Genomic DNA, 71,574 nt, shown 5'->3' on the forward strand with positions numbered 1-71,574 from the left:
CACAAGAGTCAAAGTTCTAACCCTAGCCCATTTGGCTCAGTGGTTAGAGGGTCAGCACGTGGACTGAAGGGTTCCAGGTTTGATTCTGGCCAAGGCCACATACTTCAGTTGTAGGCTTGATCCCTGCCCTGGTTGGTGTGCGTGCAGGAGGCAACCAATTGATGTGTCTCTTTCACATTGATGTTTCTCTCTATCTCTTATCTATCATCTATCTATCATGATCTATCTATCTATCTATCTATCTATCTATCTATCTATCTATCTATCTATCATCTATCTATCTATATCTATCATCATCTATCTATCTATCTATCTATCATCTATCTATCTATCATCTATCTATCTATCTATCATCTATCTATCTATCATCTATCAATTATCTATCTCTTTCTCTCACTCTCTCTCTTTCCCCCTTCCACTCTCTCTGAAAAGCAATGGGAAAATATATCCTCGCGTGAGAATTAAAAAAAAAAAGAAGAGTCAAGGCTCTGGAGATTAAACAAGGCGGCGGACTGAGTGGAAGCTACACTGACATTCTCCCTGGACCAAACTGGAATTACAATTAAAATATAGAAAACCATCCTGAATAATCAACTGCAACTGAAGACGAGCTGGAGAGCACCCTCATAACCAAGGAGGAAAAGGGGAGACCGCATAGAGGCTGGTAGGAAGTGCGGAGGCACGAGAGGACTGGGTGGGCTCCCACAGGCAGCAGCTGAAGGTCCGGAGGGAGATCTCAGCTGTGGGGGTTCCCACTGAGGACTCTGTGGCCTAAACCCCTGGCAGGGCTCCCTAGCCCAGAGCACCAGAACTGAGAAAGGTGCCCACAGAACATCTGGCTGTGAAAAGCAGACAGGTTTCTGATTGCCAGGGAGAGATGGCTAGAAATGAAGGCACCCTTTTAAAGAGCCAACACACAAAGTTTCATGTGTAGCCACTCACCTTGGGCTCCAGCAGAGGGAGGGCAGAGTGGACTGGAGTTGTGTGAGGAGAATCTAGTAGGTTGTGGGCTCTGGAAATAGAGCTCAAAGGGCACCTCTCTGTATTCCTGTGCCGACTAATTCCCCCATACTGCAGAGGGCATCTTTCACAGGCAGACATTTACCTTCCAAGCAGCTTTTGCTTGAGGAGGAAGCAATTGCCCCACCCTGCTGGAAAACCTCTCCTTGTGGAGTTTCTACAGCCTGAGGCTCATTAAGAGGCTGATAACAATCAGTGGCCCCACCCTGTGGAGCTTCTACAGCCTGAGGCTCATTAAGAGAATCAGATTAATCAGCCTGCAGGCAGAGGCAGACCTCAGAGTGCTTTGAGTTTCTGCCTCATTTGCTTCTGGACCTGGGCCTTGGAAAAGCAGACTTTGGTGTGCATCTTGGTCCTGTCCAAATGCACCCAGTCCCAACAGAGGGGACCTGAAGCTGTGGGTTGTTGATAGCTCCACACAGGGTACTCAAGGCCAGTCACTAACAGCATCTGACATTGGCCTCCTCCAGAGACCTTCCAAAAAGACTGAGGGTCCTAGCAGGCCTACCTAATACATAGAAGTAAACCCAAATAGGCAGCCAAAATGGGGAGACAAAAAACAAACCCCAAATGAAAGAACAAGTGAAGTCTCCATAAAAAGAGCTAAATGAAATGGAGATAAGCAATCTCTCAGATATAGAGTTCAGAATACTGACTGTAAGGATGCTCAACAGCATGAAAAAAGATATGGAAAGTATGAAAAATGACCACTCAGAAATGAAGAAAGACATAGCAGAAATAAAGAACACACTGGAAGGAAAAAACAGCAGATTAGAGGAAGCTGAGGATTGGATCAGCAAATTAGAAGACAGAGTAGGAAAAAAAAATCACTCAATCAGAGAAAGAACAATTAAAAAACAGGACAGTCTATAGAAGCTGTGGGACAACATGAAATGTAACAATATTTGCATCATAGGAGTTCCAGAAGAGGTCAAAAATAAGCAAGGGCTAGAGATACTGGATTTGGAGGCTCATCTCTCATGGGGAAGTTTAATATTTGGGGTGCTCGATGTTGGGTCCAAATCCCACTCCTCGGGGGGAAGCTGGGAGTTGTGAGTCTCTCCCGATTGTGTGTCACTATGCTGGGTTTGGAGTTTATGTGGAGATTGTGTCAGGTAATAGCCTGAGATTGTGTCTCATCTTTTTTATTTGATTAGATGTGTTGTTGTTTTCTTGTGTGTCCAATGTCTGGGAGTCATTCAGCTAGTTTCTGGATTTCTTTCTCAGGGAATTGTTCTGTTAGCAGCTGTAGTTTCAGCAAGTCTTTGGGCAAAGGTGAGTTCAGGTACCTCCTAAGTCACTGTCTTGAACCAAACTGGTCTAAAGGAATTTGAAGAAAAACACCTTCTTTTTCTCAAGTCATTATGTAGCCAACAAAGTCACTAAGTTTGATACCCAAGGCTCACAGAGAAGCCAAAGTCTGATGCAACAGGGTTTCACAGAGAAAAGATTTACTCGTCCAGCTGCCCAACCAGGAGACCAGAGACAGGGCTCAGATCTGTCTCTCCCACACCCTGGAATAAAGACTTAGAGCAAATTTAATGGAAAGGAGAAACTATATATATTTATTAATTCTAATTGGGAGTCTTGATTGGACAATCTTGAAACTAAGTCATCGAAGGTAAGGAATGGGAAAGGTGAGAGAAGGTATAAAGGCATTCTAAGTGGGTAGGGTCTGGTTGGGTGGGATCTAGGTGCCTGGCCAAACGCAAATTCCTGGGCCCCATCGCTTCTGAATACTGCCTGAGAGGACTGGATCTGCACACGGTTTCTGGCTAAGGGCAGATTTTGGTTGCAGCCATCTGTTGGGGTTAGTGGGAGTTCATTAATTGGCTGTAAGCCTCTGGGACCAGTCTGACTGGGTGGTCCATAGGCACTGTGAGGAGGCTTGCTGTTATCGCCTGAAAGGAAAAGAAACAAAATATTAGCTCTAGTTTCAGTGATAGAGCTGGCTTTCAGTTGCATTAGGATTTGTTCCAGTTTCCCCTCATGCTAGGAAGTGTGTGCCCAACTTTGAAGCGAATGTTGATCTTGCCGTCCTCAAAGAGATTCTTGCATCCAGGTGCCAGCCTACAAGTGGGGAAATTTTCCCCAGAAAAGTGTGACCACATCTTCAGGCAGCCAGGCCTGAATTCCAAATTACCAGTGTTTAGGATTATTTACAGAGATTTTAAGTAGTTTTTCATAATAGATACTCAATTAATATATCTTGATATATTTGGAAAAGCTTTCAACGTCATTACTTCATAGTGCTGGCAAAACACAGATGGTATAAGTTCCTCAATAAGCCAAGAAAGAAAAGGGACCATATCATACACAACCTTGCTCCAGACCCTGTGTGCTTCATACATTGCTTTCTCCTTGAAGCCCCCACAAGTTTTTGAGGTAGCTGGATTCCCATTTTAGAGATGAGGAAGTTGGCTCAGAGAGTGTTAGTGGGTTGCCCAAGGTCACAGAGCTGGTATGTGTTTTCCAGTATCTGAACCCAGCTGTCTCTGCCTACAGGACTCGAGAGGGCAACATCTCCACTGAGATTCATCTAAAGGACTTTGTACACATCTGGTTCAGTCTCTGATGGATCACAGCACTGTGTGATCTTTAATGGATCATCTGGTCCAGAGATTCTACACTTAGTAGGTAAACAAAATTTTTGAAAAACAATTATATACCATATTTTTTCAAGAAAAATAATTTTCAAATCACCTACCAGCTAATGTAAATACCACTGCACAGAAGTAAGAGTATTTTAATACCAGGAAAACCAGAGAGAAAATAATTCATTTTTTAAATCAATCAAGATATATTGAGTATCTATTATGAAAAATTACTTAAAATCTCTCTAAATAATCCTAAACATTGGTAATTTGGAATTCTGTGTGTGTGTGTGTTCCTGGAAGGAAACTTACTAAGAAAATCTACTAAAGTAGACATGAGAAGTGACAGTGTGTGGTATTTGAGTGAAGATCCTCTTGCCTCTTCCCCCTTGAGCTCGACCAGAAAAACCTCAGAGTGGTACAGCCAGAACACAGGGCTGCCTCATGCCCCAGCTCCCAGCTGAACTATTTTAGGAATTCTCAACTTATGTGGAAGTACTGTACCTGAGCTACATAGCATCCTTAAAGAGCAGCCAAAAAGATTTTTAAAAAAGGCACATCCGTGATTAAACCAATGGCAAGGTTAACGTGGCTAAGATACTGTATCAAACTGTGGAACGTGGTCCTAGTATTGCTTTCTCTCCTCCAACTACTAGGTCAATGGGGACTGGTAAAGGCCCGATTGCACTTAACGTCACGGTCTCTCCAATGCCCTCCGTTCCCAGCACCCATTTCCCCCTCCTATCACCTTTACATCATGTGTCCGGGATGATGGCACAGCTGATAATTTGGGATTCTGTGTGTGTTTCTGAGAGGAGCTTGTATGAAGACCCAGCCCTGGGCGTCAAGGACTGTGAGGGGGAGCAGAAGCCTGTGGGCAGCAGGTCTGGGTCGGGGGAGGCATTTGTAGCAGAGTCTGTAGAAGCTTCTAGTCAACTTTTTTCTTTGTCTGGGTCACTCATGGAAAGAAGGAGGGAGCAGAAACTGAGAGGGACATGTAACAGGGGAGAAAAGAAGGAGCTGTGGGAAACGTGTCCACGTTTAATTATCTGCTCATCCTTCAAGAAAAGTTCCCTGCATGTCTCCTATGTCCTGGGCTGTCTCCCCCCAGGAATGCCCGTCATGAGAGGGCATGCAGCCCCTGGCCTAGGCCTCTGCCCCTTTAGTCCTACCCCCAGGTCCCGATCCTCCCCCATCCTTTCCACTCTGTTACGCAGAGGGTTAGGCTGGGAGTAGCCATCAGAGCAGCTGACCTGGGACTTCTCAACATTACTGTAAATGTGGATTCCTTTTTCCCAAGGAGCCCCCATAATCACATAATCTAGAGATGGTCTCCAAGGAAACCACCCACTCAGCTGCCTCATTCAGCTCCCTCTGCAGACTTCTTCCACAGAAGCCCTAGGACTCTGTTGATACCCTTCAAAAACCACTGGGTCAGCCGCCCCAAACAGGACCCCAAAAATTTCCTGGGAGTATTCATAGAGGTGCGTCACCTTGTCTAAATTCCACCGGGGCCCTGACCCTGTGGACTGACCGCTCCTCTTGACCTTGTCCCTTCTGGGATAGACTTTGCCTTGCCCTCCCTGCCCCACAACTTACAGTCAGGCCGTCCGCTTCCTGTGGACGTAGATGGCAGAGGCACCAACCGCCAGCAGCACCTTGAAGCTTAGGAGGACAGCTGCGAGGAGTTGAATGGATAGTACCGGGCCTGCAAATCAAGGGGCAGGAGGAGCCATTAGAGGAGACCCTTCCCAGGGTCCTTCGCTCACTCCATCCGAGGCTACCTGCACCCACGAACCCTCTGAAGCTCCGAAGCTTCCTGTGGGCTCGCGCTTGGGGCAGAAACCAGGGTAAAGAGGTTCTTCATCCGCATTCACCCCGCCAGCAGGCTGCCAGAGTTGTCGTCTTTGAGGGAGGGGGTGGACAGAGTGTGCAGTCAGGGACCCGTAAGTGTGGCACCTGGCTTACTGACTCGGTCCTCACACCCCTGTGGGGCAGGTAGTATTGTCTTCATTCTGATGAGGAAACTGAGGCTCAGAGAGTTAGGAGGGGTACAGATTAACAGAATTCAAACCTAAAGAAATACATTTTCTTCCATAGAATGACACTGAGACTTTTCTTTATTGATAAGGACAAGTCCAACCCCACAGAGTCATAGCAATGAAAGTGAACAGGGCATTGGAGAGGAGCAGAGACAAGCTTCACAGTGAGAGAGTCGCAGGGCAGACCTGGTTGGAGCCACAGACAAGGCTGGGTGACCTCATGTTCTCAGGAGCTGAGGGAGAACTCACAGTGGCCTGACCTCAGCAGACCTGCTGGCTCAAAAACTCCCTGGTAAGTCAAGGAAATGGGGTCACAAGCTTGGGAGACTCAAACACCACCATCCAGCCCATCCTGAACCCAGTCCTGATGTCAGCTGAAATCTTTCTCTTAGACACAGAAATACAGATTTGCAGATTTACAACAAGCAGTTTTTGTTTTTAAAATAAAAAAATAATGATATTACAACAGTTTCTCAAAAATAAATAATCCTTAAAGTAGAACTGGACGCCACACCATATTTCCTGTAGGGTGTTGAAGGATGGCAGTTGTCAGCTGAGAGGCTCTTTGGGACACTCTGTCAATTGAAGAGAGTTTCATTGCCAAGTTTGCATTTCCTCCTAACGGGCAGCCCCCATCAAATTACTGGCTAGACTTGGAGTATAAAGGCTCAGCACCCTCCCCTCCATTTATACAGCTCTCAAAGACGGTTCTGTCCATTTCTCTGTTGGCCAAGTCTGGTGCCTGCATTGTGGGTCAGCAGCTCCCTCTGCCAGTCCTGCTCTCTCACGCCCTCAGACATGTGGACCCTGACAGCTCCCCCCAGTAAGCTCCCTACATTCTTATAGACATTTAGAGTCTGCTTCCCAGGAAACTGACCTATGGGAGTTCAACTGGGTGTGATCTGGAAAGCAAACTGGACCACTCTCTTACACCATCTACAAAAATAAACTCAAAATGGGTAAAGTACTTAAATATAAGCCCTGAAACCATGAATCTCTTAGAAGAAAACATAGGAAGTGAACTAGCTGACATCAGTCTGAGTGATATCTTTTTGGACACCTTCCTCGAACAAGGGAAACAAAAGAAAAAATTGACAAATGGGACTACATCAAACTAAAAAGCTTCTGCACAGGAAAGAAAATCTTCAACAAAACAAAAAGGCAACCTACTGACTGAGACAACATATGCACAAATGACATATCTGACAAGGGATTGATATCCAAAATATATAAGAAACCCATACAACTCAATAACAAAAGAATTAAAAATCTGATCCAAAAATGGGCAGAAGACACAAAAACACATTTATCCAAACAGGACATACAGATGGCCAACAGCCATATGAAAAGAGGTTCAATATCACTAATCATCAGGGAAATACAAATAAAAACCACAATGAGATTCCAACTCACCCAAGTCAGAATGGCTATTACCAAAAAGTAAGCAAATAACATACGTTGGAGAGGATGTGGGTGAAAGGGGATCCTTGTACTTGTTGGGACTACAAACTGGTGCAGCCCCCATGGAAAACAACATGGAGAGTCCTCAAAAAACTAAAAATAGATATACCATATGAACCAGCAATTCCACTTCTAGGTATTTATCCCCCCCAAACCTCCCAAGAGCACTAATTTGAAAGCATATATGCATCACTATGTTCACTGCAGCATTTTATTTACAATAGCCAAGATATGGAAGCTACGTAGGTGTTGGTGGATAAATTAATGGATTAAGAAGATGTGCCATATATATAGAATAGAATATTACACAGCAATAAAAAGGAATGAAATCTTGCCATTTTCTACAGCTTGGATGGATCTAGAGGATATTATGCTAAGTGAAATAAGTCACACAGAGGAAGATAAATGCCATATGATTTCACTTATATATGTATTCAAAAAACAAAACAAAAACAGACTCATAGAAACAGAGACCAAAGGGAAGGTTACCAGAAAGGAGTGGGTGGAGGGAATGGGTGAAAAAGGTGAAGGGAAATATAGTACATAATATTGTGATAAGTTTGCATGGTGACAGATAATTACTAGAGTTAGTAGGGTAATCACATTGTAAAGTAGAAAAATGTTGGATCACTATATCAATGCACCTGAAATTAATGTAACCTATATAATACTGTATATCAGCTATACTTAATTTAAAAAATATATAAATCTATTAGGTAAAAGGGAAAAAATAGTTTTAGAGAAGGCTTTGGTAAAATTGGTGAATCCATAAATATTTTTACAAAGATGGTGCTCTTTATAACATGCAAAATTAAAATATGAAAAGAAAAATATCATATTACACCATCAAACAATTTTGTCAGGAAAAAAATGATTCCATAAAACATCCTGACTATTCCTTATTGATTCTTAGAATTCATATCCTTGTATATCCATTGTTAACTATAACATTTTCACAATTAAAAAAAACCCCTCTGAAATGCAATTTAGAGACAGGATCACTCATGAGCACTGGTGGGAGGTAGAGCAGGGCTCAGCCCCACTTAGCCTAGTGGTGCAATTGTTAAAATTTTCACTGGGATGGTATAAACAGAGGAAGGGAATGCTTGGGCATTAAGAATTTAAAAAAGAGTTGGCAATGGTAATTATAAGAACTATAAGATTGGATGGCTGTTGCTGGGACATCATAAATTTGGAGAAAAACAAAAAAAAGCTAAGAGTGATTAATTACAAGGTAAAGGTTAAGTGTGAGCCACAGACTTCTTGATAGCATTACAGATTGTATTCTTCTAGAGCCAGAGAACATACAAAGTTGAGATTTAGGCCAAGGACATAATTCTAGAGTAACAGAGCCTCAGAGGAGGTTGAATTCTCCACTTCAATGGGCCTGCTCAGCCAGAATAGGGCCCTGATGGGGAAATAGGGGACCCTGAGGTAGGGGCCTATGGGCCAAAGCACTCAACAGTCTTCAGCCCCCTTCTGGGCTGCTGAGACAATGGCAGCCACACAGATGCTTATCTCCAAATATGGCTTCTCAAAACCAAAGAAAAAACACAAAAGAGAAAATAAACCCTGCACACAACTGGCTCTCAGTGTTACTTGAAGAGAAAATGAGAAAAAGTCAAAATAGCTGAGAATCAAAGCAGAAAAATCACCAAATCCTAGTGCACAATCTGCCAGGAGGCTGTCATCCTTCAGCCACAAGGAGAGGGGCAGCTGGCAAGGGGCCCGAGAGCTGTTTGGGAATTCCACCACCACCAATAGTAAACCCACCGCCACCTGGCGAAATGAAAAGTGTCCACAGATCAGAGCACAGATCACAGGGAGAGGTTTAAATTACGCCTGTTCGAAAGGTTGGCACAGAATCCCCATAGTCTGTGACTGTGTTACCTTACCTGGCAAAAGGAACTAGTCGTGACTAAGTTAAGAATTCAAACGAGAACTTTATCTTGGATCTTCCTAGTGGAGCCAAGCTACTCACAAAGATCCCACTCAGTGAAAGAGGGAGGCGGGAGAGGCAGAGAAGGAGATGTGATGACAGAAGCAGAGCTGAGAGCGATGTGGGGCCCTTAGCCAAGGGGTGTGGGCAGCCTCTAGGGGCTGGAAAAGCAAGGGCAGGGATTCTCCCCTAAAGCCTCCAGGGGAAACCCAGTCCTGCCAACCCACTGTAGACCTCTGACCTCTAGAGCTGCAAGATAATAAACTGTGTTGTTTTAAGGCACTAACTGTGTGGTCATTTGTTTCAGGGCCTTAGGAAAGTAACACAAGGAGGCAGGAACATTTTAAAAGGACAGGTGAGATCAAAGGGACAGGCACAATTTCAAATACACAGCTTCTGTGGGGAAAGGGGAAAAGGAGGAAAAGTGCTGTTTGGCAACTGAGTGCTAATGGGAAAAGGAAATGGCAGAGAGGTCTCTGAAAGACAAAAGAGAATGAAAAATTTGAGGACTCAGAACATTTCTCCCACTATTGAAACCAGCCATTCAGCATAAATCTGCAGTAACACATGTGGATTTTGCTACACTGACAGAGGAGAGGTTCATTCATCTCTAATTATTGTAAAACAGCCCAGTACCATAAACATGACCAAAATGTTTTACATCCTCAAACCAAGCCCATTGGAACAGGCCTGGTCTGCAGAGGCCTGAACCCTCAGATGCTAGGATTGGCTGTGGCGTCCAAGTGCTGAGGGTCACACAGGCATCTTGCCCTTTGCTCCAGCTTGTCAGCCTAGACAACCTGAAAACCATTCCCAGCCTTCGGACTCAGCAGGTGTGCCGGGTCAGACACACCAAAAGCAACAGGTAATAACACCCCTGGTCGGAGCCTCAAAAGGAGACAGAAGCTAAAATGCAGACCCAAGGTGGTCCAGACAAGATGACCAAGACTCACCTGTCCTGCTCTGCCTGTTCACAACTCTGACTCCTAGGATAACACCAGGAACAAGCATAGGAGGACTCTGAGGTGGAAGAGAAAGGCACCCTGGCTCGGGCCAGAGGACTGGAGGGTGAACATGGGGATCAGGCATTGCAGGTTGCACTCTCCTAACTCCCAGACACAGAAGGCAACTCAAGTGTGGCTTAGAAAATCAAAAAGTCTGAAATCAGTAATCTGATTTTCTACCTCAGAAAACCAGAGAGGGAGGAACAAAATCAGCACAAAGCAAGTAGAATTAAAAAAAATCACACAGAACAGAGAAGTAAAATCTATGAAATTGAAGATAGAGAACCAATGGAGAAAAATCAATATAAGAAAAAGTGAGTTCTTGGAAAAGATTGATGAAATGAGAAACTTGTAGCAAGCCTGACAAAGGATAAGAGGGCATGACACATCTCCAGTATCAGGAATGAAACGGCACCGCTGCACATCGCACAGACATCAAACGGCTAATGGGGGAATGTCAGGGCCAGCTTTTCACGCAGACATTTGACAACTTATGAAAAATGGATCACATTCCTCAAAAAGCACAACCTACCACAATTCACCCAATAGGAAACGAATAGCCCTAAACTACTAAGGAGGTTGAATTACAATAAATTCCCAAAAAGAATTTTCGAGGCTCAGATGGTTACACAGGAAACTTTTACCAAGCATTTATATTTGAATTGAAACCAATTTAGGAGCACAAAAGAGCAGCTATAAAAGAAATTTGGAAAGTTTCAATACATGCTGTACTTTAGATAATATTAGGGAATTAACGATTAATTTAATTGTGTGCAAGGCATTGGTTTTGTAGAAAAACCAATGTCTTTGACCATATGACCACAAGATTACGGACTTTACTTGCAGCCGAATGTGCAAACACAACTAAGTTATTAATGGACACATTTATGCAACTTCTATATATCTCTTTCATTAGGGAAATTGTCCTTTCCTTTCTGTGTTTACTCTTGTAGCAGGCAGGGACGTGGGCACTTGGTGACCCAGCAGATGAGGACACCATAGGACTTGCTGGGAGGAACATGGCCCTTTGAAAGCTCTTCTGGAGTAAAGACTTCTAGAAACCTGACCTAATCCCCTCCTGATGTTACATGAGAGAGAAATAAGACATATTCTGTTCATAGACAAGGGGACTCTGTAGATCTTTGGGACAATGCCCAACTGATGGGGAATATGTTTCTAATTAGCACATATTAGTACACAAGGTCCCTGTACACAAGGATTCAGATTACTTGATTAGTTTAGCCCAGTCACCTGGTATTATGACAAGAAGTCTTCCCAACACCCTTCCTTTGCTCCCTGAGTCCCTTCTGTAAAACTCCAAACTCAACAATGTGGTTGACAAGAAAAAAGACCTTAAAGGAACTGAAATTTGCATGTAGGAAATGTTCAATGAACAACTGTGACTACTGCTGGTTCACTGTCGTAAACAGAGAGCAAAGAGGGTCCATGCTGTGACCACTCACAGTCACCTGGGTGCCAGGTCCAGATAAAGAAAGTCTACGATGGAATAGAGACCAGACCAGAAGGAGACTAGAAAGAGCCAGGAGGAGGGAGGGGCTGGCAGGGATGGTGAACACAGTGACTGTTCGGAGAAGCAAGCAAGAGGCAGGACACTGTGAGCAGGATGATCTCTCTCCCTCGCTCTTTCTTTGTTTAATGTATATTGGTGTCAAATATCTATAAAGATATGTACCAACCTCTTACCAGTGGTGACTATGGAGTGTGTGTGGGGTTTGGGGGAGGGGATCTCACTTTAAAATTCTACTTTCTACCTATAAACTTCTAGATTATTCTATAATAAGCATGAGTCACTACTTATAACAGCAAAAGTAAAGATACAATTTAAATGGAGCCGGGTCAGTTGGAGTGGAGGCCTCACCAGAGGATCCCTCTGTGCTCTGGTTCTTCTCAGGAGCAGAGGCCTTCAGGGTGACGTTTTTGGTGACTGCCGGCTGCCCATCGTGCTCCACCAGACAGGTGAGCGTCACGTCCTCCCTGCGGGCAGATAAGTTCACCGGGATCCAGCTCCTCCAGTTGAAGGTCCCATCCTTGTTCGCTATGCGGGTCAAGGCCATTTCTGTTCGGGACGTGTTTCCATTCTCCAACCAGGTCAGCTGTAGGCGCTGGGGGTAGAAGTTCTTCACCTGGCAGGTGACGTTCACCTGGTTCTTTGACACTGTGTGTTGTTGGGTAACCTCCACGGTGGGCGGCACTGAAACAGCACAGGGCAGAAGCTCTGACCTCATGGAACAGACAGATCACAGGGGAGCGCTCCCTAACTTAGCTCCCCCACCTGCAAGGGTATCAGAGGACAGGTGCTCAGACACCGACGGTACTCTTTCACATGAACGAAATCACTAAACACAGTGCCCTGCACACAGTAGGTGTTCAAGGACTGGTAGCTGCTATTAGGATAACATAAGTGAAGTGAATAAGCACAGCCCTGGTATGCAGTTGGAGCATAGTAACTGTAGAAAAATAAATGAAATCACCAAGCACATAAGAGCTTGGCTGATAGCAGGTGCTCAGTTATTGGAATTGCTACTGGTAAAGTAGGTGAAACTACCAAGTACAGTGGTAGGTGTTCACTTGGCAGCTACCATTAAACAGTGTGAGTGACAGGTACTTCCAGGTGCCTGGTGAGGGGAAGGACTGTCAGGAATTAGAATCCAGGAAAATCAAACTCTGGAGCAAAGAGCAGGGGGAGGAGCAGGCCAGGAGGGCAGGGGCCAGGTGTGGGCTGGCGCTGGGTGTGAGGGGCATCTACCTCGGATGATCTCAGACAAGTTGGCAGTCCCACGAAGAGGAGTGTCTCCCTTTAGGGTGTCGTGGGCCACCTGGCAGATGACCTGGGAGCGAACATCCCCCGGGGCCAGCACCACCGTGGCTGTGCTGGAGATGCTGTAGGAAGGGCTGTCTCCCTCTGGGTCCACGGTGGTCTGGGAGGCTCGGAGCTCATTCCCATCTTTGAACCATTTCAGGATGATGTTTCTGGGGGAGAAGCCGTGGGACTTGCAGGTGAAGTTCACTGTCTGCCCAGGTGTGGACCTCCCCGTGGGGCCTGATACCTCGGGGGGAGAGGGTTTGGCTTTAAAGGAACATAATAAACAAAGAACATGACTGTGGTTATTGCCACTAATGACAAGCATGTGACACTGTCAAAACCTTCCCATCTATTGTTTTTTATCCTTCCAATAATGCGGGGAGGGCGTGTCATCGTCCTCATCTTACAGAGGGGGACACTCATGTCCCCAGAGGTGAACTCTGAGCGGGGGGCAGGGCTGACAAGCAATTGCAGGCCTGAGTTCAAAGTCCACCTTCTTTCCTTGCCCGGTGATTTCCCACCAGCCTGGGCACAGGAACAAAATTACTGATGAGTTTCACTCTTCTTATTAACTCTCCTAGCTGGTCTTTCCTGGAAGCCTTCCCAACCTCAGAGAAAGTGTTTACAGAAGGAAAGGCAGGGAAGCAGTGGGGTAAAGGGACCCCTATGACAGCTGGACCCAGGTTGGCCAGATGAGGAGAGGTGTGGCGGGGCACATCCCAGTTCCATCTGTGAAATGGGACAACGGGCATTTCTCCTTCCCGGACTGCAGTGAGGGTTAAATCAGGCTGTTATCATAAGACCTGGTCTCACTAGTTCTGAAACTATCTGTTTTTTAGGCAGTAAGAAGGCAAACTCAAAACAGAGTGGAAACACCAAGAAACGCCTCAAATCTTGCTCCCCACAGCTGCCGTGCAAAACCCAGATGAAGAAGGCTGACAAAGGACCCAAGAATATACAGTGTGGATAGGACAATCTCTTCAATAAATGTTACTGGGAAAACCAAAAGACACATGCCAATGAATGAAACCTGACCACTATTTTGGCATACAAGAATCAACACAAAATTGATTAAAGACTTGACTGTAAAACCTGAACCATAAAACTCTTAGAAGAAAACACTGGCAGTACGCTCATTGACCTTGGTCTGGTGATGATTATTTGAACTGACACCAAAAGCACAGGTAGAAAAAGCAAAAATAAATAAGTGGGACTATACCGAACTAAAAAGCTTCTAAACAGCAAAGAAAATTGTCAACAGGATGAAAGGGCACACATGAAATGGGAGAAAATATTTGCAAATCACATATCTGATAACAGGTTAATATCCAAAATATATAAAGAAGTTATACAACTAAATAGCAAAAAAAAGAAAAACCCAAATGATCTAATAAAAAGCGGGCAGAAGATACGAATAGACATTTTTCCTAAGATGACATACCGCTGGCCAACAGGTACATGAAAAGATGCTCAATATCACTGATCATCAGGAAAATGTAAGTGAAAGCGCAATGAGCTGGGACCTCCAGGAGCGCTGAAACCTCGCACTGTTAGGTTGGCTGTTACCCAAGGACAAGAAACAGCAGGAGTTCAAAGAGGGTGCCCAGAAAAGGCGCTACTGTTGGGGGGAATGTAAGTTGGTACAGCCCTAGGGAAACCGCATGAAGGTTTCTCAAAAAATTAAACATAGAACTATCATATGATGGAGCAATTCCACTTCTGGGTATTTTCTAACAAAAACAGGAACGGAACTCAAAAAGATGCACACGTCCCTATGCTCACTGCAGCATTATTTACAACAGCCACGATATGAAAACAACCTAAATGCCTACCGATGGATGAATGCATAAAGAAAATGCGTTGTACACATATGCAATGGGATATTATTCAGCATGAAAATATGAAATCTTGCTGTTTTCAACAGCACGGGTGGACCTTGAGGTCACTGTGCTACGTGAAATAAGTCAGAGAAAGAGGCAAATACCTTATAATTTCACTTATATGTATAATACAAAAAATACACATTCAAACTGATAGATACAGGGAATGGATCATTAGTGGTTGCCAGAAGGAGGTGTGGGGTGGGGTGAAATTAGTAAAGAGGTTCAAAAGTACAAACTTCCAGTTATAATACAAAGAACTCATGGGGATGTAATGTAAAGTGTGGCAACTACAGTTACTAATACTATAGAACCTATTTGAAAGGTGCTAAGAGAGTAGATCTTAAAAGTGCTCATCACAGAAGAAAGATGTTTATAACTATTTATGGTAACGACTATTAACTATACTTATGTGGTGATCATTTCACATAATATATAATATCAAATCATTATGTTGTACGTGTGAAACTAATATTATGTTATATGTCAGTTATACCTTAATTTTAACTTGATGTTTATTGTTGACACTTATTACAGATGTCCCCATACCCCCCCCCCATTTGCTCACCTCCACCCAGCCTCTGACCCCCCCCCTTCCCTCTGGCCATCACCATGCTGTTGTGTGTGTCTATGGGTTATGCATATATGTATGTTCTTTGGCTAATCCCTTCATCTTCTCCCCTCCCCCGTCCCCTCTGACAGCTGTCAGTCTCCTCCATGTATCCGTATCTCTGTTTCTATCTTGTTCCTCAGTTTATTTTGTACATTAGGGTCCACATATAAGTAAGATCATATAGTATTTGTCTTTCTCTGCCTGGCTTATTTCACTTAGCATAATACTCTCCAGGTCCATCCAGCTGTCCCAAAGGGTAAGAGAGCCTTGTTTTCTACAGCTGCACAGTATTCCATGGTGTGAATGTGCCACATTTTCTTATCCACTCATCTACTGATGGGCACTTGGGTTGTTTCCAGATCGTGGCTGTTATAAGGAACGCTGCTAGGAACATAGGGGCGCATATATTCTTTCTGGCTGGTGTTTCGGAATTCTCAGGATGTAGTCCCAGAAGTGAGATCACTAGGTCGAATGGCAGTTCCATTTTTAATTTTTTGAGGAAACTCCATACTGTTTTCCACAGTAGCTATACCAGCCTGCATTTCCACCAACATTGCATTAGGGTTCCCCTTTCTCCACACCCTCGCCAGCACTAGTTTGTTGATTTGTTGATGGTGCCATTCTGACAGGTGTGAAGTCATATCTCACTGCGGTTTTAATTTGCATTTCTCTGATGATTAGTGACGTTGAGCATTTTTTCATATGCCTATTGGCCATCAATTTTTTAAAAAGTGCTTGAAACTACCAATTGATAGTCATCTCCCTCTTTTTTTAAATGATCCCCTCAGGAAATAAATTAGGCCAACAGGTTTTCCAAACACACACACAAGATCTCAGGCGTTTTGTAGCATATTAGCTCATTACAGAAGATGGAAGCATTTTGAATAAAAGGAGTGCAGATTTTATTAGTGATATTTTGGTGTTTTGGGGCAGGAAAGGCTCTGGGGCTGAGCAGTGAGTATTGTGGAAATTCTAGCACCTGTTTAGACACACACATGTTTAGAGATGGGAAGGAGTCCCCAGCAATGGAGCTCGGATCTGAACAGGGTGTCTGGGCTGCCCCTCCTCGGGGCGGAGAGGGCAGGGGGCCACTCTCAGCCCAGGCCTGCTCGTGGGAGGGTGTCCCTGCCACTCCCCCAGGGCTCACTCTCTTGGGCCTCTGATGAGCTGTCACTGGCACATGCTATTCTGAAGCACTTGTGCCCCTAAAGGTGCTGTTCTCTCAGCCCCAGCAGCAGGGGGAGCCACCGTTGTCAGGGGGGAAATTACAAGGTTTCCTCTGTGACCTTGGAGAACATCTAGCTCAGGGCTCTCTGCCTGGCTCTGCATTAGCATCTTCTGGGTAGTTAAAAAAATTCAGCTGCCAGGTCCACATTGAGCTGTTAAATCAGAATTCCCAGGGTGGAGACAGGGCCTGGGGGCCTTTTCAACAGAAGAGCCAGGAGGTGGCCGAGCTGGGCCATGCAGGGCGCTGGCCTATGTCTAACCACTGGGCACTGACGCTCAGTAACACCCTGAACCACCACATCTCGGGCTTCCTAGACATCCTCTCCTATCCTCACAACCCCATCCCCACTTCACAGATGGGGAAACTGAGGAATCCAAGGAAACAGGTGGCCAAGATCTGGGAAGACAGCACCATGGTCACTGAGGGTCTGCTCTCCCAGCAGGGTCACTGTATCCTCATACCCTCCTGCGAAGGTTGATGGGATAACGCACTTCCTGCAGGTGGTGAAGCTGAGGCCCAGCAAAGTGAACCGGGTTACAATCTTAATATAATACATTGATTTGGGGGTTCTCCTCTACGCTGGGTGATTCAGACAGAGAACCTCAAATACTTTCAACTGTCTTAAAAGTTCATGATTTTCACAATTTTATAGATGACAAGGCTGAGGCTGAGAGAAATGAAAGGGCTGTCTTCTTCCTTCCCACTGTGTCCCAGGGTATTTCCTGTGGTCCCCAAACTTTCATGTCCATCAGTAGAGCATGGGCCCACCTTCAAAGACCTTACACTGACCACTGCCTTCCCCCTTTCTGTCTACATCCTTGACTTCAATGTAGGGAGGAGTCACCCCTGAGTGCCCAGGCCTGGGGAACCTCTAGCAATAAATGAAAGAATGGCTCCTGACAAGTGAGTCTAGAATATAAACTCTTGCTCACTTGGGGCCCGAGTGCCCTCTAGGAAATGCACCCCCATCCTCAGTCTGCAGAGACAGGAATAATGCCCATGTTATTGCTTGGGGTGCTTCTGTGTCCATTACACGTTCTCAGGTTCTTGACTTTCTGGTTCTTCATTTTGGTTGGCAATTTGGATTCTTCTGTGGTCTCTTCATTTGTTTAACAAGTAGTCATGTGCATCCCATGGGCCACACCATCCTAAGATTCTGAGAATGAAACGGAGATGAGGCTTCCTTGTCTCATGGACCTTCCATTTTAGTGGGTTTGCTGTAAAAATCTCAGATTTGCCAAAACTTTAAAATTTATTTTCTATTGTAAGGGAGATGCATCTTTAACCTAGAAGGTTTCCAGTGTTTAAACACTCTTGCCCGCAACACTCCCTCCCCCCAACACGCAGGGCCAGACACACCTTGGGCATTCGGCTGGCCATAGAGCCGGTCTGGAATCGGTGTGCAGCTGCTTTTGCATCAGTGTTTTCCTAATCCAGTCCCTTCTGAGAAAAGATAGCTTATTCCAAGAATGTATCATTCAGTCATAGCCAGGAGCCGCCCCTGCTGTCTCAACAGGGGTCTCACCCAAGCTCTCAGCAGGGGGCTCCTGCAGACCTTGGCGCATTTGTGTGGCTGCTGTCTACCCCTGGCCACGTGCACGTAGGCCTCAGCGGGATGTGCTTCAGCATCTGTGGCGCCTGTCTGGTTTTGTTCTTACCTTTGGCAAAAAATAGGGTTCAAGAAAACAGGCAGAATAGAAAGTCAGCTCTTCTTCCATCAGCGCTCCTGAGACGGGCTCCCTCGTCTCCGCCTCTCTTCCAGCCCTGTCCCCTGGCTGCCTCTTCATGTTGTGGTGCGGATGCTTCACAGGTATGGGTGGCCATAACCAAGCAGAATTCTGTGCCAGACACATGCAGGACACAGTGCCCAGCATGGGAGTCCAGGGGTGACATGGGTTCCTGTCCCAACACTCCCTTGGTGGGTGTAAGCAGGTGGCTCCACAATAGGGCTCACTTTGCCCTGGAAAGTGAGTCTGGGGACATATTGCTTGCAGGCAACCAGGAACTTGGGGCAGTTCCAGGGATGTCGGGCGGATGCAGATGGTCCCAAGAAGGCTGGAGTGCATGGTGCCGCCAGCCTCCCTTGAGGTTTCGTTGTATCACAAGGCTCCCAAACCCGCCCTGCAGCCCCCCAGCCCTGAGCCTGCCTACCTCTGGTTGTTTGCCCTTAGCATGGTCTCTCCATCCACCCTGCCTTCTGTTCTGCTCCCTGCAGACACGGTTCCAGAGGTCCTTGCTTCCCCCAGAAACAGATGGCACTGAGGTGCCTGGGCTCCCCTGCTAGCAAGGTGACCTTGAGCAAGTCACTTCCTTCTGAGCTTTCACTTCCTGTGTGTGACGTGCAGGTGATGGGGCGGTCAGTGAACGATGCTCTCTCCACACGCTGGGGGTGAGGCAGCTGTGGCACGGGGGGCAGCCCTAGGCGCTGACATGGATGCTTGATTTGGGGCGATGTGGCTGAAGGTGGAAGAAGTTCCCACCCACCTTGGGTCTCAGGATCTGAATGCGAGAAGCATCTGAATTTTAGGGAAGCCAATGAAAAGGAGAAATGCTCACTCCCTGTTCAATGGATCAGTGTAATGAGCTTTTATTCTGAGCCTACAATGCACCAGGATTTTCCATGGAAAGCGGTTCCTATTACAGGGCAGGACGGAGCTGACCTGGAGTCAGATCAGGTTCTGGAACGATCCCCTCAGTCACTGGCCATGTGACCATGGGCAAGAACCCTGTCAGTTCTCAGCCTCAGGCTTCCACCTGTCCAATGGGGGGGTTGGGCGAAATGAACTAGGTCCCTGTGTGATGATATTCCAGGGTTCGGGATCCTGAGCATCTTGCAGAAAACTCTAAATGAGCACTTTTGCTATCTCAAGATGCTCAGGATCCTGAATCCTGGAATGTCGCCCACTTGGCAACCTCTGCCCAGGGTGAGGGACATTCTGAGGCCACCCAGCCATGCTCAGACGCTTCAGCGACTGTGTGAGTTGGGCCCTGGATCATAGGAGGAATTTCTGGACAGACCCACAGGGACTTTTCAACCTCTGGGCATCTTCTCCCACCAGGGCTGCCAGAGTAAAGAGTGAGTCTGTGCCTCTTAAGAATTCTTCCCATGTGATGTTTCTGAGGACAAAATAACCACGTCCTCCCTCTCTGTGCCCTGGATGGATTTCTTCCCGTTGGAGGGGTGAGAATGGAGTTTCCCTGATCTGCAGAAGAGGTGACGTCTGCCCATGAATCAGATCAAGGCTACAAGCACCCACCACCGCACTGATTCCTAGCTGCTGCTCACAGAACTGAGGGCATCTTTACTGACTGTTGTCACATGCCAGGGACACGGAATCCCACACTGTACTCACCACTCACGGTGAGCTGGGTGCCGCCTCCAGACTTGAGTTCCGTGTCATTATTGGCTCCTCTCCGGAACTTCACACAGTAGTAGGTCCCCGCATCTGCTGGGGTGATGTTACTGATGCGGATGGAAAAGTCCAGGTTGTCTCTCTTCGTGGCATCTGCAACACTTGTTACTCGGGGGAAGCGGCTGCTCTCTCTGAAATTGTAGATTAACTCCCGGCCTGGCCCTGTCCCCCTGAACCACTGGAAAGGCCCCACGGGGTATATGGAGGTCATGGTACAGCTCAGAGTGGCCGTCTCTCCGGCTGCGACGGACACTGGCTCCTGAGGCTGAATCACCTGCACCTCCTCCTCACCTGCCCCTCCTGGAGGGAAGCACAGAGCAGTTAATGATGCATCGCATGTGATCCCGTGGGCTCTGCCAACTGTTTATCAACAACCGCTTTCATCGGCGAGTGCGCACCCTGAGCGGGCCTGAGCTCAGCACATTGCATGTGTCATACATGTAACCCTCACAACGAGCCTGTAATGTGACTATTACAAATGAGGAAACTGAGGCACAGAGAGGTAACATAATGTGGCAGAGAGGGGGTTTAAGTTCTTCCCCACCAAGCAGTTCTGCTGGTGCCAGCAATGGAAGGCGCACTCTGGGCCAGTTCGTCTTCTTTGCCCGGGACACTAAGGCAGCCATGGCTGATTGTCTGAGAACAAGGAAGTCAGCTGCAGAGAAACTGATTATCCCTTTAATATTTGTTTGTAAGGAACTGCAAAAGGAAAACCACTTCTTGCAAAAGACTCATTGAATCCTTACCCAATTTCAACATTAACTTCTCTCATTAAAGGGACTGTGCAGTACTTGCTGCTGAACCTGAGCTACAGGTTGGAATTGAAATAGAGTGGAACCTCAGTTCTCAAACTTAATTTGCTCTGAAGGCTGTTAGAGAAGTGATTTCTTTCGAAACCGAATGATTTTTTTCACACTAGAAATAGTGTAAATTGAATGAATCAGTTCCAGACTCCAAATGATTCCCTGTTTTAACCTTTCTTCTCTGTAATACATGTCTAATGTACTGTTTAATCTATAAATACTTTAACAACAAAAAGGACATGAAATGTAAATGAAAATTTAACAAAAAGGAAATGTACAGCAAAAAATGAAAATTTGTATACACACTAGAACTTACCTTTAATGTTGAGAGCTAAGGATGACTGACTATGGAGAGGAGGGATGGAGGATGGAGGATGGAGGATGGAGGATGGAGGATGGAGCGATGGAGGGATGGAGGATGGAGGATGGAGGATGGAGGATGGAGGATGGAGGGATGGAGGATGGAGGGATGGAGGGATGGAGGATGGAGGATGGAGGATGGAGGATGGAGGGATGGAGGGATGGAGGGATGGAGGATGGAGGATGGAGGATGGAGGGATGGAGGATGGAGGATGGAGGATGGAGGGATGGAGGATGGAGGATGGAGGATGGAGGATGGAGGATGGAGGGATGGAGGGATGGAGGATGGAGGATGGAGGATGGAGGGATGGAGGATGGAGGATGGAGGATGGAGGATGGAGGATGGAGGATGGAGGGATGGAGGGATGGAGGGATGGAGGATGGAGGATGGAGGGATGGAGGATGGAGGATGGAGGATGGAGGGATGGAGGATGGAGGATGGAGGATGGAGGATGGAGGATGGAGGGATGGAGGGATGGAGGGATGGAGGATGGAGGGATGGAGGGATGGAGGATGGAGGATGGAGGATGGAGGATGGAGGGATGGAGGGATGGAGGATGGAGGATGGAGGATGGAGGGATGGAGGATGGAGGATGGAGGGATGGAGGGATGGAGGATGGAGGATGGAGGATGGAGGGATGGAGGATGGAGGATGGAGGATGGAGGGATGGAGGATGGAGGATGGAGGGATAGAGGGATGGAGGGATGGAGGATGGAGGGATAGAGGGATGGAGGGATGGGGGATGGGGATGGGGGGTGGAGGATGGGGGATGGAGGATGGAGGGATGGAGGATGGAGGGATGGAGGGATGGAGGATGGGGGATGGGGATGGGGGATGGAAGGATGGAGGATGGAGGATGGAAGATGGGGGATGGGGGATGGAGAGATGGAGGGATCGAGGATGGGGGATAGGGGATGGAGAGATGGAGGGATGGAGGGATGGGAGATGGAGGATGGAAGATGGAGGGATGGAGGATGGGGGATGGAGGATGGGGGATGGAGGATGGAGGATGAGGGATGGGGGATGGAGGGATGGAGGGATGGAGGGATGGGGGATGGAGGATGGAGGATGGAAGATGGAGGGATGGAGGGTGGAAGATGGAGGGATGGAAGATGGGGGATGGAGGGATGGAGGATGGAGGGATGGAGGGATGGAGGATGGAGGGATGGAGGGATGGGGGGTGGAGGGATGGAGGATGGAGGGACGGAGGGATGGAAGGACGTTATTGTTCGGTAGGGGATTCCCTTCCATAAAAACCTGAGGCAGCTGTCCTCCTGAGCTCTTTGTCCCTTTTGTCTCTGCTCCACTTGAACTTGCTTCAGGCTCACCAGGCCTGTCTCACTAAAACCTATCCAATGATGTTTGTTTTTTGCCTGTGTTTTAACACTTGCCTGAAGTGAAACACTGCATTGTCACTGAACAAGTTTATCCCTTTTTGGTCAAGGTGCTATCTTCTCAATAAAACTTTGCATTTCTCCCCTTTTCCCAAGCATTTCCTGGAATAGAGAAGTAGGAACATGCTCCCTTCCCTCCTCCGCTGAAGCCCCTTAGCTGCCGTCTGCTGCTGCTCCCTCTGAAGGTCTTGGAGTTCCTCGGTGGTCAGCTCGGTGTTGTGGTCCCCCACCAACTCCTCCACACCGTCACCATCCGCCTGCACGCCCAGGGACTTGCCCGGGGACACAGTATCCTCCACAAAACACACAGGCGATTAGCCCTCCATGTCACAGTCAACTTGTTTTCATGACATTGTTTTTCTTGAAAACTTGCGGATTTTCAGAATGTTAGATGAGTAGAGGCTTCAACTTAAAGTCCCCACTTGCATTCCCAAGGAACAATTAAGTCAACTGCCCTCCATTGGCTTGTGTCCTGGCAATGACTTCTCCTGTGTGATGTAGGTCCTCTTCGGCATTTTCTTCCAGAAGAGGCCTATCTGATCACAACTGAACGCTAGTTGGGGAACAAATCCTTTGGCCTTTATGTATTGTTCAAATTCTGTCAACAAAATGATCAGCAGCTGCTTTGTTAGAACTGGCAGCTTCCCCGGGCCTCACTACACTATGAATGCCACTTCTTTTCTTAAATTTATCGAACCCCAGCCCCTACGAACCTTTAACGAATCACTTTCAGCACTCATTCCAGGGGTGTCTTTCAGGAGGTCAGCATGCAGCATCTTTACTTTTTCACATATCGTTGCCTCTGAAATGCTATCACCGGCTAACTTCTTTTCATTTATCCAAGTCAACAACAATTTTCTACTTCTTCAATAGCCTGTGATCATTTTTTCATGAGCACTGTCACAACCTTAGCAACATCGGCACTCCTGATGGCCTCTTTATATTTTAAAATTGGGCTAATCATCGATTTCTCCATGCGATGCTCGGTAACCAGATCAGACACTCAAACACCTCTATCATACTTTGCAGTTATTTCTTTTTTAAGCTCTATTGTTGTTCTCACAACTTTGCTTTTCCTTTTGCTGCTATCACTAACTTTCTTAGGACCCATGGTGACATACTATACATATTTAATAATAATAAGCATCAACAAAAGCCAAAAAAACACGAAAATATTCACAGCACAATTTCCTGAGATGTTAACAACGCAAGGTTTAGCATGACTCGTACTTGTGCATTCTCTCCTTTGTTTGTTTCCTGAGAGACATGTGACTAATCATGCAGGTATCAGCATAAAAGGGTTGTCAGGTCCAAAACCGAAGTTTTGTTGGACAACCGAGACGTTTTTACTTTGAACAGCTCAGTAGAGAACTGCGTTGTTCAAGAAGGGAGACATACGAGAACTGAGATTTGACTGTAATAAAATCAGTTTTCCAGGTTGTGGTTCAATTTCAGAATGCTTTCCTATTATGAAAAGAAAGGTTACCAACAAAGAATGGGAAACAATCAGAAGCTTTAAGGATGAATGGACTCGGCTGCATATGTGTTATAGGAATTGGGCCCTGAAAGAAAGCTTCATAGAAGCCATAGGTGTTGGCCTAGGGTTTGAATTGCAAAGGCTTGAATTTGCCATATCCTCGTTAAACCTGGAGACAGGCCATTTTTATAAAGAAACACATTTGTCTCTGGATGGAAAAGACGAAAAAGAATGGGTGCTTGAGGAAAGCAAAATAGATGAGCCCGATCTCGTTGCAGTAGCTCTTAGGAAACAGATGGGTCCAGACATCAGGATGCTTCATCTCAAGATGATTCTAAACCACCCAGGAGCAATTCACTATTAACTGTGGTGACTTAGTATCATCTGCTGTTCCCATGAGCCCTGAAGACCCTTCATTTTGGGACTGTTTTTACTTCACAGAGGAAATTCTGATAGGAAATAGTACAAAATCATGATATGATAACTAAGGAAGGGAAATGAAAACTGTAATATTCTGTATTCACTAAAAAAATAAATCCCTGGTCTTATCCAATTTCATCTCACAAAACACTTTGGAAAAGAAAAATACAACTTTTCTTCTTAAAAGAGCATACTCCCAGTTCAAGATAGCTTAGGAAAACACATGCTTACACTTCATTCCTCCCCAGGATCACACTGAACTGACAGAGAAACGGAAAAGGGTGGCAGAATCTTGAGTGATACGCGCAGACCTCATTTTATTGTGCTTCACTTTATTGTGTGTCACAGTGGCTGCGTATTTGACATGTGGAAAGTAAGGAGACTCTCCACCAGCAAAAAGATTATGACTCATTTTATTACAGAGATCTGGGACCGATCCCTCAATATCTCTGAGGCATACTGAACATGCTTGTAGAAAAAAACAGAAAATGCAAATATGCAATAAGGAAACATTTAAATTTCTGTCTTTCAGACACAACTATATCAGAGATAACTATTTCTAAAAACTTTTTCTTGGCAAATAAATTCATATTAGTATACTTGTTTTTAATAAAATTTGGAACATACTATTTTGTAATTTTTTTCCTCTTGCACATCCAGTGTTAATAAATGATTTTGTAGCATGAATTTCAATGGCTCTAAAGTATTCTGTTGCATGGCTAATATCAATTAGGATGCTTTGGACCACAGATAAATGTCCAAACATAACTGACTTAAGCAACCAAGGGCATTAATTATCTCACATAACACACAGCTCAGAGGTGTCATTAAAGAAACTTTTTTGCCTCAGCCTCAGTTTATTTTGCCTTAGGCTTGTCTCATGGTCACGAGAACTGCTGCTGTAGCTTCCAGCTTTACTTCTTCATAAAATGGCACCTAAAAGTCACGAAAGGCTATTTCTCCTCTCACATCTCAGTTTTGTCAGTGAGGAACAGAGAATAGCAAAAACTCTGCCATCTGTGCATCTGTAATTCTCATGTTTACATCTGTGACCACGGCCTTTCCTCTGAACTCTGGGCTTGTATGTCCAACTGCCCACTCACATTTTTCTTTAGATGGAAAGAAACATGTCACAGTTAACATGTCCAAAGTGAACTCCTGAGTCCCCCACAGCTCTCTCTGTCTCACCTGAGGCACCTTTATTCTTCAGTGCTCAGGTCCCAAACGTGTGGGGTCTTTCTCTCCTACCCAGAATCTAATGCCTCAGAAATCCTGCAGCTCCCCTTCAGCATGCACCCAGTTTCTCCATCTTTCCCCTGTCTCCACTGGCTGCTGTCCTGGTACAAGTCACTTCTTCCTGACTGCACGAATGCTCTTCTCTCTGCGTCCAGTTGTAGTCTGTCCTCAAGAAAATATTATAACGGAAAACTTGTATCAGATTATGTCACTTCTTTCTTCAAAACCTTACAATGGTAACCTTTGTCTCAGAGCAGAAGCTCAAGTAGCTGAACACAGCAGGAAGACTCCACTCTCAGGGCCTTTGCACATGCTGTTCCCATAGGAAAGCTCATCCCCCAGATGACCACATGGCTCGCCCACAGCCTGCTGTTAACCTTGGCTCAGGCTCCTCCTTCTCCGTGATGCCCACCCAGACTACACTGTTTAAAACACATCCCACCTTACAGATTCCCTCAACTCTCTTGTCCAGCAACATTTAATTTTTGCTTTAGCACTTATCACTTTCTAATATTCTATATTATTTACTTATTTATTATGCCCCTTGTTTACTGTCATTTCCCCACTGGGATATAAGCCCCATGAAAACAGCTACTTTATCTTTTTTATTCACCACCACAGCCCAAGTTCCCATAATGGTTCCTGCACATAGTAGGTATCCAAAAAACATGTGTATTAAATGTGTGAATTGCCCAGTCAGACTGCTCCCCGGAAAACTGAAGCCTATTTCCAGTGGGCAAATTTGTGGAAATTATGTCAGAAACTGAGTTTTCCAACCGGATGACTTGGAAAAAACAAAACAAAAACAACAAAAAACCCCAGGAGCATCTTGTGCATAAGCAAGAAGCAGACAACCACAAACCCTCCCCACCGCACCCACCCTTCCCCACACCCCTGGTCACTAGTGGCAGAAATCTCATGGGCAGGACACGGGAAGAAGGTGAAACCAGTGAGCTCCAGCGTCAGGCTGTTTGAGTTCCAGTAATGGCTCTACCATTTACCCCTGAGCGCCTTGGAACTCTGTGCTCTGCTCTCTCTCCTGCAGGCAGGGTGACAAGAGGACCTTCCTTGGAAATGATGGCGACATGAGATAACGACGCAAGAATTTCCAACGGTGTCCCCAGTGGGGAGCGGTCAAGGAACTGAAAAGTCACCGCTCATTATACTTCCTGGGGCCTCGATGCCTCAACAGACATCAGGGGATGTAGAGAAGGAAATGGATATAGACACAGATGCAGGTGCAGGTGCAGGTGCAGGTGCAGGTGTCCGTGTCGGTGTAGTTATAGAAACAGACATGGATATAGATGTTGACATGGATATAATTACAGAGATAGGTCACAGGGGCAGGAGTCTCTGTATCTTTTATCCCATTTTTCCTCCTCACTGCATCCATCACGGAAGAGGGATGCCATGATTATAAGGCACAAAATTCTACTCACTTTACCAAGAGAGAAGCTTGCTTGTCTTGACGGTTTGGGGAGGGTAAGTGGTAAGTTTAGAAAAGGAGAGAGGAGGGAGAGTGCCTGAGAGGCAGAGGGAACTAACGCTCTGTTCCCGTGCATTTCATGTGGACTGGAAAGGATTTGAAGAGAACAGAAGGAAAAGCTTTTCACAAGTCCCGTGCGCATGTGTGTGAGTGTGTGTGTGCACTCCCTCACACCCACTCACACACACACACAAACACGCACAGATACATGCATCACAAATATATAGAGAGAGTGGCCTTGCCTGCTGGAACACAGGGTGCTTTCAGGGTTAAGTAAAATTATAATACACATTAAAAGCTCAGTAACACACTTGGCACACAGGAACCTGTAGCACATTAACAAACGTTCCTGAGCAAACAGCAGAATCTGAACTGCGGGTCTCTGAGCGGCCCGATGGGTGATGACAATTCTATGGTTTACTTCTCTGTGTTTTCGGGTTTTTCCACAATCAGCCTCCACTGCGAAGCTGCGTAACATGGTTAAAAGAATGAGCTCTGGGGCTGCTCGGCCTGGGCTTGAATCCCTGCTGAACCACTGCCTCACAAAGGTGACACTGGACAAGTCAATCTCTCTGCCTCAGGTTCCCCATCTGCAAATAGGGGGTAGTAGTCATAGTCCTCACACAGGGACGTTGTGAAGATTAGAGAGTTTAATACACACAAAGTTGTCACTGTTGTGGTCTGAAGCATCATCTGTTTTGACCAGGTGCAGGCTCTGGACCCACAGAGAAAATGCTCAGATCCCTGATTTCATGCTCTCAGGTATGGCTCTGTCTTTGGCCTTCTGTGCAGCCCTGGATCATACACCCTGTTTTCCTGGAGACTCTAAAATTTCAGGAGCAGAAAGAGGTCGAGGGGGAGTGAGAGGGGCGTGTACCCCAAGGGGTGCTCACCTGTGAGGCCCAGCAGTAGAGTCAGCAGCAAGCAAGGAGGAGGGTGGGGCCAGGAGGCAGGGACAGGCATCCTGGAGGCCTGGGGAGCCTGCTGTGTCCAAATGTGTGCTGGGAGAACCCGGACTCCCTGCTCTGTGAGAGGAATGAAGCCCCACCTCCTGTGATATAAGAGGAAGCGCCTAGGATGGGGTGATAAGGCTTTGGCACAGCAGCTGCTTCTAGATTCTAAACAGTTCCTGCTTCTAGGTTGTGAAATAAAGTCAGGCAGAGTAGGCAAATACAGGGTGAGAATTACTCATCTTAGTTTTCAGAGAGACTTGGGCAGGCCTACAGGAAATCGTGCTTCCCCCTGCCTGGGGCCTCTGCTCTCCACTGGGCCCCTCAGCGCATCTGAGGTCTTCATGGTGCTGCCCCATTGGGAGCCCAGGACGAGAAGGGTCTTTGGTTGTGGGCTGTGTCCCAAACCCCAACCCCAGGATCCTAGCATGGAGCTGGCTCGTGGCCTCATGCACACCAGCCTCAGCAAGAGCTAGTCAGCAGGAGGAAGGAAGAGGGCTCACCTGAGCCTGGTCCACACTGGGATGGAACCAGGCCTGCTCCTGAATGACTCTGTATCTCAGCCCTTTATTGGTGTAAATTAGCCCGAATGTAAGTGTAAGGTGGACCTCATAACTGGTATGTGCCTCCATCCAACAAAAGGAATAGTATCCGGACTTCTTCAGGGAAGGAAGTAGGTCATATGACCCAGCAATTACACAGCATTTATCTCAGAGACATGAAATCTTATGTCCACACAAAAATATGTGCATGATGTTTATAGTAGCTTTCTCTATAATAACAAAAAACTGGAAAATGTCCAATAATAGGTGAATAGTTAAACAAACTGGTGCACCTATACAAGGAAGTACTACTCAGCAATGAAAAGGAATGAATTATTTACATGTGCAACAATCTGTAAGTTTCTCAAACACATTATGTTGGGTGAACAAAATCAATCTCAAAGTGTCACAGACTGTATGATTCCACTTATATCACATTCTGGAAATTATAAAATGAAGAGCAGATTGGCATTTGAGAGTGGTACAGCGAGGATGGGGTCACTATAAAGGCCTAGCCCAGGGAGACCTCTGTGGTCTGCATCCTGCCATGGTGGTGTGTACACAAATGTACACGTGAGGGATCAACATAGCAAAGAAGGGAATGTTACTAGATTCAGCTGTAAATGCCAATTTCATGGTCATTATAATGTAGACACTGATTATTCAGTTATTCAGAATTATAACAATGATAGTAGGGTGGTGGGATAGACTGTGTGCATGTGGGGCACGAGGTCAGGAGTGACAGAACCTTATGTCCCATCTTCCTTAGTGGGTGGGCCATAAATCATGCCGAAGGGTGAGAAATCAAAATGAGAAATAGAAGCATGCTGTATGAGATGTGGCAGCAAAAGCTAAAATAATTAGTTAAAAGAGCTGAAAATGGTTGCCTCTGAGAGGCAAAAAATTGTGGGAGGTTAGGGAGACCCGGTTTTCACAAGCAGAACTTGTAGAACCAGTTGACTCTTCAACCCTGTGCATATGTAACTTTGATAAAGGTAGAAACCAACTCTAGGTAACTAGATTAACGTTGTAAGAGTTACACAAAAAAAGAATGCCCAGACTATTATTAACACTAGTAAGAGTTTTATAAGCTGCTGGTTGTAAGACTGCTGGTCAAAATCAATTAACATCCTAAAGAGTAGCCAAAACCCACTGAGAACAGTAATTGTGATTTTAAAAGATCCTATAAACTAGAAAGTGTCAAAGATAACTCTAATTAGAGATGCACAAGAACATTAATTTATGTGAATTGTGAATTGAAAGTCTTTTAAAAACCTAAGTAAATAGAGGTATATTATATCCATGGATGGGAAAACTCAGTATTAATATATAAATTCGACACAATTATATAATAATTCTAAGAGGATTTTTCGTGAAACCCGACAAAGTCATTCTAAACTGCATTTGAGTCAAGACTAGCTCAAGAAGATTTTCCCAAAAGAAGTTCAAAATTATTATAAAGCTATCCTCGTTAAGACAGGGTTGTTCTGACAGAGAGATGGACAAGTAGCTCAATGCAACAGAAAGCTCATAAAGAAAATCGTATATGTACGGAAACTTGATATATGGCAAAGGTGGCAGTGTGGGTCACCGAGTGCTGGATAATTAGAATTAATCTTTGTGGAAGAAAAAGAACAACTGGTGGTTGCCAAATGGGAGGGGCCCGGGGGGCTGGGTGAAAAGGGTGAAGGGATTAAGAAGCACAAATTGGTAGTTACAAAATGGTTGTGGGGATGTAAAGTGCAGCTTAGGGAATATAATACAGTCAATAATATTGTAATTACTCTGAATGGTGCCAGGTGGGTATTAGAATTACTGGGGGGATCACTGTGTAAATTATGTAAGTGTCTAACCACTATGATGAACACCTGAAACTAATATAAAATAATATTGAATGTCAACTGTAATCGAAAAAGAAAAGATCCCTACCACCTATAATACACACAGACACAGGTACCAGAAAAACATGTCTAGGTCAGAGGCATAAATCAAACAGCAAAACTTGATAAAAAATTTAAAGCTTATCTTTGTATAACAAAAGCTCCCAAATGATACCAACACTGTTGCTTATGGCCCAAACAAGAGGAACAAGAGGGACTCTCCCCAAAATGCGTGACAGCTCAGAGCTCTTAGAGTTCATGGCTTGGCCAAGGAAACAAAAATAGAATGTGTGTTGCCAAGGTGCACTAGCAGGACATTAAATAAAGTTTCAGTTCCATCTAGAGAAGCATCGATAGATTGTAGCATATCTTACAATAAAAAACTGTAGAGCAGTAGGAAATTAATAAAATATAGCTATATATATCAACATTATTAAAACACACAAAACAGTGTTAAGCATAAAAATTAAGTTCCAGAATGTTGTATACAGTATAATAGCATTTATATAAAATTTAAAACATGTAAAGTTTCTTCTCTCCAATTGAGCCTTTTGGGGAAGGCAGGATGCAATGGATCACAGGGCAGGCAGGAGCTGTAGGAAAAATCATTCATTATTCATTTCACAAATATTTATTGAGCATCTGCTAAGTGACAGGCATTCTGCTTGGCCTGGGTTCATGGTGCAGATCAGAAATGAAGCCCCTAAAAACTACACTTCAGTGCTTCTTTCTGAGTTCTGAACTCTCTTCCACAGCCACATTCATCTTCACGGCTAGTCAGCTCCTGAAAGTCGCTTACATAAGATTTATTAGTTGATTTTGCCAATACTTCCTAATTCATCCCAAACATATATCATATAAAAACTAAAATAAATAGTAATTTATGGAGGGACTCTTTGGAGTTTGGGTCTCAAAGGTTTGACCTTCATCCCACTTGTACACCTTGGATCTCCCCTCCTCTGAGGTCCCAAGGAATGTAATTTGAAAACCTTCGAACTCCAGGGCACTGAAAAATGCATGCGAGCTCAGAGCTCTTAGAATTCCAGGAGACATCTGAAGAAAATAAGTGTTCACAAATGTTTCTGGAGGCTGGATCGCCACTGTGGGGACCATGTGACTTTGTGGGAGTGCCCTGGACTCCACTTGCCAGCCCCTGACAACGGCCCTGACATCCCTCCCTAAGGACTAAGGCCTGCCCTCAATTTACCTGTCGCAGGTCCCACCACCTGTGGACGTAGACGACTGTGAAACTGATCACCAGCAGCACCTTGAGGCCCAGGAGAAAAGCCACAAAGATAAGGGCAGTCATCTCTGTACCTAAATACCAGCGGGCAGAAGGAGACATCAGCTGGGGCTCTGTGAGTTTACATACCTCCTCCAATGTCATGCTGCCAGGAAGTTTCAGAACCACTATTTGCATCCATTTCTACCTGATTCTAAGCCCATGTTCATTCCTCTACACTCAGCTTCTTCTTGGAAATAAGAGATGACCTTGATCTTTTAGCTTCACCTTGAAAGTGACTCAACAAATATTGATTTTGAGCACCTGTCACACACCAGCCAGTGTGCCAGCGTCTAGAGATACAAACCTCTAGAGGTATAAAGCTCGGCATCCTCAAAGCCGTGTAGTCATTTAAATTAACCTTTTATACAATCTTAGGAGGTTGGTATCATTAGCACCATTTATAGATTAATAAACTGAGGCTCTGAGAGGATAATTGACTTGGTTCCCTGAGTTTACAAAGCTATAATTACTGTAAATTAAACTTTAAAATAATTTTGTTGGAATTCAAATAATAATAGTAGCTGACATTTACTGCAGACATATATGTAGAGTTTATATATATTAATTCACTTAATCCTCATAAGGACTCTATTAGTTAGGAACCTTCATTTGACCCATCTACACTGCATTAGACTCTTCTCCAGATGAGTAAGCTGAAGCACAGAGAGGTTAAGTACCTGTACAAGAATTAAATGAAAAAGCCTGCTGTCATTAGAGCAGACATCATGGGGTTCACAGGGTAAGGCTGATAGACAAGTCTCTTCATATATAACCCAAAGACACTATTTTACCAAGAAATCGTTGCTAAAGGCCATCTCAGAATAACTAGTAAATGAGCATCCCAAGCTGAGCTCTCGGGAATTTCCAAGGAGGTTGAGCTGGGAGATTGTCTCTCCTCAGAAATGAAAGAACCTTTCAGGATGGCCACATCTAAGGGAAGACACAGGCCAGAAGCCATTCTGGTTATTCAAAGACTCACAGACTCTTAAGTTGGGCAAGACTAACAATTACCCCCCCTCCCAATGCCTTCTGGAATCCGCTCAGGAGAGGGAGATGACCCCGCTGCCCACAAGAGAAGAGGTCGGCTTACCTGGGCTTTCAATGGGCTTGTACGTGGCGTGGGCTGCTGGGAACAGTATGAGGTGGGCCCGGACGGGAGTCCGTGCCTCATGCTGCACCATACAGGTGAGCACCCTCTCAGACCCCTGCACGGACGCGTTCACCCATCGCAAGCTTTCCAGGGTGTAGGTCCCATCGCTATTCTGCCTGGATGTGGACTGCTCAGCTCCCTTGAATGCATCGCAGTTCTCCAGCCAGGTAAGATTCACACTTTGTGGATAGAATCTCTGCACGTGGCAAGTAATGGCCGCCAAGTCCGAGACGGGTGAAGCCTGGGAAACTGTCACTGTAGGGGAAACTGACAGCCCAGAGAAAGCGGACAATTACTCTAGGAAGTCTACTGTGGGAGCCTGGGAGCTCCTCGAGGATGGGGTCATCTTCCAAGGGCCTGTCACAGAGGAGGATTTATGTGACAGATGCATGCGTAAGTCCATGCGTGATGAATGAGAGTGTGAATGCATGAGCGAATGCGTGCTTGGATGGATGCATGGATGGATGGATGCATGCATGCATGGATGGATGGGTGGTGGATAGGTGGATAAATGGGAAAGATGAAAGCCATCCTAATCGTTCCTCTCTTTTCCATTTTGGTCATTAAAGATGAAACGATGAAGTACGAATTCCATTTAAGAATCTATGAACCAGTTGACTAATCTATGATTTGGTAATGCTAAGATTTGAAGATTCATACACTCCAAATCTTTATGACTCAGATACTAAGGTTTTACATAAGAGGGAACATGGGTTAGGAGAGGTTAAGTAGCACGCCTGTCACAACTTGCACAAGGTCACAAGTGGTTGGGATTATGTCAGAGACAGTATGTTTTACTATTATGTTATTCTGACACCCAAACTTTAAGGCTGTGGAATTTAAGATTCCTGGCTTCTGAAATTTTGATCTAATGACTTCCAGACTTTTTTCAACCAGACTTTCAGTTGTGCAAGAGAATGTATTCATAATGAGAAAAATTTGGAGGATTTTTAAATACTATACAACATGAAATGTTTCAGTACAATTCACAGGAGTACATAGCATGGTGTAGTTCTAACAGTACACCAAGGGATGGGAGATACAGATTCTGGTCCCTGCACTGACACCGCAGCCAACTGCCAGACCTTGCATAAGTCACTTCCTTCCCCTCTTAAATTATGAAGTTGTCTGAGGTGAGATCAGCTCTCACGGGGCTAGTGAAGACAGACTTCAGCTCTGGGTCTAGAGTAGAGAGAGTAATTCCTTGTGTTGTGCAGTTTGAAGGAACTAAGGGTATCTGACCCCAAAATATCCTGTCTCCATACTCAGCCCACTATTAAATTCCATCAATGATGATGCTAATGAGTGGGACAGCCACAGCAAGACATCATCCCCAAAGGTCACGATCTATCCTCAGTCTTTCCCCTTCAGCACATAAGCAGAAATTCATACCAAGCAAAGAGCAGGACCCCGAGAAGGAGAAAGCCAGGGCGAAGGCCTGGTGACTGGGGTGGTGCCGAGCGTCATGGGCTCTAGATGGTGGAAAGGACCAAGAAAAGGGTGGAGATGCTCAGACGGCGCACTGTAGCCACCAGCGAGTTCCCCTGGCCATCCGGTGCCCGCGGCAGTGTGAGAAGGTAGAGACTGGGCACATCTGATGGTAACTGCTTCCATCACTGCATGGCAGTGTTCGGGGTAGTGAGCATGCGTTACCTCATCCTATCAATCTCCACAAAACCAAAGGAGATAAACACAGAAAGCTACTTGGTATCAGAAAACAAAACAAAAAGCCCCATAGAAGGAACCTATGCAAAATCGGAGCTCAATTTCATAGAAATTGCCAAAAAGGAATTGGTTGAAACTTCACCTTGGAAAATATTTCAATAATAAAAAAAATAATTTTATTAACTTGTGTTAACACAACTCTTAGAAGGAGCAAGGGTTGGGAGTGTGAGGAAGTTGGCATAATTTTTTTTGCAAAATCATATAGTACAGCATCAACAATCCTTCACTTTAAACTTCACACCCACAGCACAATCATTAACAGGAAATCTTGAACAATTACTCGAGTGCTCTGTCAGTTTTCACAGGGCCCCTTTTTAATCAATGTTCTCTCTGAGGTGCCCCCAGGACCATTGGAACCACAGATCTGTTTTGATTTTTCCACCTTTAAGCACTCCATGGCCTTGCCTGTGATCTCAGAAGTTCCCTAACATCGTTTGCATCAACTTTCTGAAATAACCTTTGCCAGGTCTCTGACTTCACTTAGCAGCGGCTGTGGATTCTGTGTGTGCAGTGTGGTCTGATGTTTGCCACAAGTCAATCAAGGCAAGACCCGCCTCCTGGAGCAGAGGGTTTCTGGGGCTCCACAAGCCTCCCCCCACCAGTCACCTCCCTCTGCCAGCTACTGTCTTAGCGCTTGGCAGTGGTGCTGGGTGGCGCCACTCCCCATCTCCAATGCCTGAAACGCCTCCCTGACTCTCTGCTCCAGGTTCCTTCATAACCATGAAGCACCACCCAGCTCACCCAGGCCCATCCCAGCCTCCCCTCCTTTGTGGGGACAACCCTGAGAAATACTCTCCACAGTTCCTTAGAGAGTCCCCAGTGGTGCTGAGCCTCAGTCATCCATAGGGACACCCAGTTCACTACCTCCCCTTTTCTTGGGTGTCCGGCCCTCCCTGTCTCACTCTCCCCATCCCCCATTCCGCCTGCACCCAAGTCCTGGTTGCAGGCTCTGCTTTCAGGGGAACCCAAATAAAGACACCCACGAAGGCATTTATGGGACAGGAAACCCAACCTGAGATGCACAGTGTTGAGCAAGGAAGGGTCTTGAGTGGGGGCTCATTTTATAAGTAATCAGTTCATTTGTGAATACTTGCATTTTCTATGATTTCTGCTTCTCTACCCAACTGTCCTAACTTCAGGGAATTGTATGATAAAAACTTAGTTCAGGAGGACACCCGAATGATCATTTTCCTATTTTACAGGCAAAGATACTGAGGCTGAGGGAATTCAAGCAACTAGCAGGAGATCCCACAGCTTGTAAGCAGCAGTGTTAGAAGCCAGAGTTCAGGTCAAATGCCCCTCCCCCAGCTTTATACACTCAGAAAGCTGCCCCTGCTTTGAACTTCAGCTTCCTTCTGTAAGCCACAAACCGGACAAACAGTACCAGGCAGTAAATAAGTAAATAAGTAAATAAGTAAATAAGTAAATAAGTCACCCCCACGAATGTGTTTTCTGACCACGTGCTGTGCTCATTTGAGGCGTCAGTATCAATAGTTTAATCCATGTAAAATGACGTGTTTACTTTCATGATGAGAGCGCACAAAGTAAAGAGAAAAATATTTTGTACACTTTAAAGTCCTATATACGTGTAAGGAATTAATTTTACTGCTGTGCAACCTTGGACCACTCACTTGCCTTCTCTGGGCTTTACAGTTGTCATTAAGAATGGGATGATCACGAAGACATAACATCCTTCCAGGCATGATATGTTATGACCTCACTAAATTTACATACCTGTCAAGAATTGGTTCAGGCCAGAAAAATCGACTAAAAATACCAGATGAAAAATTAGGCCCTTATCCAGGTATGAGTAATGAGCAGAAGACATCATAGTCCCTTAAATTTAGAAGTTTAAAAGCCCTTTATTTCTTCTTCATATAAAATAATAATAAAATTAAATTTATGATTTATTCCTGAAAGGTATTTTGTCTCCATTATACAGATGAGATAACTGAGTTCTGAGGGGTGATGTGAATAGTAATAATAATAATAAATAACAACAAACAGTTGCTACTTCTGCATGGTTAATATGAGGAAGGCATGTCTTCAGCAGGTATCTTTGGATTGAATCTTTGCTATAAACACGTGAGGGATGTGCCAATTTTCAGGTGAGGAAACTGAGGCTCAGAGACATCCACAACCCAACTAGCCCTGCTGAACAAAGAGAAACTCCTTACCACGGAGGTACTGGCTCAGGTTGACGGCTTTCTGGTGAATCAGTTTCGACTCGACATAGACGAGGCAGAAGACCTGGGAGAGCACATCATCAGCCTGCAGGGGGATGCGCACACTGCTGGTCACATTGTAGGCGTCTCCACTGAGGTGGACACTGGTCTGGGGATTCAGCAGCATGTGGTTGTTTTTCACCCAGGTCACCGTGACCTGCTGTGTGGACAATCCGGTGGACAGGTACATCAGCTGGATGCTTGTGCCCGGCTCAGATCGCTGAAGGGGGCCTTGCAAGATGTAAAAGAAGGGCCTCCTACCTGCGAGAAGACACGTTCCTGTGAGAGGGCGCAAAGGTGCCCAAATCCCAGTGAGAACAAATCCTCAGCATCTCTACCAAGAAGCCTCGTTGGCTCCTTATCATTGGGTTTAAAGAGTACATTCTAAAACGGTGGGGAATGTCCGGCCCACAGGGCATACACAGCCTGCAAAATCATTTGGTCTGACCCTGCCAAGACCTCACCAAAGAGAAGCAGTTCCAGCCATCACATCAGGGGTGAGTTAATTAAATATTTGACCAAATATAGTAGGCTAACTTTTAAGTTGATAATTTTGTATGGCCCGCAAATGATGTTATAAATACCCTTGGCAGAAAAAAGGTTCCCCAGCCCTGTTCTAAAAGGAGTTCATTTCTGAAGCTGATATCAGAAGCCAGCGGATGAAACTACAGGGGACCCCAGCAGTGAATGCTCTGCGGGCATCAGCCCAACACGAACGGAGGCACAGAGCTGGCAGTGCCTTAGGGTGGGGTGCTGAAGAATGGTTTTCTGGGCCAGGTTGGGGAGGTGTAGCTGCAAAGGTATGCTAACACCAAATGCCAGGAAAAGAAGTTGCCCTTCCCCGCCCAGACCACAGGGCACTGGGAGCAGCTGCACGGGCAGGTCGGGTCGAGCGACCGTCTGGGGGCTAACCTTGCAGCGGCGGCGAGGACACACCCGGGGAGGGCTCCGAGCGAGGCCCTGCAGGGGCGAGTCAGTGAAGACACAGCGTAACTCGCTCTGATCCGAAAGGGCCAGTGCGGAGTTTTCACTCAAATCTGAATATCCCTCTGGGTGAACATTTTTCATATTTCCGTTTGACAAGAAACTAGGGCCTTAGAAATCGAATGGCGATGGAGGCCATTGCCCCTTCCAGCGGGCAGAGGAGGCGCACTCTGGCCGGAGCGCTGGGCGCAGGTCGGAGCCCCAGCGGGGAGGCCGCGCGGCACCGCCAGGCCCGCACCCGGCCCGCGCGCCCTCCCCGCGCCGGCCCGCAACCCGCGCTCACGGGCGCAGGGGAGCCGTCCTTCCCCGCCCGCTCCGGCGGTTCGCGCGAGCTGCCGCCCACGCGGGGCTGGCGGGCTGGCGGGGCGGCCGACCGCAGCCTCCCCGGCTCCGCTCCCTCCGCCGCCCGGCCCCGCCCCGCCGCGCCCCGCCCCCCGCCCGTGCCCGGCTCTCGCGCGCGGAGCGGGGACCGCCGCCCTCCGCGCTCGGTCTGAGCCGCTGGCGACAGCGCACCCTAGTGGACAGAGCCGTCGGAGGACGCAAAGGGTGCAGTGGGCGAGACCGAGGGGGACCGGGAGGCGGAGGGAGAAAGTGGGGCGGGGGGAAGAGTGGGGCGGGGGCAGAGCAAGGAGGAAGAGGAGGCGGACTGGGCAGGAGAGTGAGAACCTGGCACCTGCAGCCGCCCTGTCTGCCTCCAGAAACTCCCAGCGGAGCCAGCCTTGATCTAAAGCCTTCCTAGAAGGGGCGTCGGCGCCTGCAGCGGAGTGTTAAAGCGGGCACCTGCCACGTGAAGAGAGCGTGGGATTGGGCAGGGGAAGCCCCGCGCCTCTCCCTGGCCAGGGTGTGGGGGGGAGGGAGGAATGGGCTTCAGTGGTGAGTTTTTTCACCAGCCCAGGTGCCTTCCTTCATGTTCACCCAGCACTGCCCTGAGTCCCTGACCGACCACTGTCTGCACCCCAGGCAGGTGGCCCGCGTTTTCAACCCTCACCCTCTCAGCCACGCTGCCCAGGGGGGCTGGGCGGCAGGCTACACCCACCTTTGCCCCCGTGGCGTGCCCGAACCCGCAGGGTGATGTTGGCCTGGACTGGGGGCTGATCATCCTGGACCACCCAGCAGGCAAACTCGGTCGCTGTCACCGTGGCCTCCGCCTGCAACGTGTGCTCCAGAGAGTAGGTCCCATCTGAGTTTCTCGTGGCCTGGGGGGACAACACGGTCTGGATGGTATGCCTGTTCTTCATCCAGGTGAGATGCAGGTGGGAGGGATAGAAGTAGCTGGCGTGGCAAGTGAGATTCACTCTCTGATGGGCGGTGGATGCCTCAGAGGGCTTGGCAGTAATCTTCACGGTGGGGGCAACTAGACAGAGGAACAGAAAGAAACATCTGTTGACATCACACCTGCCCACATGTTTTTCTCTCCTAGGAACCAACCACAAGAAGTTCTCTCACTCTTTCATCGGTTATTTTTTTTAAAGAAATATTTTTTTTTTCCTGTATGCTCAGTGTAAGGCAAATGGAGTCAGGTGTTAATAGTCATTAAATATGGGTAAGGCACATGGGTGTCTGGGATATTATTTTCTGTACGTTTGAAATACCTCATATCATGAAGTATAATTTTAAGAATTACTAAAATAGCCCTGTCTGGTGTGACTCAGTGGCTGGAGTGCACCAAGGGGTCTTGGGTTTGATTCCTGGTCAAGAGCACATACCTCAGCTGCAGGTTCAGTCCTCAGCCCTGGTCCAGGCCTGTGCAGCTAGCAGCCAATCCATGTCTCTCTCTCACATTGATGTTTCTCTCTCTCTCTCCTTCCCCCTCCACCCCTCCCTTCTACCCTCTCTAAAAAGCAATGGAAAAAATATTCTCCAGTGAGGATTTTAATAATAATAATTACTAAAATATAGTGCCCATGAGTATAGAGACTTAACTGTATCCATTGTTGTATTCTCGGCACCTAGAAGAGTGCCTGGCCCATAGTCGATATTCATTTGTTGAATGAATTATAAATATTTAAAATTAATAAATAATAACAATGATATTAATTGAACAAATATGTTTGCAATAGAAAGTTGGGCCAGATAATAATAATAAACATTCATAAACAACTTACTGTGTGCCAGGCACTATTCTAGGTGCTTTAGAAGGAATAAGTCATTTAATCCTCATGTGAAACTTGTGAGGTAGGTCTTCATTTTATTTCCATTCAAAGAAGAAATTGACACACACAGAGCGTAAGTAGCTTCCTCAACATCACACAAGCTGTGAAGTGGTGCAGGGGTTAGACCCAGAAGGTCAGCCTCTGGAACCTGTGCCTTTACTGGCTATACTAGGTGACCAGCCGTGGCAATGAGGAACTTTGGTTGCCCATTAGTGAAATGGGGCTTCGGGTGGCAGATTTTGGAAACCAATACTGCTGGGAAAAACAATTCCCCCTACCCTACTGCCCACTCACCTCGGAGCACTTGGGAGAGGTTCATGGTCTTATGCAGGGGCTCTGCCAGGTCCTTGTGGGTGACTTCACAGGTGATCTTTGATGAGACATCTTGGTGCACCAGTGTCACCCACACCTTACTGGTAACGGAGTAATTGCCTTTGTCGTCAGTCACCAGGTGCTGAGCTGAGGCTGGACGCTCATCCCTGTCCTTCATCCAGGTGACATTGAAATCCTGGGAGCTGAAGGCCCCAGCGGTGCAGTTGAAAGGCACTGAATTTCCAGGGGCTGCCCTCTGAGCCGGGCCTATCAGTGTGATGAAGGGCTGCCCAGCTACGAAAAAGAGCATTTATCTGCACACCGACAGCAGGACACATCCAGCTCTCAACAGTCTGTCAGAGGCGCCTCTGCTGTCAGGCCCTGTGGACCTACTGTGCACCGTGTGTGGTTCTAGCCCCGGGGATCATACAGACAGATGATAACAAGTAAACAAGCAAATATATAATTGCAAATGGGGCTCAATGAATTAAGGGGAACCCAAAGAGTACAGAGAGAGAAAGTGCTGTGAGGAATAATTCTAGAAGGGTAGGAGGAAGATTGCCAAGGGAGGTGACATTTTGAGCTGAAACTGAGGAATGGATAGGAGCCAGCATGAGAAGGGTCAGGAAAATAACATTCTAGAAAGTGGGGAGCATAGGTGAGGATACCTAGGGCAGGGAGAGCTTGAAAAACTGAGAGGTCTGGAGGATTTCAGCATTGTGGGCAGAGGTACACATGGAGAAGATGCTTGTGGGACGTGGTGATGGTGACGTTCTTGATCCTGTTCTGATGGGAAGCCATGGGAAATCTTAAGCAGAGGGGCAAGGTGGTCTTGTTATGTTTTAGAAGAAAACTGGGGTTGCTGTGTGGAGAATGGGCAGGAGGGTGGCATTTGGGAGCAGGGAGGCCAACAAGGAGGCTGTGGCAGACATCAGGTGAGGCGATGGTGCTTGGACTGGGATCCTGAGAAATGGAGGGACCCAAGATACATTTGGGAGATAGAGCCAACAGGAATTGGTGATAGGCTGGGTAAGAGATGAGAAACACATGAATTATAGATAAGTGACTCCCAGGTTTTTCTCTTGAGCATCTGTGTGGATGGTGGTGCTAGTTTTCGAGAGGGAGAAAACTGGACCAAGTTGGAATGGGAGAGGCGTGGTGTGGAATCAGGATTTCCATTTTGGACATAAGTGTGAAGTCAAGGATCACCAGAGGCAAGGATAGCCGGCCCTTCTCTTCCTCCAGGTGTCTCCTGAGGCCTCGATGGACATCCATCCTCGCTTGCTCACCTCCAGGGATGGGGAGCTCTCTCCACCTGAGGCAGCTTCCTCCATCCTCACAAAGCCAGGACTGTGACAAAGTATTTCTGCTTCTAACCTAGGATCTGTCTCCTAGAGTCATCCCAGGAACTAGACTCTTCCCTCTCCCCTCAGGACAATCTGCAGAGAGCTGAGAGCCAAGACCTCTCCAAGTCTTCACTGCATTCCTTGAGCCCCTGCTCTGAGCCAGTATGTCAGTTGGGTGCTGGAGATACAGAGGTGGGTCAGACAGGACCCCTGCTCCCAGGAGCATCTGCTCAGGTATGTGTGGAAGGAGGCAAGTAAACCAGTAATGATAACACAAGGGTGACTGGTGATGGAAGGAAGCTCCGGGGCCATAGGAGCATGTCCTCTTAGCACTGAGCTCTGGGACCTTCTGCATAGTGCTCTCTTCTGAGTAAACCCTAATGATAATTATCACTCCATCCGTGCAGTGCACCCTGTGGTTTATAAAACACTATCAGGTGTGCGAGCTCATCTGTAGCCATATCCCAACTGAGGAATGCTGGTGTCATCCCCACTCTCCAGAAGAAGAAACAGAGGCTCAGAGAGTTTTAGTGACTGGCTCAAGATCACACAGCCTATTGGTGGCTAAGGAGGGGTACTAAGCCGGTCTATCGGACTATGGGTCCAGCACTCTTCCCACAACGCCAGAGGCTCTATCACTCAGGGGTTCGTCTCTCCCTCTGTCTTTCCCACCCTCACACCCTCTCTAACTTAGACCTGGTGGCCACCCAGACCAGAGCTGACATAGAAGAAACTGGGTGGGAGGTGGGGTCCTCTTTACTCTCTGATCACTACCCCTAGCCCCTCATCCTCGTGTCACAACTTCCTCCTCCTGACCCCCAGACTCCCATCATCTCTGTTTCCCACAGGGTCCATACTGAGGAAAAGATGCAAAACAGCACCCTGGGAGGCAGGTGCATGGCTCAGCCTGGTCCTCAGTCCCCCTTGCCTCCCCTAACAACACGAGGTGGCTACATCTGGTATCTTCGAAGCCTCCCTGCCTGATCTGAGGATTCCTGCTGGCAGCACTCAGAACTCACCTGTGAGTCCCAGCAGAAGAGTGGGCAGGAGGGAGCCCAGGGCCTGCCCAAGTGTGGCAGTCATGGCAGGAGGCTCACAGCGTCGCTGGTCTGTGCTGGGCACCAACCTCCAGAAGTGTGGCTCTCTACATGAGCCCAGAAACCACTGTCTGCTCTCCTGGGTAGGGCCTGGGTAGGGCCTGCACCTCCCAAGCACCCACCCATCGCCAGCCTGGAGCAGCAGTGGGAGCCACAATGAGAGAAGTGGTTGCTGTGGCCCAGGCTTCCTTCCAAACCCCAAACCCTCAGGTCTGAGGTCTCCAGCTGGGGAGGCACCTGCTGCCTTGGGCCTGGGTGCTGACTCTTTCATGCCAGGCCAGCCAGAGCAGGAAGGCCCTGGCTCCCCTCACCTCCTGCCCTGGCTCCCTTTGTCTCCTGCTGCAGAGTTCCCGCTGAGGTAGTGATTGAAGGCCTGCTGGAGATGTGATTGAGGGCCTGCTCTGGCCAGGCCCAGGGATGTCTCTTGGGACTGCAGAATGGACAGGATGTGGCCTGGGAGGGACTGGTGAAGTGAGCCTGGACATATATAACCAAATAAAACAAATACACCACATAGATGGTGAAACTGAAACCCTGCCCTATCACCTCCCTCCCTAAGCTCACACAGTGTTGGCCAGGACTTGTCCTGTTGCCCAGAATTGTCTACTAGGCTCCAAGTTGTGGGAAGGAGAATGTTAATCATTTCCTGGCTTCACCCCTTGGTTGTTCCTGACCCCCCCCCCACTCTATCTGGCTTCCCAATGGCTAGCCCCGAGGTACCTACTTTTGGTTTTTATCTGTTTTCCAATGAAAATGATTAGCCATGAGGATTGCTGTCTTTCAAACACTCCAGTAATCAGTAACCAGCACCCAGCACTGTGCTGGACACATAGTAGATGCTCAAGAATAATGAATGAACCTTTGGGACCGGGTATGTGCTCAGGACTGGTTAAGAAGCAGCAAAGCCCCACCTGTGCACTCCCCCACCCACCCAGCCACAGCCACCCCACCTCCCCCACGCTGTGCACTCGCCTAAGGGGGTAGAGGGTGAGAGTGGTCAGCCTCGGGGAGGCTGCGATAGAATTTCTCCCCTCACAAGGCCACCGTCGCCTCAGTCAAGCAAGGCACCCCAAGAAGATAACTCCTGGAGATGGGGGGGTGCTGCGGGACGAGGAGGTGGTTTCTCCTCCAAGTGTGTCCTGAGGCACACAGTGGACTTGCTGCCCTGAGCAGGAGAAAAAGGAACTGAAAGAAAAGGCAGGCAGAGAGGCAGGTGGCAGGGGAGCAGCCTGAACTTCCCCCAGGCAGAATTGCAGGGGGCTGAGGTTCTCAAAGAGCCCCCCACGCCCCAGGGAGGAGTGTGGCAAAACTTAGGGCATCCTGCGGGCAGCCCACTCAAGTGGCCCCTAAAGCAGCAGACTGCTGCGTGGACTGCAGGGGCCAGAGCTGCGGAGCTGGGTCAGCTCGTGCAGGAGAGAGCTGCACCAAGGGCACTCCTGCACACACAGGGACACAGGGCCCCCCAAAAGATCCACACCCGGGACCCAATTCCCAGGTAGGAGGAGGAACAAAAGGCCACTTGTCTCCACCCCTTCAGGACCCCTCTGCAGGAGAAATGTGACAGAGCTGAGCTGAAAATGCTTTCAGAGAAAAATACAACCAGTTCAGGTTGGCCTCCTGCAAAGTACAGACAGTTCAATGAAGCAGTCACACCAGCCACGCGACCTTGGTCAGACCTGGACCTCAGGTTCCTCCTCTGTAGCAAGGGGCGAGGGACATCTACCTGTGACTGTTTGAGTGTTATGCATATAAGATCTAAAGTCCTAAGCATAAAAGTGGAGCTAAACGAATGTGTTTTCCTCCTAAGAAGTGCAACTCCCCCATCCATACCCTTTCCGCTCCTCCCACCTGTTAACTCCCCTGGAGGACTTTCTGCTCTTGTCAAGCTGTCTCTAGAAATACAGAGGGAGCCACGCAGAGGGTTCTAGATTTCCTAGTACCCAAACTAAAAGAGTAAAAAGAAACAGGTGACATTAATTTTAACTAATATATTTTATTTAACCCAATGTCTGAAATTGTATCATTTCGACCTGTAAACAATATAAATATACCGTGACAGCCTTCATTCTTTTTCTTTTTGGCCTTGGACATTTTCAACAGCTAAAGTGAAATGTAATCCCACAGTTGTGTTTAACGACAAGACCCACGTATATTTTTTATACTGCTTGAGTTTTAAATTTTAGATTTCAAGTAATTAAAATTAATAAAATCTAAGATTCAGTTCCACTTGGCACTGGCTGCGTTTCAAGTGTTCCGTGGCCACAGGAAGCTAGCGGCTGCCAGGCTAGACAGCATGGTCTTGGGTGAAGTGTTTCTTTCCCACCCTGACGCATAGCAGGGCCACAGCTGTAATGTAATTTTAATTGGCAGTTAGTGCATAATTTTCCTTATAGACAGTAAGCTCTGTGAGGGCAGGGGCCGTGCTCTTGCTCGTTTCTATGAGTAAGTGAAGGAGCATTGTATGTGCTCAATGAATGCTTGTGGGTTGGATGGATGGGTGTTTGGAAAAATAAACAAGAATTATGGGGTGCTCTGAGGGTAGGGAAAAGAGGAAGCCCCACCAATGAGAAAGCCTTCTCTAAGGCTTCCTGGAGGCAGCGACTTCGCCTTTGGGCCCCTGAAACTTCAGCCACACCATTTACATAGAAGGGAGGGACTGGCGACTGCAGGGTGGGGCTGAAGGGGGGTAGGTGGCTGTGGGTCACCTGCTGGGTGAGGCTAGAAAGCTCAAAGAGAAGTAGGGAGATTGGAATCCTCTGGGAGGTGGTATGAATGCCAAGGTACCCACAGGGCTCACCCAGGCTGGGCCACATGCCCACTGGGTGAGGCTTGGTTTCCTCTGAGTGGAACCCAGCCGGCCTTCTTCCTGATTCCAGTGCCAGCAGGAAGTGGATCTCCGCAGCCTGTAAGCTGAACCTCTTATGTGTCTGGGGTCCCAGGAGCCCTCGTCATAAATGTGAGTCCCAGCCCTGACCTAACGGCTGAGAGGAGCAAAGAGGGATAGGCTTTTCAGAAAAGGGACATCAATGTAAAACCAGTTCAGGCTGACAGCCCTGCAAAGTGTACGCAGTTCAGTGAAGTGGTTGCACTAGCCACAGGCCCTTGGTCAAAGCTGGGCCTCAGTTTCCTCATCTGCAGCAAGAGGCGAGTGATATCTACCTGTGACTATTTCAGTCTTATGCATATAAGGTCTTAAGTCCTAAGAATTAAAATGGAGCTAAATAAATGTGAGTTTTGATCCTAAGAAATGCAACCCCCACTTCATACTTCTTCCACCTGTTAACGCCTCCCATATGACTTTCTAGAGATGGGGCTGTTAAGACCCCAAATGGCAAATTGACATCTAAAATCCAACTTGCTGCAAGAACCCATTATCTTTCACCCTCACCCCATCTTCTTAGATAGGGCTCAGACTCAGCTTGGACAAGCCACCCCTGTCACCCTGCTGCTCCTCCAAAGCTCTGTGTCTCCCTAAAACAGTGGCCCAACTCCTTGCAGGTAGGGACCGTTGCTTGTCCACTTGCTCCAGTCTGAGTCCTCAGTTCCCAGCATAGCACCTGACACAGAAAAGCCTCTGAACACATTTGCTAAACAAATTCATTTCATTATCAGCTTCCTCATTAAGAGAGAGTGCCAGTGTGTGCCTGGCACCATTCAAGGCACTGAGCCATCGCTCAGTGAGCAAGACAGGTCTTCACCTCCAGCGAAGCTACATGAGCTACTTTCTAGAGGGGAGGCCAGAAAATAAAGAAACAAATATGCCATATAGTTTCGGGGAGGGTTAACTGGTACAAAGGCAAATCAAGAAGGCAGGGGAGAGAGAGCGATGGGGCAAGTCTGACACAGGTGCTCAGGAAGACCTGCCAGGGGAGGGGCAGGGGGCAGAGCCCTGAATGGAGGGGGGAGGGATGGGAGATCTGGGGAGCGCTCCAGAGAAGGGATGCAGCAGGCAGGGCGGGTGTGAGCTGGGTAGGCTGAGCAACAGTAAGGTCACTGTGAGGGCGGCACAGGGAGAGGGGGCGGCGGGTCGCGGGAGAAGCCACAGGGCCTGATCTTAGGCCTGGCGGGGAGCGGAGGAAGAGATTAGATTGCGTTTTGTGTGCAGTGCATGAGTGGGCTGAGGACAGAGGTGTGACAGGATCCAATTTGCAAATGAAAAACTCACACTCTGGTGGTTGAGGGGTGGCTTTGGAGGAGGGTCCGGGAGGAGGTAGGGGGAGGAGAGGACGCAAGAGGCCCCTGCAGCCTAGATAGCTGGACACAGGGGTCTGGAGGTTAGGAGACAGGGAAGGTGGGGAGAGAGACAGACATTTGCAAGTCATCAGCATGTGAAAGGTTCCCAAAGCTCTGCATAGGGTGAGACCAATTCAGGAAAGAATGGCAGGAAAGAGAGGGAGGGTCCCAGGGGATTCTGGCACCAATTTGCAGGGTGACTTTGGGCCATCTTTCTGGGCCTCAGATTCCACAACTGAACATGAAGGAGTTTAGGCCAGGTGATCCCTGAGGACTCTCTTCTTGGAATATTCACTGGCCTGGGTTCATATCCTGCGCTGGGGGCCCCAGCCTGGGCCTAGGCCTCACTCACTCACCTCTGCTGAGCCTGCTTCCTGCAGAGTGCCAGGGTGGGCATCATGGGTGTATGGCCCCCGCAGTTGCAAAGAGCCCACTCAGAGGGACTCAAGCTTAATTTACCGCTCTGCTGTTCCTGTTGGAAACACTTAATTGTTTTGAACAAGGGGCCGTGCATTCTCAGTTTGCACAGGGCACTGTTCATTGTGTGGTCTGTGCTGTCACCTGCCTTTGTCCTTCCAAGGTGAGGGAGACAAACTCCTGCCGAGGTAGCAGTCACGACTTGACAGCCTGGTGGGGAGGTGGGCAGGAGGCCCCTCAGGTTGCTGCGTGCCAGGACGGAAGACCCTCGCGGGACCCCTCTGTGGCATCTGGGTCCCTGATATCACTAGTACCACCCTCCCACCACCCTTCCTCACTCTTCGATATCCAACCAATCCCAACAAACTTTGCTGTTGCAGGAGTTGAAGACTTCAGCCACTGAGGATGGATTGTCTCCAGTGACCCTCACCCCCGTGAAAGCAAACAAGTGCAATACTAGGAGGTGATAGGAGAAAATCGAGGCCCAAAGAGTGGCTCTAGACACTTAGGCGGACACATGTGTGGGAGCAGGGGGAAGAAAGCGACGCGCAGTGAGGTAAAGTAAGCTTGATAACATGCAGCCAGAGAAACAGCAAGCCAGAGGGGACCGATGGGGAAGTCACCAGAAAGAAGGGCTTTCTGACAATTAATGCCATCCAGTAATGAAACCTCTTAGCTCCTGAGGGGGGAACTTTCCTTCCCAGGGTGTGCAAGTATAGGACTCCTGTCAGGGAGGGTGGAGAGAGATTCTGACTTGAGCAGTTGGATTAGAGAAGCGTTTTTCAAACCATAGGACACAACACAATCATGCGTCATGATATCAATATAATGAAACTAAACCAGCATTTTTTAAAAAATGGAAAAGATAAGAGAGAAGTAAGAGAAGACAGGAGAAAAGGTCTGGGTTTATCCCACATAGTAAGAGAAAATGCCCTTTTTTTAAACTTTCAGTGTGTGCGTGCGCACGAGCACGTGTGCACACGCATGAGCACGTGCGCACACACACTGCATGACAATATAAAGTGTATTACTAACTGTGGGTGGTTGTCAAAAAGATTGAAAGCCTTGGGAGGTTGATCTCTAAGATCCTTCCAACTTCGCAGTTATGTGAAGCAACGTTCTTAGATTTTATATATGAAACTATGAGAGTAGGAGTCTAAGATTCATTTACATATTTTTTATCATTTTACTTCACATTTATATAATACTTGTTCTAAGCCATACTAGGTGCTAAGGCAAAGATATAGGTCAGAATCAGTTCCTGCCCTCCAGTCGAGTGATGGAGGCAGATGTTTAAACAGGTAATTATAATACAGTGTGGTAAGCGCTCCGGTAAGCACTTGGCTAAGACTGGTGCGTATTTCATCCAACCCTATGAGGGAGGTACTTCCTTAGCATCATTTTGCAGATGACAAAAGAATCGTGGCTCAGATGGTGACACAAAGGGTTCATCAAGGTCCCCCAGCAGAGTCATCACTGAACCCAAGGCCCCCTGAGGGCAGGGTGGAGTCGCCAGAAGGAAGGGACTGACTGGGGCAGCTGGGTTGGGGTGAGAGAGGACAGGGAAAGCATCACAGCAGAAGGAACCCTTGAACTATATCTTGAAGGAAGAGTAGGAGTCTGATGGTTTGACAAGGGGGCTAAAACATTCCTTTCCTCAAGGGACAGCCCAGAAGCCATGCTGAAAATGAGAAAGTGTGGAATTTAGAGCAAGCAGACCTGACTTGAACTTTAGCTTCAGCTTTTACTAGCGGTGTAACCCTGGGAAATTCACCTAACCTGTCTGGGCCTCTGTTTCTTCATGTGTTAAATGGGAATTCTCATGAGACTAGAGATCATGTAGGTAATGCGTTTAGCATTAGCATAGCACCTGGCAAATTACAACCCATCGATGAAGCTCCCTGAGTTTGACCAGCTCTGACACATAGCATCTGGTTAACCTTGGGCAAGTTGCTAACCTCTCTATGCCTCGGTTTACTCATCTTTAAAATGGAAATAATAATAGTACCTATCACATAAAGTTATGAAAATAGAACAAATCACTATAAATGAAGTGCTTAGAAGAGTATCAGGCACAAATTAGGCGCATGATAGAGATTGGCAACCATTAATACTTTTGTGTGATCCATGCTACGATATAAGCTTTATAATTTTTTTCACTGATTAACAAATGATTGTTGAGGGTTTGCCATGTTCTAGACAATGTCCAAGGTGCACCAAGGAATCTCAATTAGTTTGAGACTTGGCTGGAACCCGAGTGTGATGTCAAGTTTGTCCCCTAGAGGGGAGTGGGGGGCAGGATTTGGTGGGAAGTGGGATAGGTGGTGAAAGTGAGGCTGGAGAGGTGGAATGGGACAGATAATGAAAAATGTTTAACATCATGTCAGCCTGGAAGAAGTGGAGAGTCCATGGAGATTTTCAATCTGGGGAATTTTTATTCTTAGAATTTATGACTTCTCAGTTGCAAAACTCTGAGTTTATGTGCTAAAGTCTTTATGATTCCAAGATTATAGCTCAATGATTTTGTGACCCTTAATATTTCTTGCTTGCTGTGGTATATTGATATAAAAATGGTCACAATAGGGACTTCTGGTTTCAACTCCAACATGTAAAGAGCTTGAAAGCCATTACTCCTGTTTTTACAAGAAAAAGTTGGTCAAGCTGAAAATCAATGACTTTCCTTGAATCCATCAGAGGACTGAGGTTGCAAGGCAAACTGCCACCCAAAAATTAGGGGAGCCAGGTGCATCCAAAGAGGTATGACACCAAGATTGGCTTCCCTGTAGCAATGCCATAAATTGGTGGGAACACTTAAGTGGTAATTCTGATGAATTGCTGAAGGCTGAGTGGGAACTAGCATAAGAGTCAGGAGCTCCTTGGGTCCCCAATCATGGAGGAGTGGGGAAGACCTCATACTTTTGCAGATTTTTCCTCCAGGAACCTCACTGAGTTCCAATGTGAGGATCTAACAGAGACCCCATGTAACTCAAGCAGAGAGAGGCAAAGCAAGGCCATGGTGAAGCCTTCTCAGACCCATCTCCCTAAACTCCAGCAGCTAGGACTTTTCCAGAGGGCAATGCAGAGACTTTCTGGCAGCTAAGGCAAAAGGAACTGGAACCTCCCCAGACTTCCTGTTTCACCCAAGAGGGGAAAAAATATAAAAACCATAGACAATAGAGGAAATAGGCTAGGATGTTGTAGCCGGGGAAGGCACAGCTCTACCCGGGGAAGAGGAACAGAAACTCTTCCAAAGGGCCACACTCCTGAGATGATAGGCAAACCCACTAAAAACCCGAACCTTAATTAGAAGGTTAGAGGACCCTCTCCCTCCACCCCACTCAAACACCACACTAGTAAAGCTCCAGCGTAATAACAGTGATTACAGCTGAAAGAGGTGCAGGACACGGGCTGGCAGGACCAATGCAAAGGGACACTCCAGAGCTAAGAAGGGAGGGGAAAACAAGAATGCAAAGGCATTCAAAGCCCAGGGCACCTAGAGCCACAGCAAGCACTACATGCAGCCCAACTCCCAGCAAGATTAGCATCAATCCTCACGTTAAAGGCCTGTTTCCCTCGGAATTTATTATCCTATACAAAATGTCCAGCTTTCAAGAAAAATTTAGAAGGCATGTTGTACTAGTTTCCAGAGGCTATTGTGACAAATTACTGCAAAGGTTGGTGGCTTAAAACAACAGTAATTTATTCTCTTACTGTTCTGGAGTTTAGAAATCCAAAATCAGTCAATATCACTAGGCTGAAATCAAAGTGTCTGCTAGGCTGCACTCCTCTGAAGGGATTCTGAGGACAAATCCCTTCCTGGCCTCGTCTGAGAGCTGCCAGCATTCCTTGGCTATGGTTGAATTACTCCAATCACTTTCTCCATGTTACCTTCTTGTCTGTGTGTCAAATCTCCCTCTGCCTCCCTCTTATAAAGACACATGTGGTTGCATTTAGAATCCACCTGGATAATCCAGGATAATTTTCCTATCTTGATCCCCTATCTAGCCTTCTACACATGCCAAAAGGCAAGAACAAATATAGACTTAAGAGAAAAAACAATCATCAGAAGCAGACACAGATATAACACTGATGTTGTAATTATTAGATAAGGAACTTAAACCAATATGTTAAAGATTCTAATGGAAAAACATTCTCCAGGATATCATATAGTAGGCCACAAAACAAGTCTTAGTAAATTTTAAAAGATTGAAGTTATATGGAGAAAAGATAACATTTTAATAACTAGTGCTAGAACAATTTGATGTCCATATGCAAAAAAGAAGAAAAAGATCTTCTACCTTATACCTTATATGAAAAGTAGACCTTATACCTTATATGAAAAGTAACTAAAGTGAACTCCAAATAGCTCATAGACCTAAATGTAAAGCACAAAACGATAAAACTCTAGAAGATTGGAGAAAATCTGCTTGAGTTTGGGTTTGGTGATAAGTTTTAGATACAATACCAAAAATTGATTTTCAGCCCATGAAAGAAAAAATTGATGATGGACTTTATTAAACTTTTGTTTTAGAAAAACAATGTTAAGAGAATGAAAAGACTGACCTCAAAATGGGAGTAAATATTTGCAAATAACATATCTGGTAAAAGATTATAGCTGGGGCATACACAGAACTTTTAAAACTCAACAAAAGGAAAACAAACAACCCAATTTAAAAATGGACAAAAGATATGAAAAGACACCTCTACAAAGAAGATATACAGATGACAAATAAACATGTGAAAAAAATCTCATCATTTGTCATTAGGGAAATGTAAATTAAAACAACTACTACATACCAATTAAAATGGACAATTTTTTAAAAAAAGTGACAATACCAAGTGCTGCTGAAGATGCAAAGAAAAAAGAACTCTTATTCATTGCTAGTGGGAACGAAAAATGGTAGTTACTTTATAAAACAGTTTGGCAGTTTCTTATAAAACTAATAAGAGATTTGCCATACAACCCAGCCATTGTGCTCCTAGGTATTTACCAAACCGATTAGAAATATTATGTCCACACAAAAGCCGGAACACAAATACTTAGAGCAACTTTTATATTCCTAATAAGGCTGGTAGCCATTAAGATGTCCTTTAATAAGTGAATGAATAAACAATGTTACATCCACACTATAGAATACTATTTAGCGATCAAAAGGAACAAACCATTAATCCACAGAACAGTGTGGATGACTCTTAAATGCATATGGCTAAGTGAAAGAAGCCAGTTCCAAAGGGCTTCATATTGCTTGATTCCATTTATATGATTAAGGAAAAGGTACAACTATAGAAAAGAAAAACAGATCAGTGGGGGCCCGGGGTTTGAAGAGAAAGATGAAAGAACTGGAAACAATAAGACTGAAGACAAAAGAACCAATAGCACTGTACTCTATTGGTATAGTGACATCTTGCAGGAATTGGGTGGACAATTCTGAAAGTCCTGTACATGTGCACTGGTATTCAACAATGACGTAAGTGGATGGCCAATGGTGGAAGTCGGGTTCTCACTGGTGAAGTGGGAGGTTATCGATAAGCAGCGGGAGAAACAGAAAATAAACTGTGTGAATGGACTTGAGTCAAAGGCATTGGCATGAGCTCATGTTTAGCTTTATATGTGTGTGTATATATATCCATATATATATCTATCCATATATATATGTCTGTCTATATCTATATATAGAAATAAAGATAGTAATGTGTACATGCAGGCTAGTATACATATGCATAATTCCTAGTTCTGTCCCCTGAGACTGGACCCCAGTGGCAATGAGCATACCCAGCACCCAGATCTTGGTTTCTGATACCATTCTCCAAAGAAAGGAATGAGAGAGAAATGTCTGATTCTAGGACTGGGGCAGAAAATATACTAGATGAGCTTGGAGCATCTGATAAGTGCCAGAAAGCAAGGAATTGATGAAGATACAGGAGCCAGCATTTGTCCCAATAGTCAAAACTGGGACAATTTGGGCAACAAAATAGATTACATAGTATTTAGATTATGATGCAAAATATAAAATATAAAACAAATATCCATGAGTCCACATTGATATAATAAATGATAGAATAAACAAAACCCAGAGGAATTCCAAATAACTTATGCAGCTCCTGCCTCCTCAGGGAGGTGGCGTCCAGCTCTCCGTCTCCAGCGTGGGCTCTGCACAAGGAACAAGATGGGAAGGGGGGGGACATCATGCCACTGGAGGAACCCGGCAAGCACCACCTTAGCTAGGTGGTTGAGGTTAACATCAGTAATGATAAGTGGTGTTGATGGCATGTTCTCTCGATATGATGTGTTGACAATGACACTTTACCTCTGTGGTCTTCCTCAAAACTCATAACTCCGGACTCATCATGAGAAAAACACTGGACAAACCCAAATTGATGGGCCTTCTACAGAAAACCTGATTATTTGAGGAGTGCAGGTCATCTGTCAGCGTTGTCAAAAAAACAAGGGAATTAAGAAACTGTCACAGCAGCCTAAGGAGCTATGGTGATTAAATGTAATATATTATATTCTGGATGGGATCCTGATGATTAAATGCAATGTGGTATTCCGGACGGGATCCTGGAACAGAGAAAAGGCATTAAGGAAAAACGAATGAATAAACTATGGAGTTTAGCTAACAGTAAGGTATCACTGTTGGTTCTTTAGTTGTGTCAAATGTATCTCAGTAATATAAAATAGCAATGAGGGAAACTGGGTGCTAGGCTATATAGGACCTCTGTACAGTCCTTTCTATAAATCTATTAGAAAATAAAAACATTGTTTAAACATATTTTTTAATGACCACAATAGTTCATGTTCCCTGCATCATGCCCTTTGCAGTATGTCTTTGCCAGTCCTTTGGAGAGGGGTTTTTCCATGTCCCCCTGTCTTGAATCTTGGCTAGCTCATTCCTCGCTTGGGCCATCAGAATGTGATGAAACTTGATGCCAGTCATGGAATTTCAAGAGGCCTTGCATTTTGTGAGATGATGAGAGACATGGACCAGGCACCTTCTTACCCCAGCCAATAGCCAGCCAACTCCCAGACACATGATCAACTCCCTCTTCCTTGACAAGCCAGCCCCCAGCTGCCCTGCCCTCTGATCCAGGCACAAGGAGCCAGGGCGAAAAGAGCCCAGCCTGGCCCAGGTCGGCAGGGTCACCAGCGGGTCACGTGAGCAATAACAAAAGCTTTTTGTTCAAAGCCTTTTGTTCACTATACAACAATAGCTAAGTGAATCACTCCTACCTGGGCATAAGAGTGGATGTACAAGGTTATTTGTTGTTAACATTATGATTACAAAAGATGTGGAACCACCTAAAAGCTCATCGATAGAAGGCCGACCAAATAATTATGAGGTTCATCTAATAGAATATTATGCAGCTGTTCAAAAGAATGAGTCAGCTCGATGTGAATCAACATGGAACAAATTTCACGATACATTTGTAAGTGAAGCAGCGGCATGCACAAGAGTTCATAGAGGGAACTACCGATCCTGTAAAACATTTTTATTTGCCTAAACCTTCTGCTGGAGGGGGTACAGGAAACGGAGGACAATGGCTGCCTCTGCCTAGGAAGGGGAGCTGGGTGGCTGGGGAACGAGGTTGGAAGGGAGACTTCCTTTTCACTCTACCATCTTTTTAATCTTTTGAATCGTGTAAAGTGTTATCTATTCAGAAATAAATAAAAGCAGAATGAAAAAACTGCTGCGCCTTTCAAATTCAGCCTATTATTCTCCATTCCCATGAGCCCCACGATCCACCTGCTCCGCAGCGCGGGGGCGGGGCGGGGACTAGCGCCCCCAGGCGCCCCGCCCCGTCGGAGCTCGGCTCCCGCGGGTCCCCCGCTCGCAGCTGCTCGGCGCACAGCCTGGCCGCTGGGGGGCAGCGCGAGCCTTCCTCCCGGCCGAGGACTGCGGGAGTGCCTGGCTCCCGCCGCAGGGACCTGGGCTTTCTGTATTTAACATTGCTGAAATTAAGGTTAAAATAAAAAAATAATAAGGGGTTTCAGCTTGGGAGAAAAGCTTATCCCAGAACCCCGTTCCGGGCCCTGGAGCGGCCAGCCATTACCCTTTCGGTCCCCAGGAAAACTTGGGCCCCTTCTGGGGCTTGGGGTGGGGGGAGCGCGGGGGAAAGGGGAGAGGTGAGTATTAGCTCCTTGCCCCTCACCCCTCCTGGGCTCTGCAAAACTATTTGGGGAATTCACCCTTCAGGCTGCTGAAGACTAGCGGTGCTTATACTCAGGAGGCTGGAGGGTTTGCCATCGACCCTCTGCGGTCTCGAGAAAGCCCCTCCCGCCTCGAGCCTGTTTCGCGCCTGTGAACTGGCGTGGTGGCTGCAAGCACAAACGGAGCACTTCATCTGCGACACTGACGAAGCCCAGCACCTTATGGGCTGTTCTCATCCCCATTTTGCAGATGTGGAAGCTGAGGCCTCAAGGGGCAGTCGCTTGGTTGTGGCTACGCAGCTGGCAGGCGGCGGAGCAGGATTTGAATCCAGGCTTTCCTGGCTCCTGAGCCCCCTCTCTTACCACTATCCCGCCTCCAGTGGTTGCTGGGAGGGGTTCCAAAAGGGGGCCGGCTGGGGAAAAGCGCTGGAAAGGGGCAGCGAAGCCCACATTCACGACCCCTGCTCCGTGCCAGGCACGCACCCGTCAGAGAAGCTGTTTTCCAGGGGAGACGCGCCTGGTGACAGTCATGCGCCCCCATCGGACAGGTGCGGGGATAGGGGTCCTCGCTGCGGAGGAGGGCGGGCTGGGCCGAGGCCGGAGCCGCCACGGCCCGGCCGGTGGCGCGGCTGCAGCCCGGCGCCCGGCGTCCCGGGGCCCGCGCCCAGGCCTCCGCGGGCAGTGCGACGAGTCGGCAGAGCGCGCCCAGAGAGCCGTCTCCGCCCGCCCGGGAGGGGGCGGTGTGCGGGCCGCGCGGGGCCGCGTCCCCCGCCCCGCTGCCCCGCTGCCCCCCGGCCGGGAGGGGCGCACAGCTGCGGGGCGCGCCCCGAGGGGGCCTTCCTGCGAGCGGAGTTCCTGTTTTCATGCAAATGCCTTTGTTCGCGCACCCGGGCTGCGGGGCGACGCCGCAGCTGCCGCGGGCTGCGGGCGCTTCGCCGCCTCCGCTTCTGCCGCGGCGCAGAAAGACAAAGCGCGGAGCAAAAACGCCCGGCGCCCCGCAGTCGGCCTCGGAGCGCCGCCGCGGGCCGCCGGTGGGAGCAGCGGCGGGGCCCTGCCCGGGGCCGCGCGGTTCACGCAGCACCCCCCCCCCCTCCGCCTGCCTCCGTTTCCCCGTCTGCACGGGGCTATGTGTATGAGGACTCAGCCCAGTGCCAGCTCCTCGCTGGAATTCGTTTCTCCGGGCACCGTGGGAGGCTTGGGGAGCAGGGCAGACAAAGAGGCTGCTGTGGGGAGTTTGCCTTTCAGAGACAGAAAGGGCACAACAAACAAGAAGCGAAATAAGCAGACAAGATAATTTCAAATTACGAGTGTTAATATAACGGCAAACAAATGTACCGCCTGTGCCGGGCTCTGTTCCAAATGCTTGAAATATGTGCGTTGGATCTTTTAATCTCACAATAAACCTAAGAGATAATTATCACCCCCTTTCTCAGATGGAAAAATGGAGGCTGAATCATCTATTCAAGGGAGGTGAGAAGTTGAATAATCTGCAGCCGGCCCTACTTACATCTGGTGGGTTGCCTTAGGATGGTGCGAAAGTGATACACAATCATTAGGAACCACACTTTGAATTTTGAATTTGATGTTTTTCCCAGGCCAGGGATGATACTCTCTGCTCCGGGTTAGCACCCGATCATGAGGGTAAACAACAGATACTCTGCCGTCCACCGTGTGCCAGCGTGTTTTGTATATTGTGTTTTGTTTTCACATCCCATCAAGTCTACAAAATGCCCATCTGTGTCTCCTGCTTCTGGTGAGATGAAGGCAATTAGATGAAACTCAACATAATTGCCCAACTCTAGGCTAACCTAAGCGTTCTGAGCATGTTCAAGGTAGCCGAGGCTAAGCTGTGGTGCTCTGTAGTTCAGGTATGTTAAATGCATTTTCGACTTCCAATACTTACCAGGATGTAAGCTCGTTGTAAGTCCAGGAGTATCTGTGTTCATGGGAAGACGGGTTGTACAAGTTACTCGAGTGTCCGGCCAATGGAGGAGACCAAATTTGGACTCAGACAATTGGGCTCCAACTGAGGCCTCCTAATTACTCCAACTCTACCACTTCTGTCTGTGCTAAGAAAGACATAAAATGGTGACATTATGAAGAGAGCGCTGGGCCTAGAGGAGAGTTATTCTCAAGGGAGTGTCTGTGACCTTCTCTATGCCATAGGGTCATTTAAGCTGAGGCTTGAATGAGGAGAGGATCCAGCCATGCAAAGAGTTGGGTGCTCCAGGCAAAGGGAACAGCAAGAGCAAGGCCTTGAGGTGGGTGGCATGCACGGACTCCGAGTATTTCATAAACACAAGGAGGGTCAAGGGGGCAGGAGCTCAGTGAGCAACGGCTAGAGTGATGGGCGAGGAGAGTGGAGATGATCAGAGGCTGGTGGGGCAGGCTTGGCGTGGAGCTTTGAATTCCGGGCGCAATGGGAAGTCATGTTGTTGTTGTGACAGCTGAAGGTGTTGTGTGGCTGAATGGGTTGGACTAGATAGCGGAGGCCCTTTCAGCTGTGCCAGGCTTGGGTTGGAGGAGGAAGTTTGTGACTCAGGTCTTAAATATGCCCCCTCCCATCTGATCTCTTGGCATCTAGGAAATTTATTTGCAGTCCCAGCCTTTGGTCTCCAACACAGACTTGGAGATGTCCGCCAGCTAAGCCCTTATCTTACGGACGGGAGTCAGACTGAGGTCCAGCCTGAAGGAGTGAGTCCCTTCTATTGAGGAAGCAGGGATGGTGTCTACTTTATTCAGTGATGTACCCGCCCACCCCAGCACAGGCCTGCTTAGGCCCACCCTTAGATCCAGGCAAGGGGGACCCTGCCCTGGTCCTGGTCCCATGCTTCAAAGGGCCTCTCTCTGGCCCTCCTCCAGCTGCATACCTTCTGCACAAGGCCAGGAGGCCATACCCCCCATCTTTGCACCCTGTCTAGGCATACTTCAGGTGCCCAGGATCCCTGCATTCCTTGCCCAAAGGTCCCGAGCCTGCTTCCAGGGCCTATTCTCTGGAGGCAAAACACTGGGCCCAGGATGCAGCCAAAGGGCAGTGGGGAGCCTGGGATGAAAGGAAGTTGGACAGGCAGCCTGAGGTGTCTACACACCTGCATGTGGGATCCATACAGTGTGGGCAGAGCCGAGGATAAGGGAAGGGAGCAGGCTGGGGGTGGGGGTGGGGGTGGATGAGGGCAGCTCTCCCCACCACCACTCTCCATGTCAGCAAAGCTGTCTGAAGAGTCTTAGGTTTCAAAATTGAGCCTGGCCTTCCAGGTCATTCTGAAGTTACATGCACTGAAGAGAACGACAGGACATTTTAAAAACAATGTATTAGCTTTAAAATATTTAGATCTGGGGTATGAGTGGCCCCGGGGTCCCACAAATATCAGGAGCAGGTCTGGACAAGCACATGAGAGATATTTATCTTTTAGATGAATTAATCTCATTTAATTTAATCCTCGTGCAGACTCTACAAGGGAAATAGCGTCGTCCGTGTTTTATTGATGAGGAAACTAAGGCTTGGAGAGATTTAGTGACTGACCCAATTTGTCACATTAGAAAGTAACAGAGATGAGCCTTGAGCCCTAATGTATCTGATTCCAAAATCCTTTACAATTGTCTCATGACAGTTCACAACCATTATGAACACATTAAATATATTATAACAGCTTGAGCATGTCATTCGGTCTCTTTGGATATAAGTACTCTTTATATTACACAAGAAAGGCCTTCTCTTTTTAATTCTTACTCTGTCCTCTCAGACACTTTGGGAGGTAATAGGGCAGGAGCTAATGTTCCACTTAACAATTGTGAGGAAACTGAGGCCCTAAGCAGTAGCCCAAGGTATCATCAAGGCCCAAACAAATAGGGTCTGCTTTTCTCATATAACAAGAAATCTAGAAGTGCCAGATCAGAGCTGGTATGATTGTTGCAACATCCTCAGCAAACAGCTTCTTCCTTATGGTCAGTTCTGGTTATTTATTGCTACATAACAAACCACCCCAAAACAACCACCATTTTATTATTTTCTACAATTTTGTGGATCAGAAATTTGGACAGGTCTAAGCTGGGGATCCTTCCGATTGATCACAGGCATTGAGTCACCTGATTGTATTCAGACTGGGCTCCTCTGGAGGATCAAGGTGGCTATCCTGGGGCACTCTGCGCTGTGGTGGGGATGACTGCAGTGCTGAGCTCAAACAGGTTCCTCTCCCTCTCCATGTAGTCTCAGGGCCTCTCCAGGTGGTCTCTCCAGCAGAGTGGTTTCACCTTTTCCACAGCAGCTCATGGATCCAAGAGGCCATGGCAGAAGCTGCCAGTCCTCTTAAGGGCTAGGCCCAGAATTGGCAGAGCATTATTTTTACTATACTCTGTTGGTCCAAGAAGTCACAGGCCAGTCCAACTTCAACTGGAGGGGAAACAGACTCTTTCAAATAGACTCTTCCTCTCAAAGGAAGGAGAGTCAGAGAATCAGCACCCATCTTAAATTTACCCCATGGTCCAAGATGGCTGCTTGAGATCCAGTCATCACATCTCAGTTCCAGCCAGCAAGGAGAAAGAGAGAAGTAAAGTGTATACCCCCCTCCCCTTTAGGCATTTTCTAGAAGTCATACAAAATATTTCTTGTTGGCAAGAACTCACATGGCCATACCTAAGATGTAGGAGGGAACAGCTTCCTTACAGGCTGCCATGCACCCAGCTGAAATTTAGGGGTTCTATTGACTAAGAAAGAAGAGGAGAGTGGATATTAAGGAACAACTAGAAATCTGTTCCACGGTTGAATTATTTGCTACCAACAGCGAAACATATTCCTAATGGACATGTTTTATTTCCAATTGTGTCCCTTCTCATGCATCCTCCACACTGTCACCAAAATAATCTTTCCTTCTAATTATTTTTTATGTTCCTAAAAGGTGATTATTTTAGTCATTCCCATGCCAACAGCAAGTGTGTGAAGTTTTTTGTATGGGGCCATGGGATTTTAATGCCTAAAATAACAATAGTAGCATTTGCCATATGCCAGGCTCTGCAACAAGCACTATGTGAACATATCTTACTCCACCTTCACAGTAACTCCATGAAAGAGGATCACCCATGAGGAAACGGAAGCCCAGAGAGGTTAAGTGACTTGCCCCAAGCCACACAGTGAGTAGGTGCAAGGTGGAGATTCAAATCTTTATCTGTCAGATTCCAGGGATGTGCTGAGGCACCCACATGTGAAGCCCAGGGACTGTTACTAGTTGTTGCCCTGGAGCACGGGCAAGGCCCTGCACGGTGTGTATTAGAAGAGGCAAGTGTGAGCCAAGAGCCCGCAGATGCTCTGTGCTCCCTGTGCTCCTTCAGTCGGGAACCCTGCGTAAGCCCCAGGGTCCGACAGGCATGTTTCATGAAATTAAACCAACACCCGGAATTCATGTCACTTCATTTCCTGTAAACCATGAAGGAAGCTCGGGCCATGAGTAGGAGACTTTGCAAAACTGCCTACATTACTAAGCAGTGGTCAGAGTGAGGCCCAGTGACTCCTGGCCTTAAATGAGGTGCCTTCTAGATCTGAGGTTCTCTGTTCTGACCCCAGATTCTTCTGGCCTTTACTTCACTCTGTTTGAGTACCTTTAGGGGCTCCTAGATTCCCTGGGGTTCAATTTTGCCTCACAAAGGGATGGGGTTAGAGTTGGGGAAAGGGACAGATACTTGGATTCAAATCCTGGTTCTATCTTTTCATTGAGTCTCAGTTTCTGCATCTGTCAAATGGGAGGAATAAGCCGTACTCTGCCAACTTATCCACAGAGGACAAGGGAGGAACTGCCTTTGTAGACCAGAGCTGGTGAGGCACAGTCCCGCTCCAGCAGGCTGTATTTAGGGAACTAGGCAGTACCCCTTTGTTAGATAGGGAGAGCCAGGGAGAAGGGCAGGGAGAGTGCTGCACCTTCTGGGGGGTCCTGCCCACAGTCTCACAGGGGAAGTGGCCCAAGGTGCACATTTACACATAGGTGCCCTGTCAAGGCCATAGTGATTCAGAACAATGGTTCTGGAGCCAGACAAACCTATGTCTGAATCCCAACTCTGTCTCTTACTAGCTGACGGTTCTTGGACAAGCAAGGTAACCTCTGTACATTCATTTCCACATCTGTATGATGGGTCAGAAAACCTATGTCATCGGCCTTTTGTGAAGAACTGAATGAGAATGTGCCTTAAAAGTCCCTCATTAGTGAGATGAACTGTCCAACTGATAGCACAATAAGAGTTAACATTTTGTGAGCTCTAATTAAATATTGTGCTATAAATGTGTCACTGATTGGCTTCTAGACCCGTTATCACAACACTAAGATGCGGTTAATGATTGTTCTCCACTTAGAGACGGAGAGGTGGAGGCCCAGTTAGGTTGAGTAAGCTGCCCAAGGTCACAGTCAGTGGCGGAGGCTGGGTTTGAACCTGAGCCCAGGCTGTCTGATTCACAGCCACCTTAATCAATATGCCACGCTGTCTTTATTACTGCTGCCCACCACTATGATGGACCTTATCGTCCCTACCCAATAGCACCTCCACAACTGCAGCAATAGCTGATGGGAGTAGAAGTCACCTGACCCAAGGGCTGCAAAGATATAGGCTGGCCAGCAGCCAGTGAGCTTGCCTGGTGCAAAAGCTCCACCCAGCAGTGCTGAGTGCAATTAGCTAAACTAATCATCACCGATCAGGGCTGCCAGTCTGAATTTGGATCACAGAGAGTTGGGACATGAAATGCATCAAAGCTGAAAGACCTAACAAGACCAGATAACGCAAAGACAATGTGGAGGCGCAGGGGCAATGAGTGAGCCAAAACCTCAGGGGGCAGAGAGAATGAGCAGCTAGAGGAGGTGAATGAATACCCTTGCGCTGAGCCGGCCTGATCTAACAGTCCCTGGAGCATCAGCCCTGAATGATTTCTCAGTGGTTAAACTGCACTCTGTAGGGTGTGGTCAAAATTCTTGCCTTCTGATCCCGCCTGTAGCTTTACTACAATCCCTATGGCTCAAGTTAGCCTGAGAGTTTCTGCTCTTTTCAATTAAAATGAGGCTAGCTCAGCTCTCAGCTTTCACCTTGGGGTAAATGCTGAGAATTGAAAGTGGTAAATGAAGGGGGGGAATAGCACTGGGACCCTCCAAGCAAGCCCCAGGCCTGACCACTGGCTGGAGGAGGCCAGGAGAAACAGCCTGGCTCCATTCCTCCTACACCAGGACCCCAGGTCAGTCCTCGATCCACTTCTCCATCTATGATCACACCCTTAGTGATTTCATGACCACCTGGGATGGCTCTAGGCCAGGCCTCTGTCCTGCCCTCCAGACTCTTCTGCCCAGTGGATGACTTGACATTTGCATTTTGTGTTGCCCACGCATCTCAAAACAGAATTCCCAACCATCCCTCCAAAACCCACCCCTCCTGCAGGATTTCCATTCCAGGAAATGCCAGCCCACATGCTAACTGCTGAGATCAAACCTCTTGGTGTCATTCCTGACCTCTCTCCCCCTCTCATGCTCCAACATTCTTCCAGCCACCAAATCCTGTTGGCTCTACCTTCCTAACATGTCCATTAATGACCACGTCTGACCATGCATGACCGCCCTGGTCTGAGCTGCCATCCTGTCACCTGGGATGACTGCAGCAGCTTTCTCCTGCTTCTGTCTTCACCTCCTACCATTGTTCTGCACTCAACAAGCAGCCAGAGGGGTTCTGTTAAAACATAAACCAGTTCTTTCAATCTTCTAGCCCAGTGGTGTGCTGCAAGAATTTTTAAAACGTGCAACACCTGACTACTTAGTCAGGGGCACGGACCTCTTTTCCCTTAGATTGTCAAATAAAATAAAAAATAATAACGGTCAACACAACAGTAGCTATCTGGTATGAATGAACAAAAATTATACCTATTTTTTTGTCAGATTGGCAAAAAATAATATATTTTTTGGTGTGCTGCAGAATTTCAGTAATTGGTTTATATGTGCCATGAGACGAAAAGGGTTGGAAGTCGCTGCTCTAGCTCAGAACCCACCAATCGCTCCCCTTCTCAGAGGAAAAACAAAGGTCTTCACGAAGGGCTTCAAGGTCTTACCCTCTGGTCTCACCAGTTTTCCTCACAGACCCTCCTCCCTGACCTCACCTGCCAGCTCTGGCCCCCACCGCCCCTCTGCTCCAGCCACACAAAGCGCTTGCTGCTGCTGGAAGGAGCTCTCACCCCCAGGCCTTTGCATTTGCTGTCCCCTCGGCTTGGAGCGCTCCTCCCGCAGGCCTCTCCCTCTCCTGGGTTGGGTCACCTCAGCAGAGAGGCCTGTCTTGAGCGCCTTATTATTAACTGGCACCCCCCCCCCCCTCCCCAGTCTCCTCTGCTTTATTTTTCTCTGTAGAGCTTAACGTTATCTGACACACTATAGATCTCACTTCCTCTTTAGTGTCCATCTCGGGCACTAGAGTGTAAGCTGCGAGGGGGGGAGCATTTTCAGCCACTGGGTTTACACAGTGTCCCCATGCCTAGAACACAATGCCAGGCACATGGTAGGTGCACAGGAAAGCTCTGTCAGATGACAAAAGAGGTGCATAGAGGACTTGACTTCCTGGAGACACACCAGCCCAGCCGCCACCCCTGGGTGTTCCCTTTTAGGGGTAAGCCCAAGGCCCTGTCCTGACACATGAGAACGAAGGAGACTAGGCAAGGAGGCATTGGTCCCAATAGGTGGGGATTTCTTTTTAAATATAACTTTTTTCCCCTTAATACAAAAGTCCTTGTGTCCCAGCTGTTGGCTCTCCTGTCAAAGCTTGTCCTACCCTGAGAGCTTGGCACTGGCTCTCTGTGTTCCCGCCAAGGATCCAATGTCACCGAGTCACCACTGAGCAGTGTGGGCTTCACAGGAGGTTTCCAGGGACACTGGGGCACCTCACCTCCCTGTGGCCCACACCTTAACCCCTCCCCCCCCCATGGGAAGGACTCCATGCTGGTAACTGATGAGGTTGGTACAGGGTAAGAGGGTCATTGTACTGTTCTCACCACTTCTCTGTATTTTGAAATTTTCCTTTATAAAAAAAAAGTGTTTTCTCTGAAGTTCCTTCTCCCCCACACATCCCCAAAGGACTTCCTATTGCCCCCCCCTCACCACGCATCCCACAGCTTCTCTTTTCCCCTCTGGTTCTGGTTTGACCAGAGAGCAGTTTAGTTTAGCAGCTTAGCCCCCCTCACGAGCTGCTTGTTGGCATACTGGAGCCATGTGGGCATACTTAAAAACCTGTGGTGCCCAGTTGTCCCCCCAAGATTTGGAGCCAAATGGTCTCATGTAGGGGTGTGGATGCTGAGTGTTGGTAAATGTTTCCCAGGTGATTCTGGCACTTTCCAGAGTTGAGTCAACCTGGACTCATCCCTGACTTTGCTGGACTCAGGGGCCTCCTATTTACAGGGTCTGGCTTCCTCGGGAGGTAGTTTAGGAACATTTTTTACCTGAGCCCACCTCCTGAGGTCTCATTGCACCTCCTACGTGACTTGAGGAGTTATTTCTTCCAAACCCAGAGACTGTTCCATTCACACCACGTGCCTGGTGGATGAGGTTCCTTCCATCACCCTACGCAACATGGGTCATGTAACCATTTGGAAAATGCAGAGAAGCACACAGCAGTTGACCACAGCCAGCTTCAGGCCCAGGAACAGAAAGGACCCATTGTCACTGAGTCACTTTAAAGGAACAGCTAGAAAACACATTAAAAGGGCCCTGATGAGAATGAGTATGCTAATGTGATTTCCAGGGGGTGCCTGTGCCACCTCCAAAAACTGTCTGATGTTCCTCCTGGATTCAAAGCTTCCATTGAAGTCCGCAGGGGATTTGGGTTAAAATAACATCAAAGTTTTCATTTAAATGGACAAAACTAGGGAGTTGTGAATTAAGGGTAAGTTTCACATTGACCCTGATACTGTTGACCTTGAGGGGGAAACACAGGCCCTAGTTGGTTGCTCAGCTTCTAACTGTTTGGGTGACAGAGCCAGCAAGTGTTAAATGGGGGTCCCCGGAAGCTTGGGTTCAAATCCCAGCTCTTTGCTCACTAGACAGATGACCTTGGGCAATGCAAATCGGTTCTCTGAGCCTCAATTTCCCCCTTGGTAAAATGCCCAGTTGCTTCCAAGATTAAAGAAGTATGTATGTGGGAGGAGTCAGGAAAGTAGAAAAACATCTTGGAGCTCCCCAGCCTCCCACCCAACTGGAGGCACAGCCAGGGTGTGGAGAGCCCCAGCCTCTGGTCCCCAGCCCTTCCTGCCCTCACTCAGTATATATTTATGAAGTGTTTCATGGGTGCTGGGCACTGTTTGGTGCTGAGGAGTCAGCTATGTGCAAAACAGATGAACTCTGCCCTCAGTGGAGCTGCCATTCTGGTGGGGGAGGCAGACACCAAACACAAGCACAGATGAGTCACAAATAAGTGGTGAAACACGTGTGGAAAAGGAAAAGATGCCCTTAATGCACGGGACAGAGCTCTAGAGTCCCACCTGAAGCCAAATCCCAGATCATCCTTGGCTGGCTGTATAACTCTTGGAAAAGTGATTTTATCTCCCTGACACTCTTCTCATATTTTCAATGAGATCCATTGATCATTCAGCCACCCATTGAACAAATATTTACAGAGTTCTGTCTTGAGTCAAGCATTCCTCCGAGTGCTGGGGAGGCTGCAATGAATAAATCAGACAAAAATCCTTGCCCCTGGGAGCTTGAACTCTGGAGGAAAGAAAGGGACAGTGAATATACACATATTGGGTGACGAAGAAAGGTAAAAGGGGTAAAGAATGATGGAGAAGAGAGTTTTTTTGTGTAGGGCAGTCAGGGAAGGCCTCTCTGAAGAGGTGACACAATCCGAGGCCTGATGGACTTGGGGGCTTAGCCCTGTGGTCATCTGGAGGAAGAACATTTCCAGCCAGAGGAGAAAGCAAGGCAAAGGCCCTGAGGCAGGACCTGGCGTAGCTGTTGGGAGGATTAGAGAAGCAGAGACAAGGTATGGGAAGCACCTGGCACAGCGCCTGGCTCTGCAGGTAGCAGTTATTATCTGCGCCCCTTTCATGAAAAATGGGGGTGAAGTCATTTTCCACCATCATCAAAGTTCTTGAGGGCTCTGTGGGTTGGTGACTTTGCCATTCACTTACTTTTCTCTTGTTTTCTGAGTGGGAACCAGCAAGTCAAACTCCCCAGCCCACCTGCCAGCCCGCCCTTCTATCTCCAGGCCAAGCCAACAGGAGTGCGTGACATGTGGTAGTGGCACTTAGGGGGAGGAGGGTGCTTAATAAATGATGGTCATTAAATAATAACGGCAGCATCTTGAATTTCTTTCCTCTCTGCAGCCTCACAAATTAGACACCCTGGAAATGCTGTGCCTGCCGCCAAGATGCACCTCCATCTGGGGTGGAAGGCAACATCTGCTAAACAGCTGCATCTTGTTTAAGAGCTGGTACTTAATTAAATTACTCAGTTCTGCTTGGGACAAGTGGAGCTGAGCAGGAAGGGGCAGGCCCCGTCACAAGCGTGTATTCCACCTCTCCCCAAGTTGACCCAAACTCCCCTCTGCAGTGTCCCTCCACACACCTGTAGATCCCACCAACCTGGACATCTTCACACTTCCGGGGTACACCGTGCTCACTCATGCTCACCCCTTGCCCTTGCTCAAGCTGTGCCCCTGCCAGGAACATGATTCTCCTGCCTGACCAACTCCTCCATGTCTCAGAAGGCCCAACTCAAACATCAACATCTCTTCCATGAGGCCTTTTCTAGCTTCCCAGGCTCAGTGAGTTTCCTCCCATGAACTCACATAGTACTTTATGCATCCCTTGACTGGAGCATTCATATGATTACATTGCAGTGTCGTGAACTGTGCCATTTCATGAGCTCCTTATGGTTGGGAACCATATTTAATTCGTCCTTGCAATCCCAGCATTGTGCCAGACTCCCATAGATGATGGATGGATGGATGGATGGATGGATGGATGGATGGATGGATGGATGGATGGATGGATGGATAATGGATTGATGGATGGATGGATGGATGGGTGGATGAAGAATGGAGAAATGAAGGGAAGGAAGGGAGGGAAGAAAGAAGGAATAGATAAACAGATGGATCCACTGCCACCATCTAAATCCAAGCCACCATCATTTCTCACTGAGACAAATGCCACAGTCTCTTACTGTCTTGTATCTTTTATTCTTGCCCTCAATAGTCCATTCTATTTAGAGCGCTCAGGAATCTTTTAAATATGGAATTGCATTATGTCACTCCTCTATTTAAAACCTTCCAGTAGCTTCCACAGTCCTAACCCTAGCTTACAAACCCCTATTGGACTGAGACCCTTCCTGCCCTTCTGATCTTATCTCCTAATTTTCCTATGATCCAACTGTTTTGGGAACCAGCCAAGCTCTCTCTGATCTCAGGACCTTTGAATGGCCTGGGACTCACTTCCCTTGGCTTTCTGTGAACCTAACGTCCCCTTAGTATTTAGGTCCAGCTCTAATGTCATCTTCTCAGAGGTCTTTCTTTACCTTCCTAGTTAAAATATCTACCATCTTGATCTTCAAAGGCAAAGGGGGCTTGATCCAGCCAACCAGGGGTTTGGCTGTTAAATTCCAAAGGGTTCCCCACAGCATCTCATTAGTCTCAATTGGGCTGGTGGTAAGGACCTCCCTCCAGGGCTAGCTACAAGCCACCCTCCCCCCAGGGCTCACTCCCCCTCTCCATCAATTGAAGATTCTTCATGAATGAGCTTGTTTGGAACTGCTGCAATTAAACCATCAGAGCAACATTGGACCATTTGTTTACTATGGCACTCAGAGTGGGAATGGCTTGTTGTTTTGATGGTTTCTATTTTCAGCTCAGTTTCCTAGGGGTATCGGGAAGAGGGTAGGCAATGAATCCTGGCCTATTCAAGCAAAAAGATGCTTCAGTGAATCCTAGAATTTCAGAGTCACACAATTCTAGATTCATTGTCGTGGAATGTTAGAGCAGTAAAAATCTGTAATTTTTGTTACAGGTTCCCAGATTCATGGGATTCTAGAATCTTATGCAACAGAAAATAGAACCTTAGGGTCAAACCAGGTTAGACTCAGAGTCTTAGTGTGATGGCATCTTGATGGTATCTCACTTGGTTGAGTTCTTTGCTCCCATACCACCTTCTCAGAAGACCTTCTCTGGTGACCTTATCTACAATGTGCCCCCCACCTCACCCACACTCTGTCACTCTCCATTGTTTTACTCTGGCACTGATCACCACCCGACATCTGATGCATTTCTCTGCTTACTTGCTGATTGCCTGCCTCCCCCACACATTGGATTGAGGTCAGGAACTCTGTTTTGCTCACTGTTTAGAAAGTGCTTAGAACAATGCCTGACATGTAGTAAGGATTAAAAAAAAAGGAGAAGAAATTCATGCATCCAACAAATATTTGAATATCCCCCTGGAGATGATCTTGTCCAGGATGGGAGGTCGGCCTCATTCTGCACCCCTAATCCAATTATAGTAAACACCCAGAGCATTGTGTTGAAAGGCTTCTCAAGGCTCATCCAAGCTCCCTGGGGAAGGGTGATCAATTAGCAATGTCTGGCATGGACCCAGCATCTCTGCTCTGGCCTCTAATCTTACACTTAACAAAACTGAGGTCATAAGGGGATGGAAGGGCACCGAGTCAGCCAGCGTGGGGGCGCTGCCGCCAAGATGAGAACCCCTGCCGTTCTGTTTGTGCTCCCCAGCCTGAGCCTCTCTCGGGCACAGGGTTAGTACCCTTCCCCTCCACCCAGCCCTTCAGCTTTCCCTTCTGCCAGCCTTCCCGGGACTAAGGGGTGCTGGAGTCCCTCGCCCTGAACCTCATCCTGGGAACCCAATTCTGGAACACTGCCTGCATGCACAAGCCAGTTATTTTTAAAAATCCAAAAAGAAAAGGAGGAAAGAGAAAACTCACTGCCTCGGTCTCTGCACCAGCTCCAGCCGAGAGAATAGAGACTTGAAAGGAACAAAGGGTTTCCTCAAACACGGCAGATCAAGGCTTGGCTTATGTGGTAACCGGTATCCAACTACAGCGCTTTGTGACAGATCCTTTAGAAGGCGACAGGCCTCTGTTCCTGTTGCAGGTTTTTTTGGGAGGTGGGAAAGGGACAGGGGACACCCTCCCCACCCCTACCCCAGGCCGGGCTGCTTACAAACATACACTTTCAGAACCCCTAAATGTTAGAGTCTCAAGGTCCTATTGAGCTTGGAGTGTGATGCCCTTTTGGTCAGACAGGCAAACAGAAGCCCTGGAGGACTCAAGGTCACTCAGGGAGCCACAGGCCGGTGCATTACCTTCCTTATCAGGTCCCCTTCAGGGAGTAAGAGGCCAGTAATGTGCACCCAACCCCTCCCCCCCTTCCTCTTGCACCCACCTTTCCCTGCTGTCCGGGAAAGCCTTCTCAGGAACTCTTCCAGACACAAAGTCTTCCTGTTCTCCTGACCCCTTCCTCCAGTAGATTTCCCCTTTTGAGATGCCTATGGGGTAGAGCTTTTCCCTCCAGGTCTGCAAGGTCAGCACTGGTCAGTTCTAAGATCACAGGATTGGAGTTGAGCAGAGACTCCAGGATGGGCAACATCAACTGACTCATGTGAGGTGAAGGGCATACTATCACTAGGCGCTGTGCCAAGCCCCTTCCTTCCAGGTGGGCCTCATGGAGGTGGCACAGCCCCATGATGTAGGGATCATTATCCCCATTTTTCAGATGAGAAAACCAAGGCTCCTAACGAGCCTAGGGTAACACAGCAGTGACTGGCAGAGCTGATGCTTGAACATGGGTCCTCATGTCCTCTAAGCCTAGCTCCTGTCAACCTCTCCCCTCTGCCCCTACCCCTCCTTTATATATCAGGGGTGAACAGTGCTGGACCTGAGTCATGCACTGAGGCAGGTGCCAGAGGAGCCAGGAATGAGTAAGTTCCCTGCATCAGATGCCATCCACACATGAGTCACATATTCATCCCCAGCACAAGCTGGCCTCCAGCCTGAGAGCGCACGGGCCCTTTCGGTCTCCTTGTCATCTCTTCCACTCCCCTGCTGTGTGTCACTGTCTGCTGTGTCTCTCCCCATGGCTCTTTTCTACCCCACCTGTCAATCTGTGTCGTCTCCATTCCGTGGGCCTCTCTCTCTGCATCATTTTCTGCCTCTGGCTCCCTGTCGCCTCCCCTAACCCTCCCACTTTCTCTGTTCCCATGTCTTCTCTTTCTCTGTGTGTCTGCGAGCTCCTGTCCCTCTCCATATCCTCTGTCTCCTTTAATCCCCGGGCTCTGTGTCTCTGCACACTTGCCCCAGCCCATCTATCTCTGGGTTTTATGTCTCTGTCTTTCTCCCCAGAGCTATTTCTCTCACTCTCACTGCCTCCCTTCTATCCCTCCCTGCGTTCTCTCTCTGCCACTTTCTTTTTCTCCTACTTCTCTGCCTCTCTGCCTCCTGCTCTCTGCAGCCCTCCTCACCTTCCCTCTCCCACCCTTCCTGACTCTGCCCCTTCTCTCCCCCACATGAACATGCTATATTCCAGCAAATCCCAGCTTAGTTGTAGGGGGCAAGGAGGGATTGGCCAGAGATGCTCCAAAAGGTGGATTTGGATGGGTGTCGTGTGAAAGGGAACCGAGCCAGTCTCCTTTTCTTCCTCAGAAATGACTGGTTACTTTCCTGGGAGGCAGACAAGAAAGTCCCTGAATAGGGATTTAAAGCACTAAGCTCTGATCCTTTCTTTTTAATATTTATAAAGAGAGAAAGGGGATAATTTCAGGAAGATCATTTCAAGGCGAAAACCCACATATTTTCAATAGAATTATTCCAAAAGCCCCTTTCCGGCTCATTGGAGTGTATAATTTTATAAGTTAAAGACACGAGGCTTGGTTTCCAAGTTCCCTAGAATGACGCAACTAAGTGAAGGCCAGAAAGGAAGTGTAAGATGAAAACGG

At 47.5% G+C, this 71,574-nt stretch overlaps 1 protein-coding gene and 1 pseudogene across 4 annotated transcripts; one reads left to right on the top strand and one right to left on the bottom strand.

Annotated features, from left to right (window-relative positions):
- Positions 1–2,559: 2,559 nt before the first annotated feature.
- LOC308562552 (signal-regulatory protein beta-1-like) lies at positions 2,560–37,880 on the bottom strand. 3 transcript variants are annotated; one of them, XM_081148764.1, is made up of 8 exons: positions 37,865–37,880; positions 36,905–37,213; positions 32,943–33,269; positions 19,959–20,318; positions 12,828–13,148; positions 11,940–12,272; positions 5,214–5,322; positions 2,560–2,921 (listed from the first exon to the last, which is right to left on the bottom strand). In XM_081148764.1, exons 2-7 carry the CDS (start codon positions 37,140–37,142, stop codon positions 5,216–5,218), a joined length of 1,686 nt encoding a protein of 561 aa, XP_081004890.1. In that variant the 5' UTR covers positions 37,143–37,213; positions 37,865–37,880; the 3' UTR covers positions 2,560–2,921; positions 5,214–5,215. The 3 variants fall into 3 exon arrangements, with proteins under 3 accessions (XP_081004890.1, XP_081004891.1, XP_081004892.1); XM_081148765.1 differs by lacking the exons at positions 32,943–33,269; positions 36,905–37,213; positions 37,865–37,880 and adding an exon at positions 28,089–28,218; XM_081148766.1 differs by lacking the exons at positions 11,940–12,272; positions 12,828–13,148 and having other exon boundaries at positions 2,564–2,921.
- LOC308562803 (L-aminoadipate-semialdehyde dehydrogenase-phosphopantetheinyl transferase pseudogene) lies at positions 20,529–24,529 on the top strand (annotated as a pseudogene). Its single transcript has 2 exons — positions 20,529–20,849; positions 24,006–24,529. The product of its transcript is annotated as an L-aminoadipate-semialdehyde dehydrogenase-phosphopantetheinyl transferase pseudogene (transcript).
- Positions 37,881–71,574: the final 33,694 nt, after the last annotated feature.

This window comes from Miniopterus schreibersii (genome assembly GCF_964146895.1).
Source record: "Miniopterus schreibersii genome assembly, chromosome: 10".
Taxonomy (NCBI): Eukaryota; Metazoa; Chordata; class Mammalia; order Chiroptera; family Miniopteridae; genus Miniopterus; species Miniopterus schreibersii.

Excerpts from the sequence above, each read along its gene's own strand:
- LOC308562552 (XM_081148764.1), bottom strand. The coding sequence starts at position 37,142 with ATGTACCTGTCCACCGGATTGTCCACACAGCAGGTCACGGTGACCTGG. Across the intron at positions 33,270-36,904 it reads CCTGAGCCAGTACCTCCGTG|TTTCCCCTACAGTGACAGTT; the intron begins GTAAGGAGTTTC and ends CTGGGCTGTCAG. Across the intron at positions 5,323-11,939 it reads GAGCACAGAGGGATCCTCTG|GCCCGGTACTATCCATTCAA; the intron begins GTGAGGCCTCCA and ends CTTGATTTGCAG.